At 40.3% G+C, this 72,089-nt stretch overlaps 1 protein-coding gene across 1 annotated transcript; it reads right to left on the bottom strand.

Moving 5' to 3' along the window:
• Nucleotides 1-889: 889 nt before the first annotated feature.
• On the bottom strand, nt 890-41,795 carry wnt4 (wingless-type MMTV integration site family, member 4). Its single transcript, XM_006641862.3, has 5 exons — nt 41,121-41,795; nt 10,101-10,336; nt 8,860-8,991; nt 6,364-6,506; nt 890-5,354 (listed from the first exon to the last, which is right to left on the bottom strand). The coding sequence occupies exons 1-5, from the start codon at nt 41,195-41,197 to the stop codon at nt 4,887-4,889; spliced, it is 1,056 nt and encodes a 351-aa protein (XP_006641925.1). The 5' UTR covers nt 41,198-41,795; the 3' UTR covers nt 890-4,886.
• Between the last annotated feature and the right edge of the window lie 30,294 nt (nt 41,796-72,089).

Genomic DNA, 72,089 nt, shown 5'->3' on the forward strand with positions numbered 1-72,089 from the left:
GTTAAACTAGGTTTGCCAGACCACCAACCTTTGCCCTTAACACGTTCACTAACGCCAGCTGCCAGAACTGGGCTGCACTATGCAAAAGTAAAACAAAACTTTTGCAAGCCAAGACTGTACGAAAAACTCATATGTAAGTTAAATATGTGCAGTGCAGTAAAATGGTGCCCATGTGGCCTCACAATAATCTCATGCACACTGTGACTGATTCACCCAGCTGTTAATCAGGGCGTTCTTGTTATTGGAATCAATCACCCAATTATTGACTGGGTTAAAATACTCTGCACTTTAAAACCAGGACTTCTTTTTGAGTAAGAATATCTAACGTCCCCAGTCCAACAGGTTTTCCTTTAGGTTTGGATAATGTTCTTAAGGGATTTATAAATGTATGTTCATAAACTCCTGTATAACGGAACACATTTATTCATTAGAATCCCCTAATGATTTAAGATGATTTATTTTACAATATCACACTCTGTAAACATTTCAATTCAGCTGTCAAACAGACTTGATCAAAGGATTAAAGTTCATCAGAGAACGTGACCTTTAGTTGAGAATTAATTTAAAGCAAACAGAAAAAAGCAATACCTAGTCCATACACTACAGTTATGTGCAGACTGAGTTTCGTAATCTGATACTGCAATTTGGTTTATATATATTTTACTAAAAGTCTATATAATTACATTGGTTGTGTTGACACTAGAGGTCACAAGGTCGGTTTTCTGTTTGCTTTGGTTATCAGGTCTGTTTTTGAGTTTCTGAACACGTCCAGTAACTGGACTAGCTATAACAGATTAGGGGTTGGGTCATTATAATAGGATCTTTATAATACAGTACAAGGGCCTAAGAAAACAGACACTCAAAGTCAGCCAAACGTTAAAAACCAGGGCTGTTTTATTTACTGTACAGGTAAAAATAAAACAAAGCAAAACTACCACAAAACAAAAACCTAGTACCTGTTTTTTTTTTATTCTGGCCCAACAACATTCATACTTAGGGACTCCCCATTAACAACTCCCTCACTATTAATAGTGCCAGACAAGTAAGCTGATTCCCAGTTTCCAAACCACCAGAGTCTCTCACCGAGACCACGGCTCCAAAGCTTCTTTTAAAATTCACATGTTCCCAATCTCTCAATCACCTCCTCCAAACTTCATCCCTGGGTAGGTCTGCACCACAAAAACCCAGCCCTCTATTCCCTGAATAGCAGATAAACCAACAATAGAAACATCTGCTTCCGGAGTTTTAAATTATCACCTGACCAATTGCCTTCTGACGGTCAGGTGATTGAAGGTAGCTGCACATTCCCAACAGCATCCTGGGGAATGTAGTCCAGCCAACGGCTTCCCTCTTGTCTGAACTTACTGCCCTCTTACACAGAGACAGTATTTTTATAGTCAATAGGTAATGGAACTGCTTTTTAACATTGAACAGCCTGAAGTAAAAAATATCTCTTTTGGAATGTCCTCTTTTCCAGATTTGAATTTATTTATTACATGTAATTGAACTTTGTTTTCAGAATGTCACGGTGTCACTCGTTCAATTCTTGGAGTGCTATCTATGAGGAGTTTATATGTTCTTTCTGTGTTCATGTGGGTTTCATGGGGGAAGCCAATTAACCTACCAGTATGGACTGTGGGAGGAAACTGGAGCCCCCAGATGAAATGTCTCCCAAACGCAAAAAATGTCTGACCAGCCAGACCACCTTCCATTGTCTTCTCTCGCCAGAACAATCCACGAATCTTCCAAGCAAACATGGGGAGAATGTACAAACTCAGAACACAGAAAGTATTACAGGTATTGAACTCTCGGCCCCGGTGCTGTGAGGCAGTAAAACCACTGTGCCAAAGTGCCACCCAGTATCAAATACATCTTAATACAAGTGTCAGAATTCTAACTAGTTTCAAGTATCATAAACACATCACTCCACAGCTGGCACAGCTGGAGTCAAAACTTCTCCCTTCTGATTGCTGACTGCTCAAGTTCCTCTTCAGCAGCTGATACTCTCATCCTGTCCTGCTTGTAATTTTTCAGTACTCGGGGTGGAGTAGCCAGGTACACAGTCGTTCTGGATCATAGAAGCCTGCCTTCACTGTGTGGCTATGAGCCAGTTCCAGTCAGACACACCTCCCTCACTGTCTGGCTTTGGGCCAGTGACAGTTAGCCAGACCTCCCTCAGGCTCAAAGTCAAAAGGAAATTACTGAATACAATTAACTGACTTTTATGGAAATGAATGAATATGAAATATGTTTTTGCCAGAGGGAAGATCTTAGTCTGTCAATCATAACACGTCAAGAACACTATTCATTTTCCAAGGAAAGAAATTATATTGCATGATACGTTATTGCCTGGTTTGTAAAAATCACATCTAGAGCATAACTCAGAGGTGATCTCTAGCACTGAAACCAAACCCTCTATGTAGTCTCTGGCAAGAAAGGATTACCCACAAAACTGTGCAGGACATGAGCTGGATTAGTGCTAATGAGCTTGATATTCTTAGAAACTATTATTTTGAAAGGAGGCTCTTCCCACAAAACAAAACCATAATAAGCAGATCCACCCAGCACCTATTATTCCATGTTTCCCTTTGGACTGGACTCTGATACTGGTCCCGTCAGTATCTAGCTACAGACACGTTTAGAGAATCTACTTCTTTCTCAACATGCTGTTATATACTGTACAGTGAATACACTGTAGGTTAGATGTTTGCACGATGCAAAACAGGACTTGTACTTCACCATGTTTATCCAACCAACACTTTCAGCTACTTCCCTTCCCTGTCTGAAAAAAGCTGAAAACTCAAGGCCTAAGACCCTCATTGCTGATGAAGATTGCTTCCAAGCTTAAAATGCAAATCTAAATCTGGAGATGATTCCAGACCAGGAGGAAGACAGGTCTGTTTTGTCATTCATCTTGCCACTGAAGAGTGGCTTGGCAGAGTCTTCAATTACATTTTGCTTCCTCCAGTGTAAGTGTCAAATAAATCTGGAGTCTTTCATTTCTTGCAGGAGTGCTGTGTGACCCTCCTGTCGCTGTAGAGTGCTGTTTGTGGAATATTATGGTACATTTTTCTCCAAAAGTACTGGTCCCAACAGTGAGTGTCATTTAGGAATTTCTTCTTCCTACTCTGCTTAAGTAAATTGCACTCTTATAGATTATTCAACTCTTAATTTTACACTCTGTTGTAGGAGGTGCTATCCTTCTGAAGAACCAAGAGAAATTCTGACTACTTGGTCATGAAAGATGCCAGAGCACATATCACAGTTTGATCCCAGTGTCCTGGCTACATTACACTCTAGGATCACACCATCTGCCCTTTAATTGAATCTATAAAGCACGTGCTCTCTTTCCTGCCTGATCAGCTTGTCTCCCAGGTGGGCCCTGCACTTCAGTGGATCACCTCCTCTGTGCGTAAAGAGGATTAACATCCTCCGGGAAGAAAAGCACTAAAAAAAGCAAGGAATCTACAAATGATTTAAAGAGAGTTAGGATGCAAAGTGGAATCAGTCACTGGTGAGTCGCAATTATTCCTGCAGCAATACATGAAGAAGAGAAAACCAGGAGGTTCAGCTACAATGAGTCATAATGAATAAATCATCAATAGACACCCAGCTTCTTAAAAGTGTTCTTGCATGGGCAATAAAATATTATAAAGAATAGTCAAAGCAGAAAGCAGAAACAACAGTCAAACAAGACACAACAGGATATAGTTACAAAGATGGATAAAGTACTCTGTTTCACTATTAGCCCACAGTCACTCTTGTCACAGCTGAAATTCAAGGAAATACGACAACAATTTTTTTTCGACACAACATATATTTCAATTTAACATACATTCATATGTAATATAGGCTTCTTCAGTGTATAATTCTTTTACAGAGCTATTTTTAACAGTATAATGTAAAAATTTACTAGAGAAATTATGGAATTCTGGTTGTCATACATGTCGCCATAAATAATGAAGTCACTCCTCCCCACATTACTGGAACTGACAATGTTAAAAGAACACGGGAGATTTTGTTGGGGTATGTGCGTCTGGAAAAGGAAAAGTGCCTCAGTTATTGTATACAGCGTTTCAACTCCAATCCCTCCACTTTCAAGTGAAGACTTCCTTCTTTCTGCCACTGAGAGGAGCAATGCTCTGATTGCTACCAGAATTCACACATCCAGACAGATAAAACGACTGAAGGATCTTAAGCATTTGGTACATTTATTTTCCTTTGTCAGCTTAAACCAACTACAGTGAAATAGCTGTGGAACTGACACAGTAGTCCTTGCTGTAGAAAAAGCCACTTAATGTCTGAGTATTGTGTCATTTCTGAAGAAGGAAGAAAGACTCTGTGAAGTGTGGAAGACGGTAAATATTCTTTACATTGTTCCGTACTCATTTCTCCAGTTCAGCAGCGCCACGCTGTTCAGAAAATTTCCAAAGGCCGTGTCCACCTTGTGTACCTTTCTTCTGTGTCTCGATGAAAATGTACACTCGGCCCACAAACCGTGAGTTTCCTCAATGGCCTGTCCTCTTTGGCTCCCCCCCCCACCCCACTTCCCCCGGAGTCCTTCTCTCCCAAACGGGTCCCAAAAGCAGCATCAGTAACAGAGAGATAAGTACCGCTCCTGCCCCTTCCCCCCCCTGCGAAATCATCACCCCTCTCTCAGCAGCGACGGTACCTTAAGTTCCTCTCCCACCTTAATCCCAATAAATTAAAGACAACATAAAAAAAATAAAACCGACAATCCTTTGGGACTTTTAAATTAGAAAATATATATATTTTTACTCCCCGTGTACACATGTTTTTTCTACGGCTCTTCCTGGCTGGGATCGCGGGGGGACTCCTCCTGTCCAGTCCGGCTCACACCCTGGTGAAGCCCCAGTCCCCCCCAGTCACCGGCACGTGTGCAGCTCCACCTGTTTCCGGCACTGCTTGCACTTGACGTAGCAGCACCAGTGGAACTTGCAGCTACACCTGTCCACCACCTCCACCTCCTCCGTGTGGAAGCCCCGGCCGCAGCACATCAGCTCGCACCCGTCGATGGCCTTGGAGGTCTTGTTGCAGTGCCGCCCGGCGGTCCCCAGCACCCCGTTCTTCAGGTCGTGGTCGCAGAAGTCCGGGCTGGAGTCCAGGTACACCAGGTCCTCGTCGGTGTGGGGCTTGAACTGCGAGTTCTTGGGCACCAGCACCTTGGTGGTGCCGATCTTGCGCTGCTCCACCTCGGTGGCCCCGTCGAACTTCTCCTTCAGCACGTTGCCCACCTTGCGGAAGGGCGGCATGGCCTTCCAGCAGGTCTTCACCTCGCAGGAGCCTGACACGCCGTGGCACTTACACTCCACCCGCATGTTATTCAGGATGGCCTGGCCGGGCAGAGGAAGGAGCGAATGGTTAACGGAAGGAGACGGATTTGAAAAAACACGACCTCAGCCTGTGAACCTGCGCCCCCAGACTTCCACCGGTTTGGACATTTCCTCGCCTGCCGTGCCTATTCTCTCACTTTCTCTTCTGCTCCTGTACCTGGGGACCTCATGCAGGTATACACGGTCCTCCAAGGCACTGAGATTCTCACCTCCCTCGCTTCCTTCAGCAGGAACAGGAACAGGGGGCGGATCTTTACCATGAGGTGCATGAGAGTGTGGAACAAAACTCTCCAGCATGTTGTTGAAGCTGTTTCAAGAAACAGCTGCATAAGATCCTTAGATCAACGAATTACAACCAACTGAACTGGCCAGACGGGCCAAATGCCCTCATTTATAAACTCTACGCTCGTATGTATGTTCTTAACTCACACAAGGAGCTGGAGTGTTGTGCCTTTTCTGTTTTTGTCCCTTCTTATCATGGAATTAATCTCCGCTTGATCCTTTGAAGCTCATACACTGCCGCTGCTCCCCAGTCAAAGGTCATATTTCCTTTATTTTAAAACCAGGCTTCAGGCAATACTGTATTTCGCAATCGGGGAGTGTTTCAATAAGTTGTGTGCACAGTGAAAGCACATCTTGAGGTATGCTGCCATTTAACTTTAAAAAAAGTCTGATGTGCAAAGATGAGCGCATGAAATCGACAGCTTCTTAATCTTAAGTGTTCCTCTTATGCAGTTACTGTTTTAATCATTTCACTATCTAGAACTTCCAAGGGCTTAATTTAAAATGCTATCCTCCTGCTGAAAGCTAACGACCTTGCTATGAGGGACTGTAAAACGTGCAGCTTAAGCATGCAAACTTGAGTCAGATGTCATAACCCACTCTTTTTAACGCAAGAGAGTTTATTAGAAAGACTGCAAAGATACACCTCCCACCTGATTTGAGTAAATGAAGCCGTGTGGCAGTTACAGCAACTGAATGCTGTTTAATACAGAAAATCAATGGATACCTTTCTCCCGGCTTCATTGTTGTGGAGATTCATCAATGCCCGGCTTGATGATGATCCTTTACTTCTTTCCCGGACATCAACAAACGATTGGGAAAAAGCCACTCCATAGGCAATATTGTCAGAGCAGCCTGACCACTGAAAACCTGTAAAAAAGGAAAGAAATAATGATCTCTTAGGACCACATTCTGCATCTGTCAGGAAAAGCACCTTATCTGTGCATTTCCAGTAGTTCTAATATATTTAATCAAGAACAATTGAGTGTTAAACACCTTTTGAAAATACATTAAAGTTCACATAAATTATACAATGAAACAATTAGGCAAAAGCTTCCTTATATTTGAATATAACTTAGGATTAAAGAAAAAAAAGCCTTTTTTTTTACAATTGACATTACTGCATTTTTTATTTGTCTGTTGTTTTTTTATTATTTTATTCAGTGAGATGAGCCTTTCTTGATCTTGCCATGTTCTCAGCCTTGTGCTGTGTTGACAGATCAATATTTGGAAGAGGTGTTATTGGAGCCAGCAGGGGGCGCTCACCCTGCGGTCCATGTGGGTCCTAATGCCCCAGTATAGTGACGGGGACACTATACTGTAAACAGGCACTGTCCTTCGGATGAGACGTAAAACCGAGGTCCTGACTCTCTGTGGTCATTAAAAATCCCAGGGCGTTTCTCGAAAAGAGTAGTGGTGTAACCCCAGCGTGCTGGCCAAATTTCCCCTTTGCCCTTACCAATCATGGCCTCTTAATAATCCCCATCTATGAATTGGCTACATTACTCTGTTCTCCTCCCCACTAATAGCTGGTGTGTGGTGAGCGTTCTGGCGCACTATGGCTGCCGTCGCATCATCCAGGTGGATGCTGCCCATTGGTGGTGGTGGAGGGGAGTCCCCATTACCTGTAAAGCGCTTTGAGTGGAGTGTCCAGAAAAAGCGCTATATAAGTGTAAGCAATTATCATCATCATTATTATTATTATTATTATTATTATTATTTTTAATATTTTCATTCCTTCTCCTGTGTGCAGTGCTGGCACGATCCCAGCTGCTCTTCAGTTTGCCTGCAAAGGTTTTTCATTTGTTTCTGATTGGAGAGAGTGGACTGTATGCCATTGATTCTGGTCCCAACAGATGCAGCAGCCACTGGGTCTTATTTGTATATTTGTTATGTATGCTTGTCTATCACTTACAATATCAGCTACTCTGACACTTGTCATGCAATATGTATTGCTGCTGATCCAGCATCCTTGATGCATATTTCACTGGCACTGTTCTTGGGAAGAGTCTTTAACGTGCATCAGTTCTCTTTATCTGTGTTTTGGGTGTCACTGACACTTGTTGAAACTGCTGTGAGCGGGGACTGTATCTGCGATAGCAGTAACATTGGGAGCTGTAGTCATGACCTTCCCCAGCCTGGAGTGGGGCAAACCTGTTTGGTGATCTTGTCAGGTGATAACTGGCATAGAAAGGCAGGAACTCACAATTGTGCCTCAATGGGTTCGACACAAAACCCAAGAGCCAGCTTCTTTTCCCAAAGTCAACCAACAAAGGAGGCCATCCTTTTAAGCACAAAGACATATCTAGCTGCATTTGTCCTCTAACATAGAGAAAACAAGGCTGTAGCCCACTTACAACAAGAACTAAAAGAAAGAGAGCAGCTGTGAAATTCTAAGAAAAGGAGCAGGGAGAGTGCTGTGCTTTCAATCAAGAGATATCAATGAATAAGAAATGATGGTGGCCATAATTCTGGACATCAAAAATATTATAGAGGTACTGCAGGAGTTAGTGAGAAAAAACGTGATAGTTTCTTGGTATTTGTCAGTGTCACCATGCTGTTGTCCTAAGGAACCCTGGAGGCAGGGAAAAACTGGTGAAAAACTCCAGTGTGTCAAAGCACATAGAAACATGTCAACAAATTGCACCGGGTGAAGAAAAGTGACTCAGCAGGCATGTCCCTGACCTAATCACAAAAACACCCTGCCGGAATTTCATTGCATTTTCAGTATGTGTTCCAAAGAGCTTTGCAAGCCTTTCAACAAAGCCTATTTGTTCAACATCTAGCTGACACTGAAGTGGACTTTCTTCTGTGTACCTTTCTTCAGACCATCTCTACATTCTTCAAACCTTCTGTGGCACCTATATAAGGTTGGAATTATTCTAGGATGCTCTTATGCAGAATGTAAACCAGAATACATGTCTTCTCATGCAGTTTATGTTATCTTTACAGTGTAACAATAAATGATATAGGACTTTGTGCAGTACTATAACAATAATTCCTTACACATATATAGTGCTTTTCTGGACATTCAACTCAAAGCACTTTACAGGTAATGGGGACTCCCCTCCATCACCTCCGGTGTCCAGCCCCACCTGGATGATGCGATGGCAGCCATAGCGCACAGAGTGATGAAGCCAATTCATAGATGGGGATTATTAGGAGGCCATGGGCATTAGGACCCACACAATCCCCCCCCCCCTCCCCGGCGGCCTGCTCGTACCCTCCGGGCTCACGCCGTGGACAGTGCGGTCGCACCCGCACTTCTCCAGCTCCCCGCTGCTGCAGGCCCGGGTCACGGCGAAGGCCACGCCCGCCGAGGAGATGGCGTACACGAAGGCGGCCTCCCGGGTCCCTGGAACGGAAGGCAGCGTCAGTCCCGAGCCGCACTCTCGCACCCGCGGGTCCAGCGTCCCGGCCGGCAGAATCTAACCATATCCCAATCTCGCTACACAAACTGCTGGATATAACATATCCTGTACTTGTACAGGACACATTTGGGATACATTATATTGGCACATCAAGGCTTCTCGAGAATCACAGTCCTCACACAATCACAGGTATGTTCGAAATAAAATAAACAGAAACAGATCAAACAATAGGGCTGGAAGGGTAGAGCTCCTTACCAAAAAGTGAAATAATGATCAAACAGGTGAAGCAATTTCACATTATTGCCATGAATGTCTTTAACGAACAAAAATTCACCCCAGCCGGCGATTTGAAACGACAGCACCCTCAGATCATGCCTGTGCAGTGTATAGCGCTGACATGTGCGCTAGATTATTCCCAGACATGTTGAATCAGTTCCCTCCCTTTACCAAGTGCATTTTTCCCATTTGCACCAGCAGGGGGTATCCTGATACTCCAGACTGCCTTCCCAACAAGACTGAGTGAGAGTAGATATCCCTGTCCAGACAGGATTCTGGCCTGCCTCTCAGGTACCTGTTGCAGCCCAGACGGAGTGTGAGCCCAGGGCCATGTCTGGGAATCAGACAGGCCCAAAGGGACAGCTAATAACTCTGAGCTCCCAGTGTTCCCTGTCTCTGCCTGCATGGGAAGGGGGCAGGCAGGACTGTGTGTGTTTAGATGGGGTGCGAATGGGATTCACTTTTTCATCCAGACCTGAGGTATAAGCCACAAAAATGTAAAAGAGATCAAAGCAATCTATAACAGGGCTCCTCTGGCCTGCTCTTGTAGTCTCACTGCCATGCGAGTTTTACAAATTCTTGTGCTAATCAGGATGATTAATCAGATCTCATCAGCGGAAGACTGAACAATCAAGACATCAAGAACAGTGGTTACAGGTGGCCACAGTCTCAAAGAGCTCTGCTGTGTCTTTCTATTTCAGGCGGAAGGATTTTTGAATCACACTTCTTCCATAAGTGGGAAATATGAACGCTGCGTTGTAGTTTGACCGGATGTGGGTGTGTGTGCATGAGGCGGTGGGAAGGAGCTATCTCTTACCCTGCGTGACCACCTTCCCGAAAACAGGCAGAGTGTCCAGGGTGGAGCAGTTCCAGCGCCGGTTCCTGAACTGGTACTGGCACTCGTCAATGGCCAGCTGCGCCCCTCTCCGCACTGAGTCCATCACCTCCACGTTGCGCTTGCAGATCTGCACCTGCCTCTGGATCAGCCCCTTCAGCTTCTCGCAGGTCTCCTCCTCCGAGATGCTGCCCACTGAGGAGAGCTTGGCCAGGTACCTGGGGGGGACAGGCAGGGGGGTTACAGAGGCAGGAAGCACAGGGGGCCACTGCTCAAGCTCCAGGAGCACACGGACTCCTGCAGGGAACAGCTCAGCACTGCTGGGCTAGCAAGATTCCCTTCACTTCACTTCACTGTGCACTTTCCATGAAACAGACAGCACAGTGTCAGACAATATTTCCAATCAACAGCCCACTTTGCTTGTCCATGGCGTTCTTCAGAAAGTTTACTGTGATATATCTATCTGTGGTTATTCTGGATGTTCACCCATTTAGACTGATTTGCTTCACCGCTTTCCTTTTCATACTGATTGATCATGAAAAACGCCTTTAATAATGGAGGTCATAGCGTGTAATGAGTCAACTAGAAACTCTTCACCCCTGTGGGCTCTCAAGACCAGGACAACCTGGTTTGATACTTGTCTGTTCTCTGTGAAATGGCTGTGATGCTTCACAAAGAGCAATAATTAAATTAAACTGGTGTATGTTCATTATTCAAGACAGTTGTCTAGGATACGAGGATAACTTAGTTACACAAGCAGACTCATTACAGTATCCATTTTCTATGCACCTTATCCGATACAAGGCTGTAGGGGTGCAAGCAGTGGGCACAAGGCAGGATACACCCTGGATGGGACACCAGTCCATTGCAGGACGGACACAGACAATTAACCTACTAGCATGTGTTTGGACTGCTGGAGGAAACTGGAGCACCCAGAGAAAACACATGTAAACACAGGGAGAACATACAAACTCCAAACAGATAGCACCCCAGATTCAGAATTGAACCCAGGACACCAGCACTGCAAGGCAGTAATAACCACTGCATCACAGTGCTGCCTTCATTACAGTATATGAAATACTAATATGATAAAATACTTACATAAATTACTAAATAGCAGAAATATAAATGTCATTTTAAAAATAATAGTCTGAAAATATAATGCTGTACAGATATTAACATTGCAAATAGCTGGTATATGGTCAGGTCAGAGAGTTGACTTCCCCAGGCTAATTCAGAAAGTCCCAGCTTTCAGACAGCGATGGTAGAGAGGAGAGGCAAATAGATACCGACTCATTCAACTGGATTAGCCTTTCCACCTCCAGGCCAGAGGTCAGGGCTGCAGCTAAGCCTGAGTGATACCTCACAATCATCTGCCTTACCACCCTCTGTCAGCAGGACGACCACTTTACAGCACTGCACAAAAATAGCCTCTTTTTTTTCTTCACATTTCACCAAGGGATCAAAGACACACAAGACTGGCTCTCCTTGGATTGTCTAGTTTTGAAGGCAGCTGTCTGAAGACGACAAATGAATTAACATGAAATATATACCGGGGCTCAAACAGTAATCTGAGACACCTGTAGAAATCTCTGTGGGTGACAGCAAAAAGTGGGGAAGATTTGGACTGGGAGGATGGTTTTGAGACTATATCCGTCCAGTACTGTAGTTTACAATTAACATGTTAGACCTATAATTCTCATTTTCTTGAAATATCCTGACATCTGGAGTGCAAAGATTTCAATAATCTACGATCCTCTTATATTCATCCCACTGGACTGCCATTACACCTGGACATCGGTGTCTAAGAGTATTTGAGAAAAGAGCAGAAAGATCTGTTTAGGGATGCAAAGATACTACCGAATCCTGGGATTACAGTGATGAAAAATAAATGATATTTTATTCTTTATTCAGTCTCTATGCACAGTGTTTCTATAAAGGGTATCTTACCATTCAGACCTATGCATAACTTAAAATAAGACATTAAGAAAAGGTATTTCTGTAAATATTTTGCTTTGTTCTTGCATCCTTCTGGGATCTCCAGACTACTGTCCTCTCTAGATCAGCCAGTTAATTGTTTGTTATGCCTCAGTTAAGAAAATAGACATTCCCAAACATTTGTCAGGAACATTTTCTTTCATGATACCAACCCCAGGATTTACAAAAAAAACATTTAACTGTGAGATGAAACATTATAATTGATGGTTGGGGGAGTATATTTAATTGATATCTCTACCCCTAGAGCATATGAGTGACTTTTACCATCATGTAACCACATCATATAGGTGACCTTTAAGGAATAGTGGTAGTGATGGAATAGTAGGTGGCACTCTTGCCTCTTGAGTGGAATTTCTAATATACCATATACAAACAGAATGGTGAATCATCAGAAATCACACAGCACTGTTGGTAAAATGTCCTGGCTAGATGCCACTCTGAGCTTGCACAGGCTGGCCTTTTCTACAATTCCCACAGTAATGTTCAGCTGGTGAAGTAAGCTCTCTCTTCTCCATCTCATCTGCTGTGGACTAGGGACATTGGCTCATCATGACTGCCACGGGTTACCTACAGTAGATTGGTGCTGCATTTTAGTGGTGACAGAAGACGGCCAATTTTATATGGAAAGCACTTAAGAGTTCATCGAGATTAAGAGTGCTATAAAAAAGCTAACTGTTGTTAATAATTTTAATTAAAGCTCTTTTAGTTTTGAAGCAGAACTGCCGGAGAAATGCTTTCTACCAAAGCCACTGCTTGTCAATTGCAATCTCCCATAAACACAGAGCTTCCCAAAACCTGCTCATTTGTCATTCCAGCCAGACTCTCGCTTACACTTAATTGACTTAATAGCATGGTTAATTCCAATTTTCAGCCCTTCAGTATGTTGGGGGCTGCTGTTTAACTATTGCACATCTTAAATACAATCCCAAACATTTGAGTAGAAAAGAAGTGGAATCCAATAATTCCCATTGAGCAGCTTGTTAATTCAATTAAAGGTTCAATTAGGTAATTAAGCTGTGATGGGAGGAAAGCCAGCAAGCTGTGGTCCACCAGGACCAAGACTGGAAACCCCATTTACAGTATTTCATCCACGGACAAGCAGAGACTATTCTGTAGGAAAAGTCTGGTACTTTCCAGTCGGAGATGATATCCATGCTGACTATGAGAAAATTATATTTCTTGGTATTTGAGCTACAAAAGAAATACAAAAATGACATCCTAGCTGATAAGAGTTGTAGGAATATCATTAAACAGTTATGATTTATACCAAAGGATTACACTGCTAGGGAATGTGTCCTACATTGCTGGACACCATCCAGGGTTGGTTTGTTACTCTACAGCTTGTTTGCTTACTATTTTGGATTCTACTTTACTGGTACTCTTTGTTCAAAACCTCTTCTACAGCTGTTAACTGAATAAGCTCTGGCAGAACGTGTGGCCTGATGACAGGCTGTCTATAGATCGCCCTGCTCAAGAAGTGTGTCTCTGTGTCTGTTACTGTGCAGATAACACCAACACCCCATGGTCACACGGTCACTGGTTCATATCCTGCCAGAGATAACCCTGACCTGCTTAATTCAACATGAGCCCCCCAAAATCACATTGTACTGTATTTTTGCATATGCAGTCACTCTCCATCTCCAGTAACATTGTCTACCAAAATTGTTGAGACTAATACACTTTGATATTAAAACTATGCTTCATTGTAATAAGAATGGGATGCCGTTACACACTCATTTCTCCTAACAACTGGTGGCTCAAATGTTCTACTGCTCCATTGGAATCTCTGGGTTTTGTTCCAGCTGAGATCTTAATGACTGAGACTAACTAATTTCTTTAATTGAACTTCTTGGTTGATAAGATTGTTGCAGGACATTTCAGCCCATTTGTCACTGTGTCATTAAAGACATTTAGCAAGCAGAATTCCATTCTTTCCCTCTTTGCCCTGCTTAGTAAGTGGCTGCTGCACATTTTCTGTCTCATCATCTCTTAATGGGCACCTAATTACATGATGCCTAGATACAAGAGATTATCAAACATTGTCAACTAAGTAACGTCTGCAGGAGTCCAATCCCTTGGACGTATCATCAAAAGTTTTAGCAATGTCTCAACAAGATTTAACACTGAATCAGCTACTGGAGCTCACACCTCTCCTTATTCATGGGTGTGAACCCCATTGTGAACTGATTCAGCATTGATACTAACATACAGAGCTAAACCCTGTGTATAAAGAGGCACAAACAGCTCTTTGCATTTATCACTATAACATGTCCATTATACTGTACCACCCAAATTCTTAAGAGTCTTAATGAAATAGAGATACATTAGTCTTTTGAGCCACTTTTCTAAAGCAGGGATCTCTAATCCTGATCCTGGAGTGCTGGTGTGTCCACAGGTTTTCAGTCTGGTTGGATGTGTAACAACATTAAACAGCTCATTGTTGGCTTAATTGGACTGGTTTAGCAGCTACTCCCTGCTCTTTAGGTGTTGGTGCTAAAGACATACCAGACCAGGACTGGAACCCCCTGCTATAGAGCAATAGCTCAATCCTGCATACATTAAATGTTTAATTCAATAATTTTTGAATAAACCTATTACTTGTTCCTTTGCAGCCTACGCATGCTGACGCAGCTACCCACCTGAACTACATTAAATGAAACTTATATAATGCAATCTAGCCAATGGTTTGTTATATTAAATAATATTTCTATGTTAAAATGCAAATGTGACAAACTTATTCAGAAAATTAATTTACCTCCACAAGCAAATGTTTTTGAGTAGATTGATGATCTTTCAATTTTGTTCAAGTAATTTTTGTCCGCAGCGATCCAAGAACTACATTTTCTTCAACAAAGATGAGAAAAACCAACTTTAAAGGAGGCAGGTTGTGGTAAATATCAATTTAGATTCCAAAAATGTCAGATGTTATCCTATCTTTATCTGCTCCGGCGTGGATCAGACTGGAATCTGGAAAATGTTTTGGAACTGCATTAACTTAAAGAGAAAGAAGCTTCAGCATCTGAAGCTGGAAAACTTCACCAAACATCATATCAGGAAACATGTCATCTGCAGAATGCTTTGTTTGCAAAACAGATGGCCTACGTAAAGGAATGATGAAAACCAACAAACGAAACTTAGCAACTTACTGGTTTCACTTAGAAATTATCTCTAGAATGAATTCATCAATATAAGTATTGACAAACAAATATAAATAACCTGGCATTTGAAGATCTCTAGACAGGGATCGAATACAGTACAATGTTCAGTACACCTCTTGCCTGCTTAACAATTAAAAAGTGAGGCTTTTTCTTTGTTAAACACATACAGACAACCAAAATATTCATGGTCATTAGTACTGAGGCAGTATGGTGGTGCAGGGGTCAGCATTACTGCCTTACAGAGCTTGAGCCCTGGGTTCAAACCCTGGGGTGCTGTCTGTGTGGAGCTTGTATGTTCTCCCCATGTTTGAGTGTGTTTCCTTGTGGTGCTCTGGTTTCTGCCCACAGTCCTAAGACATTTGGCTTGTGGGCAAATCAGCCCTGGTGAGAGAGTGTCTGTGTTTGTGTTTGTTTCCTTCCTTGTGCTCTGGCTCCTCTGTGACCTTTTATCAGATAAAGCAGTTAGAAAATGGATAAGTGGATAGACACTAATATTACAGAGTAGGAGTCAGAATTCTGGGGGACATATAATTCAACATTTACACTCCCACTGCAATAAAATATGGATTCCTCAGACACAAACCGATCAGTACAAAGATTCCTCAAAATACATAACAAGTCTCAAATGTATTAGAATGTGGTCAACTTTGAAGGCAAAGTGCCATTAATACCAATCTTGATTTTCTTTTCTTAGCTATAAAAAAGAACAAATAGTATTTTTTTAGAAAATGATTACTGACATTATCCTGAAATATATAAGAAAGATTCTTTTGAGCCACCACAAGTTCTGCAATAGTGCGTGGGGGGCTGAGAGCCCATTGGAGGAGATTCCCCACTGATGACAATCTCGCAGGAGCCCAGCAGGGGTCACTGTTTCTCTAGGTGTCAAGGATGCCCTGGCTGACAACCCCCATGCTGCCCCTGCGAGCATGCAGTCAAATTCACACTGCAGGTTTGAACTCTCTCATGACAGTATCACAGAAAAGACCAGCTCTTATCTCTTCCCATTGAGCCAGTGGAAATCCCCATATTCTGGGATATTGAAATTAACATCCAGAAAAATCTTAACAATAGCTAAACAACCTTCTTCTATAAAACAAATTAGTATGATGCTGAATATTTAATTTAATTTTGTCAAAACAGTTCTAAAGTTCAACAGAACTATCTGCTCTTTTTAACCTTTTTCAGGGGTTTTGTCAGCAAATGTAATAATTTATACATCACTTTTAAAGTTCAGCCATTGGGAGATATAATGACCTGAAACAAGATGATTTTCATGCCAATATTTACATCTTATTTCAAATTTCTGGCTTAAAATGGCCCATAGTTTATGGGAGCCCAGCACAATTTGGCAGTGTAAGAGAAAAACAGTTGAATTTTTTAGCCCTAGGTGTGTGCAAATCTCCTTAGCAGTACAACTACTGCTTCTGCTGCCTGGATAGCTGCGCAGCTGAAACTGCTATCAGAGTATAAACAAACTGTAGCTGAAAAGTATATAAATATTCAGTGCAGAGCAAGAATGTCAGTGAAGAGTCATATCAGCAGGTCTTCTGACCTTGTTATTGATTTCTCCAACAGTTTATATTACACACCCTGGAAAAACACTTAAGACTTAGTCAGCTGAAGATAAAAACTTTATAAAATCCAAGATATACACAGTAATACAGAATTATTAGTTTTACTGGAATCACTTGCAAATGGTAGGTACAGTATCAAGGATTAAGATTTTTGTGTAGAAACTTCAGCTCTGAGAATGAACAATTTTCCTGATGGTTTGCAGGCATACAAAACTTCCCTCAAAACTATCAACTAGTTAGTTTTCTTCTCTCATTTTACATTATGTATTCCAGATTGCACCTCCCATAACACTGCTTTGTGACAGAGCTGCTCAATGCAATAGTGAGACCTTAACAACACGTTACAGTGCCAGACACTGCACTTTTTAGTTTTACATACAGTGACAGTTCTAACTAATCTCAAACTGAGTTTTAGACTACTTGAACATCTGGAAGGATTCATGACCTAGTCCTCACTGATAATCATAACTATCTCTTATTCAGAATGAGTTATTATTGAACTCCCACTTTTAATAAACACCTCTACAGGGCAATTATCCAGAGTAGCTAAAGGTCTTCAACAACAGTGAGTTCCTCTGTGCAGGGTTTCAGGGTCAGCCTCATTTATAAGTCCAGAGTTTGTATAACACATCTTGAGCTTGCTGGAAAAATTTGAGAAAGGGTGGAGGAAAAGTGGAAAAAAGTTCAAAAAGTGCAGTTAGAAAAAAATAATTTGTGAAAATCATTAATCTGCTGAAGGATTGGGGTCACAGCCACAAATATTCCAATTCAGTTTGTCTAGCTGTGAAGTACTTTGACGCGGGTGTCAAAACTACCAGATGTAGGCTATGTCTGCTCTAGTAAAATAATTACTGGAAAATATACAGAGAGCTTGAAATGGGCTGGGGACAACTGAACTGAACATTTACAGAGAGCTAACCGTTTTATCCAACACACACAATCTCAAAATCGTCATCAGGAGTAGTGTTGGGTAAATGTCACCAGCGCAGATGAAGACTAGCAATCTGAGCTCTGAGCTCCGAAGGTACTTCTCCAGAGATTGTTTTATAAATGGGTGCAGGTTGTTTCAGATATAAGCATCATAACAGTATAATCACTCGCGGTATGTGGATTCAACAGAAACACATACTGGTACAACACTTGGAAATAAATATACACATTGACCATAAGAGTAAATCATGACCTTCTTTTTGGAAACAACAACATAAGAAAATAACTTAAATAACATAAGCAATATGGTTTTTGATGAGTACCTAAAAAACATATAAAACTATTGGTTGTGCATTTGCTGATAAGAATTAACTGCCAAAAAAGATACTCTATTGCTGCTTTGCATTCAGTAAAGAGAAAATTGACCAGATTCATTAGTCTTCATTCAACTCAGCAGAACGTGTCCTTCTGGTAATATTCATACCCTCACCAAAGGAGAAGACACGTCCGTACACGAAGTGTTGCGGGGGTCTGCAACAATCTGAGTTGTTAAAGCATGAACTCCGTGACACTCCAAGGAATATCTGGACAGGATTTTTTGGGTTGACTGGGTACCAGATATCAAACAGGAGCTGGATAAGATTAATCTAAACAGGGAAACAAACTAAGGAAAGTGGCTTTAGAATCAGACTAAGAAGGAAACTGGATTCAGCAAAGTCAGAGCTCACACACACTACAGTTGCTGAATTAATCGTGACCTGACAAGGCAGGATTCTACAATGCAGGAGCTAAAAAATGAAGCTATGGAAAATGACATAATTTAACAGCAGAGAAGGCTCAATGGCCTACAAAATACAACAAAGAACTAAAATATGTACCTACACAGTACTAAACAATAATAAGACACCCTCAGTTAAAAGGATGTGGGGAGATGAAGTGACTGACTGGCCATTGAGAATGTGGTGTTCTTCATTTGGCCAGCTGGTCAGTCTACACAATCACCACAGTGCCTAAGTAATTCAATTCAAATACTTTATTCCTCCCAAGGGGGCCAATTTAAGGCAATTTAAGTAAGGCCGATGCAAGCACCAGTACCGGCACACAACACTGATTAGTGGTGCCTTTCGGACACCATATGAAGATTTTGCATTTTAAACCTGAGTTTTATTTATTACTAGGGATGAAACAGTTAAATGCAAACTCACAGCCTTCTGAAACATACTATTGACCTGCTAAGATAGCATAGCAAAGGGAGAATCAAAACATTAAATAACAAAAAGAAGACTCATGATGCAAAGCATTTTATTTTTGCTGAAGGGCATTTTAATTTAAACTTGTTTTGTATTGTAGATAATCCAAGTTTCAAGGTGAATAGAGACCACTTTCTTGTAGATGGTCTATAATCATTGTGAGCAACAGGAATAATTTTGGAAATTATAGCCCCAGTATAGTGACAGGGACACTATACTGTAAACAGGTGCTGTCCTTCGGATGAGGCGTAAAAAAACCCGAGGTCCTGACTCTCTGTAGTCATTAAAAATCCCAGGGCGTTTCTTGAAATGAGTAGGGGTGTAACTCTGACGTCCTGGCCAAATTTCCCATTAGCCCTCACCAATCATTGCCTCCTAATAATCCCCATCTCTGAACTGGCTTCATTACTCTGCTCTCCTCCCCACTGATAGCTGATGTGCGGTGAGTGTTCTGGCGCACTATGGCTGCCGTCCCATCATCCAGGTGGGGCTGCACACTGGTGGTGGTGGAGGGGATCCCCATTACATGTAAAGTGCTTTGAGTGGAGTGTCCAGAAAAGTGCTATATAAGTTTAAGCAATTATTATTATAATAATTATTATTATAATTAAAAGCCAACAGCAATCTTTAAGTGTATGCCGATAAAACCAGTTCTCTTCCAGTCCACTAGATGTCGCTCTTTTCCCAGTCTTTGTGATTGTGAGCTTTGCTTTAGCCTTAGCAGACCTTGACAACGCTGGGAATCCCAGCATCTCCAGGTTTCATTGCAGCTGAGCTCTCAGACGAACTTATTTAATGTCTGCCATAATTCTACACTGAAAAACGGGTGCAGATTTCAGGTTGCGTTAAATTACTCATAACATTTCATCTTTCATTTGAAATCTCCAGCTCTTTAAATGTAAAAAAGGAAATTAGAATGACCCACACATTATAACTCACAACCTCAATAAAGCTAATAATGAAGCGAGCAGGAGCTCAGCTGAACCAAAAACCAGAAGATGGTTCGCCAGGCACAGCTTATCTTCACTGACAGTCTACCCTGGGGTCTGTCCGCTCTGCACAAAGATAAAGAGGTTAATTCCAAGGTACCAGAGAGCCATACTGAAATGACCCTTTACCATTTAAAATATTAAATGGACTCTTCTGATTTGGACCTATTGTTTCAGTCCATGAAATTGTTTGCAGGTGTATTTAACAATACTCTATTTTTCACTTATGTGACAGTGAAACCTTAACAGTATATCAACTTTGGCATTTGGATTGGATTATATTTGAAGGTCCATTCACCTCCACCTGAGTTACAAAGGAGTTAAAATAGTGGCTGAGGTGACCTGGTCTTAAAACAGAAAACTGATGGTTGTATCACTGCAAGGCATACCAAGTCCTGCCAACCTGTTTTTTGTCACATGTGAGAGCAAGAATTATGGAGATTCTACAGCTCCTAAAATCATAGACCAGAGCTGTCCTTCCTGCTCTTGGATGGTTGAATAGGTCTCTTTATACAGTATCACCAGCTTCTTGAGCACTGGGAAGACCATTCAAGTTGTGCAGTTACACTAAAATAGAAGGGGAAGAACTATGAATTCAGAATGAAAACCTGCAGACTCAGAGACCTACAGGCGCCTACTTGGCTTCCCTGCCCAGAGCTACAAAGTAATGATGCTGTGTGTTTGCTGAGAAGCACTGACAGTGTGTACCGTTCACCAGAAGAATATCTACACCAGTGTAACTCTGCATTTATAAAATCTGCCCCTAAGGTCATCTGTATTTCCAGTTCCACTCTACATGTTAGATTTAAAAGGTTCATGCAGGATCTCTGCAAAGCTTTGCAATATTATTATTATTTTTTCATTTGGCTGCTGCCTTTACCAAAAGCAGCATCGATAATATGATTTTGTACAGCTATACATACTGAAACGTTATAATTTCACAGGTAATGGTAAAAAAAGGCTACACAGGGTAATATTAAGTGGAATGGTCTAGCAAAAATGTAGGATACAGCACAAATCTAATGCAGTAAATTACATAAGGGAGCTAAGATACAGAGGAAGGCACAGCAGGGGCAACCACAGTGTGTGTTATGATACAATACCGTAATGAAAAAACAGAACCAGCTCAATGATTTATACTAAATATTAACAGCAAGGGGGAACTTCAACCCACAGGACTGAAAACTGGCATTCTCATAAAACTCCCTGTTGTCAGTCATAAAATGGTTTAGCTACATTTTGGAAGAGCTTTACACACACTTCAGGAACATTTACTGGTATTACGAGTATCATAAAATGACAAAGCCCTCACTAAAATAAGTATCAAACACTTGGATCTGTCCTGATTCGCTACAACCTGTGTAAGACTTTATGCATAAATGTTTGCCTAATGGCCTGCACGTTGCAGCAGGCTAGGCCATTTGATGTTGAATGGTTTGAGCATGCTCCATTTTGTGCTTGGCATTGTGTTGCACATTTCCAGTCTGTGTCAAGGCTGCTCTTTCTTGTTTCAGGGTACTTCGGGAAGGAAGCTATTTTCCCGAGCACAATGCATTTCTTTTTCTTTTATCCGAATTTGGTCAGCGCTCTGATCCAGGGCTCTCGTCACTCAGAGACTACATCCCGAATGTTGAGGAGGCCGCCAGGCAGTCAGCGGCTCAGGCTGGGCCTCTGGAGATAAGAGCCAGCTGTGAGGGGCTGACAGGGGTGGGAGGACGAGAAACGAAACGCAAACACAGGGTGGACTGGTCAGGGGTTTGAAACAGCTTTTCCTTGACCCTGACAGGCTAGACTTTTCCTTAATTTCGTTGCTGGGCTTTATCCTGATCATGTGAACACTGAACACTGTGCACAGACCATTGGAAAATACTGAAATAGTTACAATAATGCAACACAGAAGACAAACTTGCTGTGCCACACCTCCCCCTCCTCTCCAAGTTTCTAATCCAGCCTGAACGTGAACATACACTGTATACTCTAATACCTGTGCAACTGTTATAATGCGGCCCTGTGCCAATGTCTTACATTACATATCATGTGCAGTACAACAGTGGAAGGTTAAACAATAAGCACATTATACAATATAAAAAATATAAAATAAACAATTACACGATAAACCTTTATTTGTTCTTTTAAAAAGAAAGGCGTCTGTTTGAGCTATTCTGCTTGTTTGGCTGCAAGTAGCTACTGTAAGTGAACGGAGGATTTCATCCAGATTTTTCTTGAAGAAACTTTTGGGAACCGGCTTCGATAACCTGGCGGGAAAGTTTGTTCCAGACCCTCAGTAAGGCGGTTCTGGAAAGAAAAATCTCCTGCTTTCAAACCAAAATGCACTGTGCTTGATTATCCACGGCGGCCAGTTTATGGGATCAAAATCTTAGACTGGCGACGATAGGTTGGAGAAAGACTAGTCGCATGTTTAGTACAGCTTCAGAAAGCTGGATGACTCTGAATTTGTCTTTCCTGCTGTGGCTGTCAGCAAAGTTTAGAAGTTCACCTTTGCACACATCTGAGTTTTTAATAAATGTCACCAGTCGCTTAGAAGGAACTTTAAAGCCAAACAATTTAAAATTAAATAAGAGAATAATGCTGCATGTAAGAACATCATTCCAAAACTGAAGCTGGTATAAAATGAAACCCTTATCCTGATCTGATATATTTGAAATCACCAGCCACATTAGTCTCATGTTCCCAACTCCAGATTAGTCAGGTTACATGTGAGTAACAGCCCAACAAAAGCAACACCGCTCTGTGCTGCACGCTGTAGCTGTGACAAGACAGATGTTACTGAGAGCCGATCACCATCACCTGAAGGCTGACAACTTTCTTCACTGAGTTGTTACATTTTAATGCAAGATAATGCTATATACATTAATACACTTCCATTATTAAAGTGCTGTTCAGGCAATGCATCCGTTCAAGAATAAGCCAAAGCAAAAAAAAAGATTTATAAAGATCTAGTTGTGCCTTATATGTCTTGCCCCTTGCCATATTAGTCAGGTCCAAGGAAACAACGGGTCTTGAGAACCACAGAACCACAAAGGGTGTAACATACAGCAACCAAAATGGAAAAAACAATCATGTATTTATTGCAGGCACTGGTCTCCAGTCAAAGAACAGGAACAACTGTACTACAATGGCAGCACGCACAGGCTGTTGCATTCAGAGACAGTAAGGCCTCACGTGAATCACTAAGGCCAGAAAGCAAGTTTTCATTCTAGTCTTCTTCTAGTCACAGATCTAGCCCAGAACAGAGCCAGCCATTTCTGGACTTAATTATAACTGGGAAACAATAAATAAGTTATAGCATGTACAACAAACCATCAAATTGTTTTAGAGAACTGTAATTAACATCCATCCAGTTTCTAACTGCTTAATCCAGTTCAGGTTCAGGGGGCAGCTGGAACCTATTCTGACGATGTGCAACATAGGATATACCCTGGACTGGACAGCAGTCCATCACAAGGAACACACAGACACAAACACACTCACGCAGTCATACCAGAGCTAATTTTCCCAGAAGCCAATTAACCTACCAGTATATCTTTAGACTGTGGGAAGAAACTGGAGCACCTGGAGGAACATGGCGAGAACATACAAACTCCACACGGATAGCACTCCAGGAATTAAACCCAGGGCCACTGAGCTGTGAGGCAGCAATGCTAACCACTGCGCCACTGTCCCATCCACCTATAATTAACATATGATCACTTTATTAATAATCATAACGATGATAATATATCAGAACGACAATATTACTTTGGAAAAGAAACTTAAATTGTTCTTATTATTCTTATCTGCCAGCAGCCATATCACCCTGCAACTCACAACTGGCAACCCACTAAAGCTAAGCAGGTGTGAGCCTGGTCAGTACCTGGATGGGAGACCTCCTGGGAAAAACTAAGGTTGCTGCTGGAAGAGGTGTTAGTGGGGCCAGCAGGGGGTGCTCACCCTGCAGTCCGTGTGGGTCCTAATGGTCCTGTATAGTGACGGGGACACTATACTGTAAACAGGCGCCGTCCTTCGGATGAGATGTAAAACTGAGGTCCTGACTCTCTGTGGGCGTTTCTCGAAAAGAGTAGGGGTGTAACCCCGGTGTCCTGGCCACATTTCCCATTGGCCCTTATCAATCATGGCCTCCTAATAATCCCCATCTATGAATTGGCTTCATTACTCTGCTTGCCTCCCCACTGATAGCTGATGTGTGGTGAGCGTTCTGGCGCACTATGGCTGCCATCGCATCATCCAGGTGGATGCTGCACATTGGTGGTGGTGGAGGGGAGTCCCCATTACCTGTAAAGCACTTTGAGTGGAGTGTATAAGCGCTATATAAGTGTAAGCAATTAATTATAATTATTATTTATTCCATTTTCAAAATACGTCCCCCATGTTCTGAAAAACAAAAACTTTTATTTATTACTGTTCAAAGCAAGATCAAGAGCCACAGCAGTTCAGAAAATCTCACATTTACTGTTACTTATTTTCTGACCTCATTTAGAGCACAAAAAATAGATATAAAACATAAAAGGTACATGTTATATAATCCACTTGGCGATAAAAACCACCACAGATAGACTTTCTAATGTAGGACGATCCACACAGGCTATAAAGGCTGCAGCAGTCCAGAGTTCGCTGGCTCCGTCCTGGACTAGATCTGTGACTGGAATCTTCCAAAGGCAGGAGCACAATGGGTTGAGCAATTCCAGGGCTGAGGTGGGACAACCAGCAATGGCCCTGAAGCCAAGGGTAGCCGGAGGACCTGCAGCATTATCAGTGAGTAACACATGAGATCTCTGTCTACACCCCCTGGGGTGACACAGGATGAGAAGAAGGACAAGGCTGGACAGAGACAGTTTCCAGCAATGACTGCTTCCACTTGCCAGTATTAATATTTCTGAGCAGAAACTAAAAATATACATATTCATATAAATGAGTACTTCTAACACAAGAATCGAAGGAACCCTCCGTGGTCACCAGATATAACAAATATCGTGGCTTGTAATTTTGGCAACATATTATAGCCCTGTATAGAAATGATACTCTCATATTTTTTTCAGAATAAAGCCCCAATGTTTTACTTGCATTCAAAAAACTCTAAATTGGGAGATGACGCTAATTCCATATTCTCGCATATTACGGTGTGATTTAATCCTTGCCTGGGCCAATTCTCTTTCATTTCCAGAGTTTTTCTTTTTAATTTTGGTATTATGCTGAATAGAAAATATCAATTAGCAAGGCAGTTCTCAAGAAGCATTCTCTCACAAGAGACACCAAACGGATAACAGGCACTTTTCTTTATTCAATAACCTATTAAGGTAGAAAGGGCTTTTAGAGATGCACATTAATCTGCCATCTTTAATTTAATTTATGTCAAAAGACATTATTGTTGCTTGTGACAATTGTTGTGCATAAAACTCTGTTATCTCCTGTTCTCTCCTGCTTTTAGAGAGTTGATCAGTATAATACAGTGTAGTAAACAGACACAAAGAGAACATTACATTTAAGATCCATGCAAATATCCATGCAAGTCTAGCTAAAAGGTTCACAGGCTTGAAGTAACCATCATCTGATCCTGTAAAAGGATGAAATAAATCAATAAATCTCCTCTGCAATGGGAGTCTGGTTATGAGGCCTTATACTGTATAGAACAATGCGATATGACGAAAACAAGGGAAATAAAGATTCACATAAATGTTCAATCCTTGCATATTGACATTGTCACCATCAAGGTGGAGTTGCTACAATATTTATAGCAAAAATAAAGTTCTACATTATTTAACTACCACATCCTGAAATAAAAAGAGGTTACTTCAGTATAGTAGTTAGCGCCAGTCTAATTTTGTTTCTAAAGGTCAACAGTTTCCTAAAATAAAAGAGCATATATCTAATTAACATCACAGCACAGATCACTGCTTTGAAACATTCCAGCACAACAACTCTCCTCTTGTCTGCAGTCACCACGGGCAGACAGGATGCACAAAGCCTAGATAGCACCAATGAAGACAATTACTGCTGATGGAGGGGTGTGTGCACAGAGGGCAGCATTATTTTTAGAAAAAAATTAACTCGAGGGAAAGCCAAATGCTTTGCAGGCACCAGACAGCATATAAAAATAACGCTGAGCGTGGAAAAGCGGTAATAAAACCCTATAAAATTAGTCTCCTGCTTGCATTTTAATCCAGGATTCAGCCAGCCCGGAGGGAGCTGTTCTATTCACATCTCAGCGCCCTGCTAAACAAACTCAGCTGCTGGCACCAGCGCACAGGGGAGCACTTTGACAGCAGAGAGCGCACAGAAGGGGGCAGTGATGACAGGGCAGCACGTGCAAAACCAGTGTGCCCGTGCAGCAGAGGGAGAGCATGCCAAGAAGGTGTCAAATTCGCTCTTTTACATAGTGAGAATAACTATCCTGCACAGGCTTCGCCGCAGTCCTGATGCACTGTTCAGGGGCCTATTAGCTGTGGTTGCCTGCTACTTAAACCTGCTCTGGGCCACTAATTGTTCATTATCACAGCTTAAAATCCTCTACTGTCTCTCCACCCATTGTGAGAAAGTGGCTTGCTCTGGTGAGAGTCACAGTAACCCGGATTCTATCACAGCAAAACTTGTGCGCAAAGCAAGACTGAGAGCACATTACTGCTTCCACCTGGATGGGTCTCCAGGCTGCTGCAGAGCATGTTCCATTGTGTTTAAAGCGGAACTGCTGTCCCAATTTCTCTGACCAGTTATTTAATCTCTGTAACAAAAATAATTCATAGATATTCAGGAAAAACTGACACATTTCAAGTCAAGCACAAAATCATGGACTTTGTGGGAGTACCGGAAGTCGCCATGTTGTCACAAAGTCTCATTTGAATTCCCATGGATTGTGACGTGATGCAGATTCCTGCTCACTAGTCACTGTGATGTATGAGCGAATAAGTAAAGGTGGTGCAGCAGACATTTCACTGCAGAAATGTTCCAACATGATCTGCATGCATAGTTAACTAGTAGTATTTGTTGGCAAAACCTTTTTGAAATCGAGAGCAAGATTTCTATTGGATTAATAGAGACGTATTTTCAAGCTGCTTGTTTACAATCTAATTGGGCAGCTTCACATCACTGGAAGTTTCGTTGCCTCAGTCTAAATGGCAGAACACAGCCCTGTGCATACCTGGAAATCTTGTCTATTTAGTGATGTAAATTGGAGGTTTTACATGCTACTGTGTACATTTTACTTTTATTGTGGTTTGAAATGCACTGGTTGAATGTTGAATCTTTCTAACTCCGAAATATAAAAATAGTGTTGCAGTTCCCCATTAATGCATTTGTTAACTTCACTGTAAACTGCAGGTAACAACCGCTTCAGTGAAATTAATCAACAGTGTGTCTTTCATGATGTAAGAGGATCTGTTGAACAATCTTCCTGGCGACTGTAGTGAACAGAAAGCAAACAAGAAGAATTACACAAGCAATAGGCTAACAGTTGCTAGTGGAATGCTTTTCCACCAAACACTCACAACAACCCCTCGTAACCTTCACGCCTCTCAGCCCTACAGCCTGAGGGATCTGTCTGCACAGCTGGCCTCAGTCCTAAAGGGCTACTGTGCCTTCTGGATTTCAACACACCCCCTAGTACTGCGGGATCTATTCTCACCATTTGTCAAAATAATTATTTCCTTCCAATAATTGTTTTCCATCACCTGTGAATTAAGAGATGCATTTAAAAACTACAGGATCTCTTGGCGCAGTAGTTAGTGCATTGCTCCCTCACAGCACCGGGGCCCTGGGTTCAATCCAGACCTGGGGGACTGTCTGGGTGGAGTTTGTAAGTTCTCCCTGTGTTCACACGGTCTAAAGACACACTGATAGGTTAATTTCCTTTAGAGAAAACTGGCCTTGGTGTGAGTGTGTGCATGTCTGTGTCTGTCTGTGCCCTGTGATGGATTATAACCCCATCCAGAGTGCATTCCACCTTCTGCCTGTTGCTTGCTCTGAAAGGTTCTGGCTCTCCTGCGATCCTAAATTGGAAGAAGCTTTTAGAACATGGATGGATGGATGATATAACATTATATGATATGATAAGATATTATATATCAGAACTCAGTGAGCACTGAAAGGCAAAATCAGTTTGGTCCATTTCTGGGTTTATGAGCTACAGGGCCTTGTTCAAATTGTTACACTGAAGTCTGCAGGTAATGTATATTATAAGGTAAAACAAGAAATGGATCAAACATCTCTGCAAAAAGATTGTCTGTTAGCTGTTACACAGCGCCTGTTTTCTTTTCTTTAACTGCCTAAACAGTAACCTACATGGGAGGAAGTATTAAATGTGTAGGAAACACTATTTATTTCATCTCCAACTTAATCACTATGTAAATCCTGACTCTGAGTCAATGCTGAAGAGAACTGAAGCAAAATAACCTAATTTCTACCCCTACAGTGAGTATCCTGCAGCCAGAGCAAAACCCTGGCACTCCTGTTACCATCAGCAAATACAATTATCTCAGCCTGACAACTACATTACATGTTCATACTAGCATGGTCATACAATGAGAGGCTATTCAGGCAGAAGAATAGAGGTCTACTTTAAATTCACAGCTTCTGTCAAATCATTCTCGCCATTCCTCATCACCCCTTATTACAAGGAATGTGTCCCCTCAAATTTAAAGGGATTAATTTGCCCCCTGCATGGGTTCCTTCTCTTTAAGAGTACAGATTTTCCTTTGGCTCAACTGTCTTCATAGACAACCAGAGATGTAGACTTTAACATACAATCACAGTGTCCAATCTGTAGAAGCTGGTTTCACTCACCTTTGACAGGGGTTTATCACAAGACGATCAACAGATTTTCAACAAGGGTAGCCAGGAACGATGTTGGAACAGACACAGAGCTCAAAACTGTAACGCTAAGAATGTCTGAAAACAAAGATTAGGGTCTCTATCTCCAGACACCACAGGACAAGGAGGATGACTGACAAATCTTTGTCAAATTAATTAAATCAGTTAGGCTAATGTCATCCTTTATAGCTGCTCAAAATCAGCAAATAGTTAATTCAGGGAATTAAAAACTCATTTGGAATGGAAACCTAGAAGGCTTTTCCTCCTGGACTGCAACTGGCCAAGCATAGTCTCTAGACTGACTGCAAGAAAATTACTGAGGCAGCTGTGGAGAAGTTTAAGACACGTGTAGTGTGCTTTTTACCAAGCAGAGTCTTCAGTGGTTGTCAGGGTGCTGGTTTACACTTGCTACTTGAGAGCAGCCAGGACAGAATTTTCTCATTTGCACTGGAAATATGCATTTCACATACTGTACACAAGACATTTCACATACTGTACACATTTAGACAAGGGATTATTAGCTCATTCTTCATTAACAACATCTTATTTGTATTTTTCAAGACTCCACAAGTTAAAGTTCGGTTAACAATCCTCAAAGAATAGCTTCTAATTTTACCTTCACAGAGATAAAAAAAGACAATAAGTGAATGCAGAATTATGTATGGACTTTGCACAGCTAATATGTTTTTCAGGGAATAAAGATATGAAAAGAATTTCAAATTATGCACTTGGGACAGAATTCCAATGATCACGTTATCTTATAATAATACAGTTTCTACCAGAATTAAAACATTGTTACACAAGATTTATGCAAGAATTTATTTTAGTCCAGCTGAATACCAGAAGGAAAGAAGCCTGCTGAGTCCTGTTTGTCCAGATTTGCTAAAGGTGGAGAAGTGCACAATCTTGTTATTGCAGAGTGGAGTTACAGTGATGCAATCTGAGAGAAATGTGCGATGCCATCACAACCCTAGTCAGTAATTTAGTGTCTTCTGGCAAATTAGGGCCTTTATGTTTTTTTCGTAAAAGTCATCAGGATTTGCAGAAATATGAAAACATGTTTGAAAATCCTTTCTTTCCTTACAAAGAAACAAAATCTAAATACAGCTTGGGTGCCTAACAGTTTAATATTAATCCTAATTGGTCCACAAGGTTTACATACATTAATGCAATGTACTACTTCAGAATGCATGTCAAATACAGAGTGGAGGACAAGTGATAACAAAGAGGAAGTCCTTTTAAGCTTGACAGCAGGAGACTCCTCTTTACACAAAGAGTTGTGGATATCTGGAACAATCTGCCCATCCATTCTGTTGGAGCTGACTCCCTATGATCCCCTATGAACACCTTGGTAGGATCCATCCGGTTATTTTCTAACTGATTTTTCCAATTCAGGAAGCTTGCTGGGGTAGCCAGAGCCTTTGGGTGCAAGGCAGGGTACACCCTGGATGGGACACCAGTCCATTGCAGGGCAGACACAAAATAAGACACCGACATGCACACACTCTCGCCAGGGCCAATTTTCCCATAAGCCAATTAACCTACTATGTCTTTGGACAGTAGAAGAAAACCGGAGCATTTGTAGGAAACCCACATGCACACAGGGAGAACATGGTATCAATTCAGATCTTACAAATTTTTAGTTTTTTGTATATAAACCTACAGAAAATATAGACTATTTAAACTGAGCCGAGTTGCATAAACAAGCATGAGATCTGAGAGTAATGCTGAATACACTGCATTTTCATTTTCTTCAGTATAATATACAGGGGAATGTGCAGAACTCATGAAATACAGTGTAACGCCAGTCTGAACTCCACCCCTTAAAGTGAATAGAGCTAGTAATCAAAGGCTGTTAATTCTTAATCACAGCTTCTACCTTTAAATGCATAATTCTCAGAACATAGACAAAGATTGCCATCCTTCTACATTAATGTTTCTAGACAAGCTCCCTAATATTAAATACTTCTTTCAAATTGATTCTGTTTAAACAACTTAATCCATCTTAATGACATTTAAGTACACAAGCTGTTTCACACTCAGATGGAGTTAACAAAACATCTACAAGTGCTTTGCCTGAATGCATATTTCAGAAGAGCAGCTTGTATAAATATGTAGCTAGACAATACAAAATCCAAAAGCAGGTATTAAAGAGCATAGTCTTTTATACTTTAGCTGTCAAGTGTTTCTACATACAGTATGTAATAAGGGAAGATTTATGTTTTTTTCTAAATTGCTTTATTACTATATTATTTTGTTTTCTCATGCAACCATCTTCTCTGTATTCACAGATGAACAGAAGAAAGGTTAATTAGTCATTTCTTGCTCCACTCATGATGGAGCCAGCTGGGTGTGGATGTTGCCCGTTTCGCTGTCCTCCTTTGATCTTTTGCTTCCTGGGTGATGGCAGTATGAGAAATTCTGTGCACCAGGCTGTCTCACTGTCCTTTCTCTGTGAGTGATATTTGGTGGGCTGAGGCTTAGGTCTGAAGGACAGGAGACCTCTAAGGAAATTGAGGTTGCTGTTGTAAGGAGTGTTGGTGGACCAGTAGGTGGTGCTCTTCCGTCTAGACTAGAATTTCAAAACCAATGTTAAACTCTGGGCTTTTACAATCTGGCCTTCCTAAAGTCCCTTAATTCAACTGCTGAGGAAATGTGTCACTTCTCTGTCTGGCACATAATTGAACTGCTTTCATCACTCTGTTCTCCTCCCCACTGACAGCTTATGTGTGGTGAATATACTGGCACAATTGTGTCTTAAAAGTGTTTTTATCCAGCTGGGTGCTGCATTTAAGTGTTGGATGAGATAGGTCAAAAGTGTTATATAATTTTTTCTTCATCTTCTTCTTGATGTAGTACATATCAGCAGCTATATCACCCTGCAGCTCAAAACTGGCAGCCCACTGAAGCTCAGCAGGTGTAAGCCTGGTCAGTACCGGGATGGGAGACTTTCTGCGAAAGCTTAGGTTGCTGCTGGAAGAGTTGTTAGTGGGGCCAGCAGGGGGCGCTCACCCTGTGGTCTGTGTGGGTCCTAATGCCCCAGTATAGTGACGGGGACCCTACACTGTAAAAAGGAACTGTCCTTTGGATGAGACGTAAAACCGGACTCCTGAGTCTCTGTGGTCATCATAAATCCCAGGGCGTTTCTCAAAAAGAGTAGGGGTGTTACCCCGGTGTCCCGGCCAAATTTCTCCCTGGCCTTTACCAATAAAGGGCCTCTTAATAATCCCCATCTCTGAACTGGCTTCATCACTCTGCTCTCGTCCCCACTGAGAGCTGGTGTGTGGTGAGTGTACTGGTGCATTCCCAGGTGGGGCTGCACACTGGTGGGGATGGGGGTGGAGGGGAGTCCCCATTACCTGTAAAGCATTTTGAGAGAAGTGTCCAGAAAAGCGCTATATAAGTAAATCACTTCAGGACCCTGTGCAGCAAAAAGTACATTATTCAATTCCCTCCAAAACAACAAGGTCAAAACTTATTTTTTACTTTATAGTCAACGATCTTGTATTTGTGATAATGAGATTAATATGAGTGATAAGTGCAATAAACATGGATATAGTTCCGTACTTAGATGTGATCTTATTAGAACGAAAAACATATTTTGTGTTTAACCCAGTAATTTCAAGTGACTAATGACATTTTCTTTCTGTCACCCCTTTGAGGAAATAAGTGCTTGAAATCATTGACCTTCTGAGTTCACCAAGCTCTTTGTATAAACATCTGAGATGCTTTGTCAAATTTTCAGTACCATCACTTTGAGTTCTTGCCTATTCATAGATTTTCTGACTTTATAATCTTCATAATCTTTAGATTAACTTGGCCACTCTAAAAATTCCCACTTTTTCCTCCTCCTGAACTCCTTGAATGCATTGGCTGTCTGTTTTGGTCTTTGTTATATCACCTGGTGAAACATCGCCCAATAAGCATGGAAGCATTGTCTTCTACATACTGTAAGCAGACAGCCCATTTCTGCAGTAACATATCCACTTTCGTGAGTATGCTGCTTCAAGCACCCAAAGCACCATGGCAATTTATACAGTCTACTTTGCTTGTTTTTACTGTGGTATAACCATTTACTATGGTTGGGAGGCAATTACACCCCCTCCCAGGGTGTGTGTTTGGTATTTAAATCATTTAAACTTAGGAGGCTTTTTGTGATACACCAAACTAAGGTTACAAATCACAATGCATCCACAGGAAAATTGATTTAAACCACAGCAGATTTCTCTATAAAGAATACCAGTCATTTTGAGGTGATGTAAAAACATAGCATTTGTATTGTGCTTCTGATATTTTGGGGTTAGTCTTTATGTGGGGGTTAGATATCTGGGATAAGAGTTATTTCAGCTATATCATTTGAAATAGGCATCTTCTCCTGCCATCTTGATAAACTGCTTTCCTTAGTTGGTCCAGCTCCTCTCTGACCCATCTGATTTAAAGAACCTTTTTCCTATTTCTGTTTCTGTACGCACAATATCGCAGTTCTGTACAGCGCAGGTCTCACGGCAATTCTATGCCACGGTAATCCTATTGCCTCACATTCTTACACCTCTTGTGGTGGGTGTTAGATATATGACTTTAATTCCCTTTAATCAAAGAGGTAAAGTACAAGCAGAGACAAGAAGAAAGAGAAATATATACCAATCCTTTGCCTGGCCTTGTAAACCCCAACTTTGATTCAACAGGCCAGGTGCTACATGTGATCAAAGAAGCAACTGAAAATTAAATTAAAAGTGTACATACCAGTATACAAAGGCAGAACTGCTGCATATACAGTAGCTTAGTCCCAGACACTGTGATGCTCAGTGGCAAGTGCACCTGAGAGAATCTCTGTGCCCTGTAGCTGAAATGAGCAGCTGTGATCCTTTCTGTGTGATGGTTACACTACTTCTCAGAAACCAAAAAGGCTTACAGAGGAATGTAAAAAAAAACCTAAAGGACACAATTGCATATAAGGACCTTCAATGCAAAAGAATGGTGGGAGTAGCTGCTTATTCAGTAACATTTAAATATTCAAGGTCTCTTTGTGTTTTGTTTCTTTATCCAACCACACTTACTGGCAGAAGGTCCTGTACTAGCAGTGACTACAGGGCTTCACACCCACCTCAGCCTCTCTCGGCTGCCAATCCTTTGGCTGGTCCAGATGTTTCAAGAGCAGCTAATGCAGAAAATATATTACCTCAATGACTTCTGCCAGAGCCCAGACGCACCCTCCTTTTGTTTTTGCAGAGAGTAGTATTCAGTGAACTCGTGAATTCAGGAGAACAGGGGGCTGGTAAGAGTCAGAAACACAATGCCAACTATTTCCACAACCTTTACTACTTCTTGGAACAAGCGAAAACAAAAATCGGCCAATGCAAGTTTAAATATGTCCAACAAGTACTCACTCACTTGGAAAGACTGGCTAAAATTGCATTTAGCTAACATGTAAGTGATGAACTAAAAATATATTCAGAGATCACATCACATCTTCAAAGATGATGTGATTTAAAGATAATAAAACAATCTATTTCAATTCAGAAACTGATTCTTATCAAGAACATATATTTTTTAATCTGAAATAGTCATCTATTCATAAAGGAAGGCTTTGTTCTTAAGAATATTTGTCTTATTCTTGTGTCCATGATAATTGCCACTCTAAGCTTATCCAAATGGTCTCCCTAAATTTGTCCCTTATGTCAGCTGATGAAGCAGTATCTCACTCAGGTAAGTGGATCTTCTGTGTAGAGGGCTTGCTTCTATTTGAAACAGATAACTGTCACTCAGGTGAGGGCTGCACTTAAGATGTGGATGAAGTGGGTCCCCTTCTATAAGTAAAGCACGTTGGGTTCCAACCATTCATTTTCAAAACGATTCATCCAATTCAGGGCTGTTGTGGAGCTGAAGCCTATCCTGGCAAGCAGTGGGTGCAAGGCAGGGTACTCTCTGTCCCACACAGGCCAGACACAGACACCCACACATGAACTAACCTTTGGTGTTTTTGGATGGTGGATGGAAACTGGGGCAGCTGGAGGAAACCCATGCGATCATGAGGAGAACATACAAACTCCACACAGATAGCACCTCGGGAACTGAACCCAGGGCCCCAGCGCTCTGAGGCAGCAATGCTAACTTTAGGATTCTGTGGGATGAAAAATGCCATATAATGCATGCAGTTTATTCTTATTACTCATTTTTAATTTTCTGCTTTCCTAAATCCCCAATCATTAACTAAACCAAATTTGCTTTGACTCTCATCCACCTACACAGGGATTGAGGACCACACCCCTTTCCTCCAGCACCTGCAATGTCGAGACCATCACCACTGTGCACACAGCAAGCTTACAGCACAGTGAATATTGCCATGAAGGATGATGCGTCTCTCCCAGACGAAATTCTCAGGTGCCAGGGGCTGTGTGGTGACCCCTTGTTGGCCCATCTAAGCTTAGTAGGGGCACTCTGACTGGGGGAGTCCTGCTAACAGTCAGCCAAAGACAATAATAATAATAATAATAATAATTGCTTACACTTATATAGCGCTTTTCTGGACACTCCACTCAAAGCGCTTTACAGGTAATGGGTACTCTCCTCCACCACCACCAATGTGCAGCATCCACCTGGATGATGCGACAGCAGAACATAGTGCGCCAGAATACTCGCCACACATCAGCTATCAGTGGGGAGGAGAGCAGAGCCAATTCATAGAGGGGGATTATTAGGAGGCCATGATTGGTAAGGGCCAATGGGAAATTTGGCCAGGACGCTGGGTTACACCCCTACTGTTTTTGAGAAACACCCTGGGATTTTTAATGACCACAGAGAGTCAGGACCTCGGTTTTACGTCTCATCCGAAGGATGTTTACAGTACAATGTCCCCGTCACTAAACTGGGGCATTAGGACCCACATGGACAGCAGGGTGAGCGCCCCCTGCTGGCCCCACTAACAACCTTAGTTTTCCCCAGGTCTGGATGGTACTGACCAGGCTCACACCTGCTTAGCTTCAGTGGGTTGCCAGTTGTGAGTTGCAGGATGATATGGCTGCTGGCTGAGACACAAATCTGAGACTTGAACTAGCAATGCCTGGAGTGAAGGGCTCAACCTGTTTAACTAGCTGGAAAAACGGGATTGTTGTAAAATCATTTTGTTTGCTACTTTCTTGGGTTGGTCTTCCATCAGGTATCCGACATTGTCCCTGCGCAACTATGAACTGCCAGCTCTTACCGTAAAAACGTGCTGGTTAAAAGTAAAGGGCTCCAGGAAAGTCTCCCTGTTTCGGGGGTCTTGACTCATACTGGATGTCCTCAGCAGACGGCTTCAGGGGCTGGCGCGTCACTGCGTGTCTCCCCCCTCTGCAAATCTAGCGAAGATGTCCGGGAAGCGACATCTTCGCTAGATTAGTTTTCTGCTGCAGCAGTTAGTGATGACGTCAGACTTACACAGACCGTCTCTACTTCTGACGCTCCTACCTCTAATAATATGACGCGAAGGGTTAAAAATACTTGGACTCATTCTATTTAAGAAGGAAATTCAGCGTTACAAGAAGCCCCGCCTGCTAAATGAATTAAATGTATTAGAACGGACCGACCCAGCGAGGAGTAAGAATCTGACGTCTGACTCTGCACGTTACCTTAGTTCTTTGTTTTTGATGTTAATCATGAAAATGACTTTAAGGAAATAACTAATTCATTCACCAATTTGATGATGGCGGGTCCATGGAAACAACGCGGCAAGAGTTTTAGTTTTTATGCAAAGCAAACGTCTAACGGTTCACTGAATAGACGCTGCGGATCAAAACACTCAAACTGAATACCACGATTCTCTAAAGTGGGGAACGCTAGAAAATTCACCCCCAACATTAAAGAATAGGCAAGAGGAAAAAAAAAGATAATTGTTTTGTTAAACCTAAACATACATTCCTTTAAAAGTTCTATGATTCTCAAATAATTAAAGCTTGAAGTTCAACCTGGCTTTTGGTTAACATCAAGGAAAGGGAGAATTTTCAATATCCTTTTTAAATTTCCTAATCATTCATGGTATTTATGTTTTTTTTTTCTTTAACTCAATATGCTTACACATATTAATTTCTGTTCGGTACATTGTTTTATCGTAGAAACAGTCCTCCGGGCATGCATGTTATTCTGATTTGATTATCTTATCTTGATTGCTGTTCAAGATACTTTCCTAGGCTTGCAACGATCTGGATATCGGGAAGGTGACTTGATAACAGAACTGATTTTACGCAAATGCCTCATGGCACCCAACGTGTAACGCGACAGTATCGGATACACTGAGCCCAGGCTGAGCAGATACTGCATGCAAGCTCACCGACAGCCTCGTGCAAACCTTTCTCTGCGAACTCGTGTTGAGAGCACGACAGCAGGGTGTGACGCCCACGATGAAGATAAAACGACAGTGCTCAACATGCTCTCTAAATCGCCCCTTATGGAAGAGGTAGCCGAGCTGCAATGGAAATAAAACTAAAATTTAGAGGCAAACTCTTGAACGCCCTTTGCAATTTTAGGAAAAATTAAAACATTAAACATTAAAAAAACAGCATTATCAGCAGAGAATCATTGCTTCTGCATGAATATTAGTCAAAATGCACCCAAACAGGCCTTGTAATCTGTTGTAACGAAGTCAGTTGCGCAAACGGAGGTAAAACTGCAGGGACAGGAGCTCCCGCACCCTGTTATTATCGACTTGCTGAAGGCGTCTAAGCTTGCTAAGTCTAAGAATTTACCTGAGAGCTTGATTTGAACACGTGGTATAATACTACGAGGAAACTCAATGTAGCAGAGGAGAAATTAAAAAAAAATAACGTCACCTAGCTACAGAGTTGTTTTATAACTCGATAATGACATCACATTTCCTTTCTTCAGCTGTAGTTTTTTGCCTTTCAGTTGTCGACAGTTCGTTATTGGTGGGTGTTTTATTCTTCAGATCATTTCACGTTTAGAAACAAAAGCCACGGGGTTAACAATTAATGACATCATGCTCGGAGTTTACAGTGACGTAATAGTACAGTAAAAGCTAAGCAACAATATATAATAATTATGTTGTGCTGGTATCCGCTGAGCCTTCTTAGCAGAGGACGATTAGAACATTTTCACACGTTTTTTTCCCATTAGTTATCACATCAGATTTACTGATACTTTATCGTTTGCTTATTTACTTATCTGATGTGCTACAGAAACTGCGGAATATTTAAAAACCTTGTCGGCGATAAAGGAACCAATTTCCACAGTTCAAAATTAGTCGAATAACCTTTGCTTTAATAATATCTCACTGCATTCGTCTACCTAGTAAAATGTCACTATAACAGATGTATTGCAATAGATTATATAATGCTTAACAATTCGAGTTTTTTTATTTCTGTATAATTAGCGAACATGAATCGATTGACTGGTTAAATTCAGTTAACATGCTTTTTTTTTGTAACGGTGACGCCCGTCTTCTTTAAAAAACCACCAGGTACTTTAAATCTCACTTTTAACGATGTTTTACAATAGCCTAAATATTGTCGAAAAGTGTTTTGCGTTTCGATGCTGATAATAACTGATCAAACGATAAAGATGCCGCTATTAGACAGATCTCAAAAAGAACAAAACGGTTAGTAAATGCAACATTTACTTCGATTCGATTCACAGTTCTGTAGAGAATGGGTCTGACCGACAGAAAGTTCATAGTTCGAGTGAGAATTTCTGCCTTATTTATTTGCTTAGCAGCCACCCTTGTCCGTTTACAATGTACTGTATATAAAGTTCATATTTAGAGATACTGTAGTGGTTGAAGGACAAAGAGGGATATTGAGTATTAAAATTAAAAATAAACGGTTTATTTACAAGTTAAATTTTCAAGTCCTAGTCCTTGACTGCGTGTCTGCTAGGTTTCCTTCTAGCTGAGCCAGCTATTAATTAAACCGCTAATTGCACCAATAATATGCTCAATTAAGATTTTGCATCATCTTCAGTACCTAAAACGTTACCGATTGTAAGATGCGTACAACATGGTATAATTACTAACATACTGCTTTCTATTTAAAACCTGAAAACGATCAATTCTCCAAATCAGTTTAAGGAAAAGGCGCAGGTAAGGATTAGCTAATCTACATCGACAGTCACCGGGTGCGTTGTGCTAAACAGTCTGGAAGCTTGAGAATTTTCTGAGATATTTATCACAGCAGGTATTAAATGTTTAATTTGGAAATGAAAGTCAAATTGGAACAAAAGTTGTAAGTTACCATCTGCGTTCATATCTACGACCGAACCAGCTTTGTAAGAAAGCAGCGATAATGAAAACTCCCCAGGAGTACTAAAACTTGACGTTGTTGATAATCTTGAAAGATTAAGTACAGATATAACTGTAGGTCCATTTTACCTTATTCGTAAGCATTTAACTATCACTTAGGCTGTTTTTACAAATGCATAAATCAGTTAAAAAATATTTTGTAAATACCACATCAATCGTCGTCTCAGGTACGCGACTATTGCAAATTGGCCTAATTAACACTGTCAGTCTCTGAAATCAAACACTCAGAGGCCAGACGTCAGAGCAATTATGTATCTCCCTTACTGTTTGAATATTAAGAACAAGGTGCGCATTTTAAAAATAAATTGTGGAACAACAAACAGTTGGGTATTAATCTAATTGAATTCGTGACGGGTGGCCGCGTAATTCATAGGCATGCATCCTTTCGATTTCAATTTAAATTGAGGGTTTGTTTTAAAATGTACAGTAAAATCCGAAACGGCTTTAAAACTTCAGACAAATCATGTTAAAATCTGGTTTTGCACGTATTGGTCTCGAAAAGAAGTACGATAGCTCCTTTTCATCATCAGATAGGTATAACTGTCAGTCGAAAATTAGCGTCAGCTGTGCACAGGTGTAAATGCTGATATTAGCGTCGTTCGCCTTTATTTCTGGATCTGTAAAGAATCGTGTTATGGAATGTAAATGAACTTGAAACTGAAATAGTCTTTATTTTAATCAGAGAGCTCATACAAGTAGCTGTCAATTTGAGAATCCACAAGACGTTTAACAAAAGTGTACGAAAATATATGTACTTTACAGACTGCTCTTTTTAAAACATCGATACGGCTATTAACTAACAATAACTCTCTCATTCCGGGGAGGTTAATCCTCACCAGAGGCAGAAAAGCGATGTAGTAATAAAATAATGAACTTCATGGCTGATTACGGGAGTCTTGCCGGATAGTACAGTACGCACCGGGCGCATCGCTGAGGTAGAATAATCATATTTTGCAGCATAGTTGAAAGTTCAGATTTTTTCCCAGGTGCGAAGCATGTCTCTACACGTCTGCCCCCTATCACCACACCTTAATAGGCAATCAGAGTAAGAACTGGATAAAAAAAAAAATAAAAAGGTCATCTATTACTGTTTTACTTTAGACAAAGTTTAACAATCTTTCAAAACCCTATTCCGGATATTTTTCACCAAGACGACATTATATTAACTCACTTTAAAATATACTGTCGATTGTATTCATGATGTATTTGGTGGCAGCAGACACAAGTCGAAATTAATTAACGACATAACTCGATTTGTCTACCTGTCAGAAAATAGATTACCGGTCACTCTCCCAAAGCTATCAATTGCACAGCACTCTCCCAGCTATAAGCCCACTTTTCCCTGTTGGTTGACTAAATCGTTATTTCGTAAAACAGTAAAACAAAAAAAATAAAGTATTATCTCCGTGGGAAGTAAAGAAAATAAACACCAACGTTGTGCAATAATTTTAAAATATGCAGACCCCCCAGCAACATCGCAAACCTTAACAGACACGCACTCACACGTGAAAAGGAAGCATTTCAACAGGCAGATCTGAAATGAGATCTTTACGGATATCGGAAGAAAAGCCTCTAAAGTTAATTGGAAAAGAAAATCTTCAGATACAGACACACGTTAAAGGTGAACTCTACAGTGCAAAACAAATTCCAAGTCACCTATTTACTTAAACGTCAGATGATACATCCTGCAACAGACTGTTTTAACGTGAATAATATCAAATATGTACTATTTATTGCGTGCACGGCATTATACGGACTAAAATTAAATTACCTCCCTAAATCATATAGGTTAAACCACACGACATTGAACTGTGTACACATTCCGGAGTTAATCAATGAAAAGGGCAATTATTTTTTATCACGTTCATAGGAAAGCAAAACCATAACTATAGTTGGCAACATTAATGACATATGTATTCACTAAAAAAGGTAAGACAAATGCACAATAAAAGGAAACGATGAATAAGTATCAAAACGTCTTTAGGAACTTACAGCCAGTTGCTAGCATTTGCGGAGAACAGCGCTAGAATTAGCATCAGCAGAGACCTTAGCAAATACTCCGATGTCATCTCGAGTGGGTGAAAACTGCTTAGAAAAGGTAAAATCCACTGCTAGGTTGGTTGTCTTTTTCGCACTTTGAGTGATGACTGCGGGCAGACAGGCGATGAAGATCAGTCGCTCTTTTTTTCAACTCAATTAATCCATCATCTGGGTCTCTCGAGTGAATACCAGACGTTTTACGAACTGCGACAGTTCCCTTCACCTCCTCATAACAAGCGTTGCTAAATGCACCCCAGTCTCAATGACACTTCTCCACAGATTCGAATTCCGGAGCGTGTTTCTTTATTCGTGTTTTTTTTTTTTAGCTTTCTCTTATCAGGACTATATTATAGTGGTGTATGAGTTCCAAACTGCACAGCGTGGGTCAGACTTCGCTTAATCCTCGGGGCTGCTGGTCCTGTTCAACTTCCTCTTTCGTTCGTTGGCTTTGCTCCCTTTTCCATCTTTCCTCCGGGTTGTTTACTCTGTGCATGAAAGTTGTTGTAACTGATACCCCAAGAGATGCGACTCTGTGCGAGACGTGAAACTGAATGTCGAGTTTAGTAACTCCTGTCGGATTTAGGAGGGGCGGTACGAAGACGGGGGAAGGTTTTGGATGTTCAAGTATGGAGATAAAGGCGGGTTTAGAGCGCACGACGAAAACGCGATATGTATTTTCAAAGGCAAGCAAGGTCCGGGGCAGTTTTAAAGTCCTCTGGAGAGGATGTTAAGCACGGTTATTCACCCCCGAGCTAGTAAAACCGCTCACAACGTTTTGACACTCCCTTTGATTTTTTCGAATATAAATATATTTAAACCAGCGCGTTCGCCGCCTGGGGAGAAATAAAGTCCTCCCTCCTCCTCTGCTTCGTTATCACGAAAAAAAATCTTAGACGACCGCTCACGTTATTTCTGTTGTAATGCTTTACAGTTTTCACACGGTTCAAAACCCTTAAATACAGGGAGATCGAAATAATGTCCCCTTACGTTTTACTTTAGTTTTGTAGAATGGCGCAACCAGGAATAAGCGACTTTCTAGCAATGCATGGAAGGAGTTTTGTATAACGTTCAAACATCCACGGCGCACATCTCACAGAAGTACCTTTCTGATTGTCACCTGTTCGTTTTAGGGCACTGACCGTTTCACTCAAATGGGATTGGGCTATTAAAACGTTTTGTTTAAGTTTTCTGCACTGTAAAAATTCTCTGTGATTTGTGAGGAAAAGGCGGACGGAATATGTTAAAGTTGCCAGTTGCCTTGCAGGAGAGCAACAGCTTGAGCTACTCTCTCCGAGCAACAGCAGTCAAGAGAGCCGGGGCAGGAGACCTACCAAGCTGACACCTCAGCATGATGTATTCAGCAGTTTGGCAATACTAGATGGTCACAGTGATCGTCAGAGAAGTGAGGCACTTTTAATTTGGAATTCAGGACTCCAAATTGAATAAGGAAATGCACGCACTATCGTTAAAAAAACAACTTGGATATGTCTTTCTGCTAGACTCCTGACCTTGACTTAGAAACCTCATAAAACTTCTCTACTTTAAACACCACCTGGCTGTTTAATACAATTAGCAGTGAAGTCACTCAGGCTAGCAGATCTGAAGATAGATGACACCCTGTCACGGGCTGTATTTCCTCCTTAAAGAGGAAACATTACGTCAGCATTGGCAAATCGGTGCAGCACTGCCTGTCCTCTGATTCAAATTGTTTTTAACAGAGGGGGAAAATTAATGCAGGTCAAAATAATCTTATTTTATTGCTCAATCTGTGAATAAAATGTTTTTCACAAATTGATATTGTACTGAACGAATTTGTCATTCTTGTACATTAGGTTAATTAATCCAGAGGCTAAAAAAAGTGTCTTGCGCTGATCGATGGAGTTGAGAGAGTTTTGAGCTGCAGTCATTCCCTAATGTCCCACTGCCTTCCTCAGCAGCGCTTGGAGGAGTTTGAGTGTGACCCTCTCCCCCCCGCCCACTCAGGAGGAGAACTGTCAGACCGTATGAAAAGTGGGGTGGAAAGAACTTTCTGTCTTGATTTGGGCGATGTGTTGCTGTCAGCAAGCAATCAATCAATTTCAGAAGTTTGGAATGCAAACTCAAATTTTGGCTTCAAACTGGGTCTGTGTTGATTGTAGGTGGCACAAAGTCCATCTTTTTTCTAACTGCTTGATGCACTACAAGATTGTGGGGGAGCCGAAGTCTATCCCAGCAAGCAACAGGTGCAAGGCAGGATGTACCCTGGACGGGGCACCTGTCCACCAAAGGCCACACAAAGACACAGACACACACACACTCACAACAGGGCCAGTTTTCACAGCAGTGTATAAACCAACCAGTATGTTTTTGGACTGTGGGAGGAAACCCATGCAGACTAAGTGAGAACATACAAACTCCATACAGATAGAACCTCAGTAATTGATCCCAGGGCCTAAGCGCTATGAGGCAGCAATGCTAATCACTGCTCCACTGTACTGCTCTGGCACAAAGTCAGAGAGGTTAAAATGATTGTTTTATGCCAGGACGGAGCCTTAAAAGCTGCTCCATTTCACTGTTAAGAGAACATTCCCATAGAGATGAATACAGTATAGACACCTGCTTGCTTTCACTATTACAAAACCAGCACATCACACAACAATCCCTGTAAAATTAACAGCCTAAACCTGGAATTAGAAGAATGTTTCTTCCCAACATCAGAGCAGTATGGTCAGTGTTTCAGCTGAGACAGCTGTGAAATCATGGGAAAAAGGGATCAGTTGGTGTGAAAGACATCATCAGCAAAATAATTGTGTGTGGTGCATGTCTTCTTAAAATTCAGTTCCCACAGGTGAGACATTTAAACTTACAAGTGTCACATATATACTGTACCTAGGTCTGTCATTCCTCACTGCAGTAGTACATTACACAAACAACCTTGCACTGAATTGGCTAAAATGAACCAAAGGTGTCCCATTTTAACTAAAAAAGCCACTTCAAGCAGGTCATGCAGATGTTAGTGAATAATTACATGAGCACTAGACAGAGGGAACTTCAGACCCTAGGCCATGACATGACCAGGAGGTTAAAAAGAACTGTGGTAGTGTACCTGGCAAACCCTGGAATTGTAAAAGTCTGAAGGAAATCTCCCTGATGCAGTGGTGCAATTGACTGTACTCACGTAGCTTAAAAACAGATGAAAGATTAATTAATGGAAGGTTGTGGACAAGTCAACAGAATGGCCACTTTGTGCTGGAAACAGAAATTTGGAAACAAACCCTCAAAACTTTTGGATAGATGGAAAACCAGGTAGGAGTCTGAAAGAACCATCCATATCATGGGTATCATGCTGTATCCGGTACCCCTAGTCTCGCACAATGACAGGCCTCACCTCAGTGGGTGACACAGATGCTGTCATGCTCTCTGGCAGCTGGAACGCCACCACTGGAGTTTCACAGGAAACAACCACAAGATGCAACAAAGGATTTGCAGGTTTGATCTGAGAACTGGCCAGCTGAAGCTGGTGATCCATGAAAGACTTTTAACACAACTATTTCTTCTCAGAAACCTTTCTTTTTGTTTAGCATGCAGCCAACATACTGTATAGATGAAAAGATCCCTGAGCCTCAAGGAAGACCTTGTTAGTAATATTTTAAATCATTTTTGTAAATAAGGCTTTAGAAAGAGAACTAATTGTATGTGCAGGATTATGCATTTTGTACAACTTTACACTGGGTTTCCAAACAATTCTTGGAACCACTGGGAAACATTTAACAGCATGTGTGTGGCCTTTTCTGCTAATTTTCAATGATACCATAAACTGTGGAAAAAAATTGAAAACAACCATGGAAACTAAAAACAAGCCAAATGGGAGGTTTAATCTACTCTTTCTGTGTTTTTGAAGATTCCTTGTAGTACTTGCACACAATTGAGATATATTAAGTGCAGGTTAATCGTAGAGGGTTAACCTTAAATTGCAGATAAGTGCAAACTGAAAGTTACATTATTTTCCATGATTTGGGGATATTGGGTGGATTTGCTAAAACCAGCTCAAATTATACCAAACTCAGAAAGGCAAAGAGATTGTGAGCATCTTCAGAGGAAAGCTTATTCCTTAAATAATGTTTTCAAGGACTAGCCAACTGTATCAGAGATCCTTACAAAGCTACAAAACTGCAACACAATCTCATAGATCATCCTATTCAGTCCTGACTAAACAGAACTTACCCACAAAGAAATGCTTTTAAATCTTAAGGCTTTGCGACTGTCAGGTTGGATACAACAAAGCAAAACATTTTTTAAGACTTTAACTAAGCTTTGTCTTTCTCAGTCTTGATATACATGAAATTGCAAACTATAACAGTTTCAGTAGCAATGGCATAACACACCAAAATGTCTGTCCTAATTTTCTAAAACTTAAGATGTTTTCTGCATCAAAATAATGTCAGATATAAAGTAAACTCACATCAGAATAAAAACATACAAGTAAATTCCAGCTGAAGTGTGAATTAAAGTTTGTTCTAATTATTGGTTGCTTAGCATTGGTTATAAAGTGTTACAACAATATATCTTTAATATATCTTACATCTCAATATATCTTGAATATAAAAAATGCAGCAATATATTTAATCTTTAGGGTTCACAATATTATTAATCATTCATTGTGAATGTTTCATTCAAAATATTTCCACCATGCTCAGTATGTTATGTAAATAGGAACATTTTTCATTGTAAAGGTTTGAAAATCTGAGATATGCATATAAAAACTAAAAAATTAAACAAAACCTATGAAAAAAATCTTTAATAATTAGGGACATTCTTAATAAGGCTTTGCATAAATGATGTTTTTTTTGGCTGAACTGAGACAAAAAGTGTGAAGGTATTTTTTTAATGATAAATGCAGTTGCTGTGGGATTACTGGAGTTGTTTATTGACTTTCCAGTTTAGAAATGTTTGTTGTTCCAAGAAATGAAAACCATCCTCAAAGGTTCTAGAAAGTAGATGTTCATCTTGTAATGTGAGTCACAAAAATGTGTTCAGTCCACTACTCATGCACAGATATAAGTCTGCATTGAATAATTTTTATGCAAGCAATATAATGTTTTTTGGAAACCAAGAACAGAATCCAGTCACACATCTCAGCAGGATGTCCTGTTTCAGTCAAAGAAGGCTTATAATGACACACAACCTGGGTGTACATTATCTTTAGCAATCTCTTATGAGCTTTTATGAAGACTAAGGTGTGCTGAACACTGACTCGACATCCATCATAATACACAATAATCTCAGCAATGTGCTATTGTTGGACTGTGAGTGATTCACAAAATGTCTTATTTCTGGAGACTCTGAAAAGGTGTACTATGGAGCTCTCAATAACCTGAGCCTGTGAAGGTGCACACTTCAATAGCGCAGGCTGACAGTGTTCCGGGTGTCACTCACTCAGATTTGAGGTATGTCATTAGACACCTGTGGCAGTGATTTACCAGGCAAAGGAACACAAATTGGCCAAGCATCACTGATTTCTGGATTTTTGATTCAGAATCCTTTGGTAACCATAGCCTGTGAGCTTGCAATAACGTTTGTGAGATGCATTGCTCTGCTCTCCACACTGTGGCATATTTTAAGCAAAGAAAAATGACTTTACAGTACAGGTCTTGGAGAAAAGCATGCACAGAAATTAGCCCTGACCTGGTATGAACATCCCTGCAATGAGACAAGTTGCCAAAAAATTTAGGATTCATGATTAGATTGTAAAACAACATGAAAAAATGAATGATCTATTCTGAATTTCTTTTCAAAAAGAATAACATAACTTGAAAAAAATAAACAATTTTTCTAAACACAACACACTTCTGTTGTTAACTCTCCTCAGAAAGGAGATACTCTAATACTGGTTAGCAGATTTGGGAGCTTGTCGCTAATGATTGTTTCTATAAATGCGAAACTTCCATGCAACAAATTTAGAGAGAAATAAATGCAACACATTTAGAGGAAACATGAGATTTTTTTTCTATGTAAGTAAAGAAGTAATTATTGTGCATTTTTAGCAATTTGTATATCATTTGAAGGTTTTTCATATGAAGCAAAAGGCTTTGAACATTATCCTGTTCATGTTATCACTGATTGCTATTAGGTGACACCACATTATTACTTAACCATCACAGGATGGATGGATTCTCTACATACAGTACAGTATATATCAGTATACCAGAATATTTTTTTAGTGACATTTGTGTAAATAAAGCACATCATTACGTTGTTAAACTCCAGAACAGGACTGTGGATACAAAGGAAATAGAATACCTTACTGACCAACAGAGGGAGAGAGCGAGTAACATTCAAAAGGATCACATTTAGTACTGAAGCCCAGTAAAATAGCTCCTGTGTCTAAGCAGGTGCAGGCCTGACTGCTCTTTTTCCTCTGCTAAACTCTGCTGACTAGTGAGAGTTATAGAATTACAGACTTGCTTGATATGACTTTAATCAGCTTGTTGTGCTGAATATTGTCTGGGAAAATCCCTCTGTTTGCATGGGCAGGCACCTCTGCCCACAAGCAGGATATCAATAAGAAACAATCTAATTAATCTAAATCTAATTAACCAAGAAAAAATTCAAGCTATTAATGACAGTTTATTAATGCTATCTCTTGGAGGTCTGGGACTAAAGGAGAGAGTTTTTATATAGTACTTTCAAAAATGGTAACATAAGAGAATATTAGACATATCACTTCCTTCTCATAGAAGGGAAACATTTCCTTCGTAGAAACATCCAAGGCAACTGGACTGCCATCAGTAGAACAGAAACCTGAATTTGCCATTCTGAAAATTTTACATGCCAGATATCAAAAGGAAATCAAAATAGCTTCTAAACCCTTTTTACATTTTCTGTTAATAGATCATGTTTAATTTCCCATTAATAGATTATTTACAGTATTTCAGTTTTCTTCAAATATGTCCACTGAATCAACCAATAATTGATCACCTGAAGATCTAGTTGAGAGTTAATTACACTGATAATTTATATGAGAAGCATACTGCATGATAATTGCACCACTTTGCCTGAAAATGTTGATTAATAGTATAGGTTTAAGCCTTTTTTAGTATAGAAAGCCATTTTACCACAAAGAGACATTTAAGCAAGATGCTCAGCAGTTACCATCAGTGGTACCTATCGGTCATGTTTGCTTTGAACTATAATGGGTGCTTTTGAGGAATAAGCAGTTTGCACAGAGTTTTTAGTTGGTTCACAAAACTAAAGGTAAAATGTAACAATGCCTATACTAGTATTAAACATTGTGTAAAATCTCAGCTCTTTCCTGTCAAGCTGAAAAACAATCAGGATCAACAGGTTTGATCAAGTCACCTTACAAACCTCATGCAATGCAACACTTTCAGTTAGATCATGCTGTGTGCACTGGTGGTTATTGTGATTCAAAGTTTCTTCCACATTGACTTAAATGGCGGAAAGAATAAATTGCATACAGTATATTTACCTGAAACCAGATTTTACTCGCTTTTAAAACTGATCTTAGTTTCAGCAACACAAAGAAGCAGCTTTCTGTTTCAGAAATAAATAGCTCTAGTGACACTGTGAAAAAACAGATGTTCACTTACCCAGACATGCCCAACCTGTGGTGCTAGAAGGTATTCAGGTTAGTGCTGGTAATTAAACCCAGAAAAAAATGGTTACAAATGGCCCTTCCAGCCTTGCTGGTAGCTAATTGATCATCTGAGGGTCTCATCCAGCAATTTTTTTTAAGAGGAAAGCTTATTCCTTAAATAATGTTTTCAAGGACTAGCCAACTGTATCAGAGATCCTTACAAAGCTACAAAACTGCAACACAATCTCATAGATCATCCTATTCAGTCCTGACTAAACAGAACTTACCCACAAAGAAATGCTTTTAAATCTTAAGGCTTTGCGACTGTCAGGTTGGATACAACAAAGCAAAACATTTTTTAAGACTTTAACTAAGCTTTGTCTTTCTCAGTCTTGATATACATGAAATTGCAAACTATAACAGTTTCAGTAGCAATGGCATAACACACCAAAATGTCTGTCCTAATTTTCTAAAACTTAAGATGTTTTCTGCATCAAAATAATGTCAGATATAAAGTAAACTCACATCAGAATAAAAACATACAAGTAAATTCCAGCTGAAGTGTGAATTAAAGTTTGTTCTAATTATTGGTTGCTTAGCATTGGTTATAAAGTGTTACAACAATATATCTTTAATATATCTTACATCTCAATATATCTTGAATATAAAAAATGCAGCAATATATTTAATCTTTAGGGTTCACAATATTATTAATCATTCATTGTGAATGTTTCATTCAAAATATTTCCACCATGCTCAGTATGTTATGTAAATAGGAACATTTTTCATTGTAAAGGTTTGAAAATCTGAGATATGCATATAAAAACTAAAAAATTAAACAAAACCTATGAAAAAAATCTTTAATAATTAGGGACATTCTTAATAAGGCTTTGCATAAATGATGTTTTTTTTGGCTGAACTGAGACAAAAAGTGTGAAGGTATTTTTTTAATGATAAATGCAGTTGCTGTGGGATTACTGGAGTTGTTTATTGACTTTCCAGTTTAGAAATGTTTGTTGTTCCAAGAAATGAAAACCATCCTCAAAGGTTCTAGAAAGTAGATGTTCATCTTGTAATGTGAGTCACAAAAATGTGTTCAGTCCACTACTCATGCACAGATATAAGTCTGCATTGAATAATTTTTATGCAAGCAATATAATGTTTTTTGGAAACCAAGAACAGAATCCAGTCACACATCTCAGCAGGATGTCCTGTTTCAGTCAAAGAAGGCTTATAATGACACACAACCTGGGTGTACATTATCTTTAGCAATCTCTTATGAGCTTTTATGAAGACTAAGGTGTGCTGAACACTGACTCGACATCCATCATAATACACAATAATCTCAGCAATGTGCTATTGTTGGACTGTGAGTGATTCACAAAATGTCTTATTTCTGGAGACTCTGAAAAGGTGTACTATGGAGCTCTCAATAACCTGAGCCTGTGAAGGTGCACACTTCAATAGCGCAGGCTGACAGTGTTCCGGGTGTCACTCACTCAGATTTGAGGTATGTCATTAGACACCTGTGGCAGTGATTTACCAGGCAAAGGAACACAAATTGGCCAAGCATCACTGATTTCTGGATTTTTGATTCAGAATCCTTTGGTAACCATAGCCTGTGAGCTTGCAATAACGTTTGTGAGATGCATTGCTCTGCTCTCCACACTGTGGCATATTTTAAGCAAAGAAAAATGACTTTACAGTACAGGTCTTGGAGAAAAGCATGCACAGAAATTAGCCCTGACCTGGTATGAACATCCCTGCAATGAGACAAGTTGCCAAAAAATTTAGGATTCATGATTAGATTGTAAAACAACATGAAAAAATGAATGATCTATTCTGAATTTCTTTTCAAAAAGAATAACATAACTTGAAAAAAATAAACAATTTTTCTAAACACAACACACTTCTGTTGTTAACTCTCCTCAGAAAGGAGATACTCTAATACTGGTTAGCAGATTTGGGAGCTTGTCGCTAATGATTGTTTCTATAAATGCGAAACTTCCATGCAACAAATTTAGAGAGAAATAAATGCAACACATTTAGAGGAAACATGAGATTTTTTTTCTATGTAAGTAAAGAAGTAATTATTGTGCATTTTTAGCAATTTGTATATCATTTGAAGGTTTTTCATATGAAGCAAAAGGCTTTGAACATTATCCTGTTCATGTTATCACTGATTGCTATTAGGTGACACCACATTATTACTTAACCATCACAGGATGGATGGATTCTCTACATACAGTACAGTATATATCAGTATACCAGAATATTTTTTTAGTGACATTTGTGTAAATAAAGCACATCATTACGTTGTTAAACTCCAGAACAGGACTGTGGATACAAAGGAAATAGAATACCTTACTGACCAACAGAGGGAGAGAGCGAGTAACATTCAAAAGGATCACATTTAGTACTGAAGCCCAGTAAAATAGCTCCTGTGTCTAAGCAGGTGCAGGCCTGACTGCTCTTTTTCCTCTGCTAAACTCTGCTGACTAGTGAGAGTTATAGAATTACAGACTTGCTTGATATGACTTTAATCAGCTTGTTGTGCTGAATATTGTCTGGGAAAATCCCTCTGTTTGCATGGGCAGGCACCTCTGCCCACAAGCAGGATATCAATAAGAAACAATCTAATTAATCTAAATCTAATTAACCAAGAAAAAATTCAAGCTATTAATGACAGTTTATTAATGCTATCTCTTGGAGGTCTGGGACTAAAGGAGAGAGTTTTTATATAGTACTTTCAAAAATGGTAACATAAGAGAATATTAGACATATCACTTCCTTCTCATAGAAGGGAAACATTTCCTTCGTAGAAACATCCAAGGCAACTGGACTGCCATCAGTAGAACAGAAACCTGAATTTGCCATTCTGAAAATTTTACATGCCAGATATCAAAAGGAAATCAAAATAGCTTCTAAACCCTTTTTACATTTTCTGTTAATAGATCATGTTTAATTTCCCATTAATAGATTATTTACAGTATTTCAGTTTTCTTCAAATATGTCCACTGAATCAACCAATAATTGATCACCTGAAGATCTAGTTGAGAGTTAATTACACTGATAATTTATATGAGAAGCATACTGCATGATAATTGCACCACTTTGCCTGAAAATGTTGATTAATAGTATAGGTTTAAGCCTTTTTTAGTATAGAAAGCCATTTTACCACAAAGAGACATTTAAGCAAGATGCTCAGCAGTTACCATCAGTGGTACCTATCGGTCATGTTTGCTTTGAACTATAATGGGTGCTTTTGAGGAATAAGCAGTTTGCACAGAGTTTTTAGTTGGTTCACAAAACTAAAGGTAAAATGTAACAATGCCTATACTAGTATTAAACATTGTGTAAAATCTCAGCTCTTTCCTGTCAAGCTGAAAAACAATCAGGATCAACAGGTTTGATCAAGTCACCTTACAAACCTCATGCAATGCAACACTTTCAGTTAGATCATGCTGTGTGCACTGGTGGTTATTGTGATTCAAAGTTTCTTCCACATTGACTTAAATGGCGGAAAGAATAAATTGCATACAGTATATTTACCTGAAACCAGATTTTACTCGCTTTTAAAACTGATCTTAGTTTCAGCAACACAAAGAAGCAGCTTTCTGTTTCAGAAATAAATAGCTCTAGTGACACTGTGAAAAAACAGATGTTCACTTACCCAGACATGCCCAACCTGTGGTGCTAGAAGGTATTCAGGTTAGTGCTGGTAATTAAACCCAGAAAAAAATGGTTACAAATGGCCCTTCCAGCCTTGCTGGTAGCTAATTGATCATCTGAGGGTCTCATCCAGCAATTTTTTTTAAAGAAGGCAGGTTGTCAGACAGTTGATTCAGCTCTTTTCGTCAAGGTTGTCCCTCCAGTTGTCAGTTGAAATTGAATGTTTCCACTGGAGACCTCTGGTTTTTGTCAGGGTACCAGTAGATAGAAAATAGGACCCTGTGTGGGGTTGGAGAAAGGTGTCAGAGAGAGAGAGAGGGAGTATCCTGTAACCAAAATCCAAATCGTAAGACAAGTCCATAGTCAGAAGGAGGGCAAAGATCAGTTATCCTACAGGTCGAGAAATGCTGAGAAAACTAGCGATGAGAAGAGTAGAGCTCTGTGAGTAAACCTCATAGCGAGCATGGAGAGGTGCGGTTGAAAGGCTTAAGTGTGGAGGAAAGAGAAAAGTGGCTGGATAATTGATTAATTGCGGTGAGCAGTGCACGTCGGAATGTGGCGGCGAGTGCGTGGTTGCGTGGTGACTGACAGTTTGTGTTGCACTGTCGTTCTGAAGACGTGAATGGGGCTGGTTTTGTCAATGCTCTGCAGGAGTTTGAGGACCTGAATTAGGTCCCCTCACAGGCTCCTCTGCCTGGAGTTAAAAAGACTCACTTCCTTCAGCCTGCCAATGCAGGACATTGCTTTCAGCACGGGGATGTACAGTATGGGGTCGCTCTTCTCAGGACCCATTCCAGAGTTGTGTTATCATTTTTGCAATGTGGTGACCAAATTGTAACATGATTCTTAATGAGGTATTTACCATGCATCATTTCATTTCAATATAACATCTATTTATTTGGATTCTATCATTTTAACTATATGTGTTAACACTCAGTTTGCCTATTTTATTGCTTCCTCACATTGTTTGAAAGATGAAATTTCAATTCTTTAAATTCTGTTTTTTTTTTACCTTTATAGTTGAAGTTTTTGCTTCCTGCACGCAAGACTCCACACTAGTCTACATTAAATATAATCTGCCAGGTGACCAGTTTGTGTCCATTTGTCCATTTACCCAGCCTGGAATTCTATTTAAATCATTTTGAATTTCTTGTGTTACTTCCTCCTAATCCTTCTATTTGGGGATCATTTGAGCCTTAATAGGTTATTATAACTGAAACTGTAACAGAATCTCGATAATTTATATCAACTGGGGAAATGGTGGTACTAATACATATTGCGCTATTTATCCCAATTTAGGCGTTTAGTTCTCAATCCAAGTGTATAACGTAATTCTTAGCACCTGCAATTTAAGTATTAATCTTTTAGAAGTTTATTAATCTTTATCAAAAGCCTTCTGATAATCTAAATATACTATAACATTTGTTCTTCTCTGTTTGCATTAATTCATGCCTTTGCTGGCTCAAAGATTTGTAACAGTTAAACAAGACCAGTCTTTTCTAAATCCACACTTACTTTACCTATAATCTTAGCAGATTATTCTCTGAGCTAGTTCTGCTTATTGTTTCCATCCTATGGAGTTTGGGAGGATGGCTTGATCTTAATCGTGCACACTTCATCTTGCCTATTCATATAAGTCTTGCACCCAGGACGTCCCTTTACGTACTGTGCCCTGCCTGGGCATGTACACTGCCTGGCACACTCTTGTCAATAGTTAGAGGGGTTTGGGTCAGACCAAATACAATCTTGATATTTCACCCCTCTGTCACATTCGTGAGAATCTAATCAAAACGTAAGTGATCTATAATTACTTAATTTGGTTAAATTTACCCCCTACAAATTTGAATTAATAAATTAATTTACAGTCCATTAATTTTTCTAATTGCCTTGCATGACTGGTGGAAAAGTTATTTTAATGGTGTATGAAACTGTTAACGACAAACGCCAGAATACCAAATGGAGATCTGTTTATCTTAAGTGCATCTAATACTTGTAACCTGTCTATCTCTTCTTTGCCAATGTTCTTAAATGCAGGACTTTCTTTCTACAGCCTGAGGGGTGTTGCTAGGTGAACACCTGAGTGAAATATTAATTTAATAGATTAACCATTTCTCTTTCGTCACCTAATTATTTGTCACAATTATCTCTCACACATTCTATTTACCCCTTTACAGTTCTTTTGTTATTATAGTGGAGAAAAAAGTTTATTTATTTTAGTCTCTTCTCTCTCTTGTCCTTTCTAATATCTTTCATCTTTATTTGCAGTTAGCTGTGTTCAGTTGTTAACAGGATCCCATTTTTAATTACTTTAAAAAGTGCCTTCTTTCAACTTGTATTTTTATTAACTCATTTATCAAACCAATTGCACCAGTGTTTTATAGACTTTGATATACTTACTCATGTTTGTGTTCTGTATTTCATAGTACTGTATATATATCAACGGTTTCCACCCATTATCTATTGATTTCATAGCTCTCTTATCTCACTCCGATTCCTTCACAGTCTACTAAAACCTTAATTTTGAACTCTACCTGTACAGTTACGGAACATACATTGAAGCTTACCACATTAGAATGACAGTTTCTAAATAATTCCTCTCACTACTGTTTTGTCTTGATGTTCTAAGAATACAGGATTTGTACAGGTGTATGTGTTCTGATGGAGTAAGAAGGGTAAGCTTTTAGATTTGACTGTTTTTTTTCCCAGTCTGTAGAAATAATTTTTCTCCCGTGTTAGCAAGTAATTCCCAGTTTCTTCATGTAAGGCTGCATTGTAATTAGTAGTTGATGTCTGAATTGATATTCAGTGTGTGCTGTTTAATGCTTTTATAAATGTTATAAATTCTGAGACCCTTGATGTATCTGCTGCCAGGGTCTGAATGTGTTACTATACTGTACACCTTCACCTCTTCTTTCCTGTCTCTCTGTGTCCCACTAGTATTGTATTATACTCTGTGCTCCTGTGATTCCAATTACGTTATGATTTCATGCTCAGTAGTTTCCGTCGCTTGCTTTTTTTCCTAATACTGAACTTAATTACCTGACAAGTAAAATTACCTGACTCTACTCTCTGCACATCTCCCAAGCAAATTCTCCTTCTTTCCATACTATTCTAGTTCACATATATATGAATTTGTCTGCAGATCCAAGTCTCTAAGCCTACTGGGACTGTACCTGGCGGACAATTGTAGGAGTCACTGTTCTGTTTGTTGTATCAGAAGCAATTCTACGCACAGTCAGATTTTAATTTAATTTGTCCTTTCATTTGATTTTTATTAGACGTAGGGAAATGGCTAGTACTTTTCATATCTCCACTTTATAGTGTAATAAGCGTCTACTTCAGGCCATGCTTGACACATGAAGCAATCTGTAGCAGACTCAGCTGCTGCTTGTATGGTGTGGCTGTGTGACACGTACGTTTATCCCAGAACTAGGCTGCTAGTTTCACTGTGCAGAGCTCTGCGCTGTGCGATTCCGATTGTTAGTGCCGTTGCTTTCAGAAGCAGAAGGCCTGACAAGCAGTGCCGAAATGAGCTCGATACTTCATGAAGTGGCAGTGGCACGCAGCCACAGCTGCTGTGGTTTCCTGAGTGTGCTGGCACGATCGGTTTGCACAGATGATTTCTTTCACAGCTCCTCCTGACAGAAGGACTCCCTGCGAGCAGCAGGCCTGTGCATGCCTGCAACCAGAACACAGGGCAACACAAAGACCTGCCTGAATAAGAAAAGCTGAAGGGGAGGGGAATCACTTTCGCTTGGCCCATAATCAGCTGATGAGCAAACACCAGGGCGATGAAAATAATGGTTTATGGATTAGGGTTTGCCACCGGCCCGTGTTTGGGGCTCTGGAATTTTTTATTTCACTTCAGGATCATCAATTGCGTTTTTTTTCCCTCTCTTCGTCATTAAACATTAACAAAGCCAATGAGGGGAAAAAAATCCAACTGTTTTTACCTCAGGATATTTTTCTAAGCATGGTATTACAAGGTGCAAAAAAGGCCTGAATGTTATTAAACTCTGCAGAGCTTTTACAGTGCTGAATGAAGCCATTATTTCATCATTCAGGCAGAGACAGCTGGGCAGTCTTACAGTGTGCACATTTAGCATTTAAACAGAAAGCAGCCTTCTCTGACTTCTACTGATTGCCATGGACATTTCCCAGTAACCTTACCAGGACCTGAATGCAATATCTGCTCAGGCCATGGGTTTGCCTCAGCAAGTCAAGGTGCAGACTGTGTGGAAATGCTGGAATGTCACATGTAATAATTAATTCCAGCGTGCTCCTTTCTGCACTTTGCTACATCTGCAGCCACAGCGGTCTCTGGAACACTGTCATTTCTGTTCTGCCTGTCCAGATGTATTCTGATAACTAATGTCCCGAACGAGCTCAGCTGCATGACATGGTCCTACTGCTGGCACACAATCTACCACACATGCTTTTTCATGGAAGGGATGTACTTTATAAACTGGCAATTATAGTTATGGACCCACTGCATTACAACTAAGGCACGAGAGAGTTCAAGGAACTGTGGAGTCACGTGAAAATTTCATTGTTGGCCCAAAAGACATTTACTGGTGTTTTAATTAACAGTCACAACTAACACTAATATAATTTCATAGGTCTGCAGGTGAGTACTCCATCAAATATAGCACATTTAGTCCCTAAGGCCTACTATATTTCCTTAGTTAAACAGTAAGGATTAAAGTGGGTACTTACAGAAGCAGAGGTTTCTGCTGAGGTCTGTGCTGATTGTCAATGGCAGAGAGAAGTCTGTAGAGGTGTTAAACTTGTCTTTTTGTAGTGAAGCTGCTTAAAATACAGTGTTTCAATATAGTAGTAGAGTGAAAAGTAAAAGCTATGCTAATAATAATATAGTATTTTTCATGCCCAAGACAAATCGCAATATACATTACATACAGGCAAAGACCTGCTTCATCTATCTCTAAAGCTCAGAACCAATCTGGGTGACACACACCATCCACTATGCCTCAGCAGCCCTTCTACACAAAAGATCAGGTGGAGATATGAGAAACTGCTCCAACAACTGAATTAAAGTGGAAATGTACAGAGACCAGATTGTTCAGAAGGAATTGAGCCAAGGCACTGGGGTCAACACTGCTCTTGTGAATCGAGCCATACAATCTTTAATGAGTGAGAAGTCAGGACCCCGAAGGACGGCTCTTTCCTTCAATATGCCCTGTCACCATGATCGGGAACTGATTGTAAAACTTCCGGTGCGGAAGGAAGAGTGCCACCTACTGGTCTAACATCACCACTTTCAGTAGTGCCATGGTTTTCCTTTGAGGCCTCCCATCCCAGTACTGATCAGGCCTGGCCATGCTTCTCCTCTGAGGCCTGCAGAGATCAGCGTAGAGGATGGCTACACTTCTCCCATAGACCATGAAGCAAGAATGGCCACGTAACCTCATTAATCTACTAATTAAATTAATAAAATCTAACATCTATCAATCTCTCATTTTTAAACTTGTTCTCAAAAATCAGATTAAAGCAACGAGGAACCCTAAAACAGTGAGCAGAGTGAGATGATGTTCCCTGAGATTTCCTTTGTTTTCCTTCTGACTATCAGTGTCTGGTATGTTTTTGGGGTGATCAGTAGAGTGTAATATGACAGCTTTTCTTCCTTATTTGTATGAGTAATTGATGTTCTGGTATAGTTAGCAAGAAAAAAGATCATTGCAGCTAGAAACTAGACAGGTTTGTGGACAGTACCAAAGTAAGCAGAACATCAAACACTGTAGAAGCAAAGAAGTTAATTAAAGAGATTTACATAGAATACAAGACTGGGCAATAAAAGGGGAAACACAATATTGTGTTATATGGTTAAAAGAATTAACACAATGTACTTTTAACTTTCATATAATGCTAAATATTGTATATTTTGTTACAAAAAAGACACTGCTATTTTGGTATCAGTGTACAGAAGAGAAACCGGATACATTCCTGGTTTTAAAGGAATGTGCTAAACTGACAGGCTAAGACATATGAACTTTTCAAAGTCTTGAATAGTGAAGACTATGACTTGATTTGAATCAAGTAATCAAAAATCCTGAAAGGCACTGGCAGTCAACCTAAGGGACAAGTTCAGGACAAGCAGTGAAATACGAACAAGGGGGCACAAGTGGAGACACATTTGAAATAGAAGGCGTCTCTTTGCACAAAGAGTCGTGGGGGTTTGGAACAATCTTCTTCATGTTGTAATTTGTAATGTTCAATGAATAATGCAAACTACTGCTGATTTGTTAAAGCTGATACTCTAGCTTATTTCAAGAAATGCATGGATCAAGTGCTCTAGATGGGCCAATTGGTATTCTATTGTTTGAATACTCAAGCAGGTTAAATTAAAGCAGAGAATCTAATTTTTTAATGATTAAGCCTTTAACTGGCTCCTCTCTGTGTTACACGATGTGTTAAAACTCACATGAGGAATAGCTTAAACCTAGCCTGTGCAATCACTGCTCCATAGAAATTCAGCAGTTATATCCTGAGTCCAAAGACCCCAGTGCCACCTGATGGCTCAGTAAAACTGGGACCACCACAACTTCCTTGTCTGATCAGACACAGAAAATGCTATATGTTAACTTGTCCCAGTTTCAGATTCAGATCTTTAAATATTACATGGAACTTCACTTGACATATGACAAAGCACATATTTCCATGTTCTCCCATCCTTCTCTCTCTTGTGAAAGGTTCCCTTGGTGACTTGAATGTAATATTTTCACTACTTTCCCAGGGCTAGATCACGATTTTGCTGTGGTTTCTTACTGTTCTGCGTCTTCAGACGTCTGTACTACACTGGACAACAGGAACATCACACTGTACACTGTGTCTAATATACAGCATGCAGGTGCACTGAAAGCAAATTAATGCCTACGAGCTACTGCAAAAAAATGTGAACTAAGAACACTGCATGAAAGAAAAAGCATTCCTGGAGTGCAGGTAGGACACCTGTTCTATACCTAATTACTGAAGCATTGTAAGTCAAGCAATACTTTCACTCTCATATTCATAATCTCTCCCCATAAGAAGAGCTAATGTTGAATTTTTAGCAGGGGGAAGAAAATCTGGAAAATGCAAAAACGCACATGGTAAACTTAAAGCATGTTTACATATACATGAACAGTATGTACATATTGAATAAATAATATTGCAACTTACAGTATTTCTTTCAATAACCCTATTGCGCCTGTGGTGATCACATGCAAACAGCTAATTGCATGAATGTAACCAGCATGTGAAATGATTTTGGCAGTAGCCTTAAAAGGGATAGGTGTGCTATAGTTATGATTAAGTAAGGTAGCTGATTCTGTAAACAGTATTACATGAGAAACATTGCAAATAAAGAAGACAATTCTGTCCATCTTGCCTGTTTGCTATTGTTTTAGAATCTTTCTGAATTTACTTTGATGGTGTGACTGAGTTGCATGTTATGACTCCATGACTCCATTACAATAGATGCCTCCATTCTCACTGCTGATGGTGCAGTAGGGGACATCAGCCCCTTGATGCTGAAGTGCCCTGTGGCAGGAGGCCCAGGTTTCTGGGGTCGTGGGCAGTGGCTCTGTGCGCTCTGAAGCAGGAACAGTGGCTGTGATAGAATCCCAGTGCTAACAGAGGTACACTGATCATATTGAATTTTGCTGCTTTTTAGTTTGATCTGTGCCCCGTGATCTTCATGTCTATTGGGTGTGAGCGGTGGCTCTGTGGCTCAGGATCTGCTCCTGTGGCTGGAAGGTTGCTGGTTCAACTCCCGCAGCTGGCAGAGGAATCCTACTCCACTGGGCTCCTGAGCAAGGCCCTTAACCCCAACTGCTCCAGGGGTGCCATACAATGGTAGACCCTGTGCTCTGACCCCAGGATCTCTCCCTGTTTGTGTGTTTCATAGAGAGTAAGCTGGGGTATGTGAAAAGATAATTCCTAATGCAAGAAATTGTAAAGGGTTAATAAAGTAATGTTGTTGTGTTTGTTATATTCTTCTGGGACCTGTGCACTGAACTCACTCGGTAATACTACTGTGAAATCTAGACAAAGTAAATATCCCTTCTTTACACACAGGGTTGTGGGAGTCTGGAACCAGATTCCTAACTATATTGCTGAAGCCAATACAATGGCTTCTTTTCAGAAATATCCAGATGGGATCTTCAGGATAATGAGCTGGATGGACTGAATGAACTCCTTTCATTTGTTACCTTTCTTCTATGTTTCTATTTTCAATTCTCTTTAGTATCACATTAAAGAAGCTCAGTTCTGTGTTTGAAGTACCTTTAAGTCCCTCTTGCAGCTCATACAAACTTTTTCCACAATTTTACAATCCTTTATTGCAGTTTGGTGACCATCAGTTCTTTTGATCTTCATGCTAGTGACTTACAGCCTGTGGAAAATGTATTCGTCCCCTTGCAGATTTTCTGAATTATTGCATATGTTTGCCACTGAAGGTTAACAGAACTTCATGTGAGTTCTAGTGATATTAAGGGCGAATGCCTGAGTGAACAAATGACAGCAAAGTTCAGTGCTTGTTTCTTTTGGTTCAGAAACAAAGTCATCGAACATCCAAAGTGAAAAAGTGAATGCCCCCCCAGTTCCATCAATTCAACTAAAGTGGTAACCAGGGCAGGCTGTGTGCATCCTTTATTACCAACTGGGGTGACTGTGGACAACCCTGTTCTATTTAAAAATACTTTTGTCACAGAACTGTACAAGTCCTTTATTCTATTTGAGCATTTCCTTGGAATTCAAGAGGCCTTAGTAAAGCAAGCAGCCTGGTTATCCCAATAATGTCACCCCTCTCCCCAAATAACATGACAAAACAGAGCAGGAAAAAGTAAGCCTAAGGTATTATTGTACATTTCATGAAGTGCTAACACACTTAATGGCAAACATTTAAAGATGTCGGGAAAATGAATAGTCTCTCAGTAGCAGATGAGTGTTTGGGCTTTAGGAACGGGAGACAGAAATTGATCACTTTCCCTGGTAAGAAGTCAATTTTACTGAAAACTGGGTCAAATGGAAGAGACAGCGCTACCATCATCATAGGAACAAGTAATAGGTTTATTCCATGCTGAAAAGAGAAGAGAGAAAACACAACGTTTTGGCCTGAAGCCTTCTTCAGGTGTGAGAATGACAGGGCAGACAGCAAAGATTAAATAGCACAGGAGAACAAAAGCTGGGAGAGGGGAGGAGGCAGGAGGGGCAGAGAGGCAGAGAGGCCAGTCAGGAAGTGCAAAGTGGAGAGAGGGGAAGAAAAGCGTGAAGTCAAAACCTGCATGAGAATAGAGAGGATTACACGAAAAGAAATTGGTCATTGAGAGAAGGGGTAAGGTGTGAACCTAGTTTCAGGATGAGTTTAGTTTCTGTAGTCTTTCTGCTATGGGAAACCCTTCTTTTGTGAACAGAGGCAGAGAGATCAGAGTGACCATGGCCGTCAGAGGTGAAATGAGAAATTATGGGCTTGGAGAAATCTTTAATCTTCACAGCCCTAACATGTTCTCTGAAGTGGTCTCCCAGTCTCCTTCCAGTTTCCCCAACGTAGATAGCGTGGCATTTTTTGCAAAAGATACAGTAAATGAGGTTTCATTACCATCATCATTGCTGCTAAAGGTGATCTTGCCAGTAAAATGAGATGGGAATGGACTGTACTGTATGTATTTTAAATGTTGGAAAGTTGTACATACAGCCCCATGTCCTGTTCAAGCTGTTCTCCAAAACAAACACAAAGAGTTACAGTATGTGGTCGAGTTCCTAATATTTTGGCTAGCAAGTGTACATGTTGCTGAGGATTGTGCAACTTAGGCTCTTAGAAATCACAGCACAATTTTTCCAAGCCCCTCTGCCTGCCTTCCAAAAAACAGCAATATGTGAAGGGGTAACCTCTTTACAGGTTCTTGCAAATCATTCAAGACTAGCTCATAACCTCAAAGGAAAGGTCTCATAGGACTCACTCAGAAAGAAAAACATAACATTCCTGAAGAGGACCCGCAGGATATTAGCAGGAAATGATAGGATTTTGACATGTGTCTTGGAGTTTTTAAAAATATGTGTAAAAAAGGTTACAAACAAGAGGAACATTTAGTTCTTCTGGTCTAATGTGTTGCTTGTACAGTATGTTATTTACCAGGGTCATCACACAGCCCTACTCTGAGTGATCACAGGGTGTCGGGTGCAATACTGTGAACACCCACAAACCTAATATATAACGATGTGCCTCCTGTTTCAAATGCACTTCCCTCTACGATTTCAGGATAGAGCCGGATATTTTTACTGTGTAGGGGGAGGATTTTCTTTACCTGCAGTAAATCTTCAGTCTATTGCAACAAAAGCACAGAAGTAGCCGACCTGTCGATTGAACATTCCAAGCTAGGCATGTTCCAAGCATCTGACGGAAATAAAGTATATTGGCAGCAGGAATAAAACCAACCAAGAAAGCATGTTAGACATCTATTATGAAAACAACACAGTTACCAAATTCGTTATATAGCACTTAGAGAATGCAACCTAAGGCCAAGCCACTAGCAAATTAAATTTCTGTTCACACTGGACCAATATTTTATATATTTTTTTAAAGAATGAAGTTATTTTCTTCCTTACTGAGGTAAAAAAAAACAATTTCAGATGATGGGAGGCCATTTGTTCCATCTTGGTTGGTTGTTATTGATATAAGCTGTATCTAGAGATTGAAGGACCCAATCAGTGACTGAGAGGTCGTTTTCAGCAATAGCAACTTGTGTAAAGACATGTCTGGCTTTAGTGTTAAACGCACCTGTTCTTAATTTCCACTGGTGTCCGTCAAGATCCGGCTTCCTATTCAGCAAAGCAAAAATCGTTTTTGCATCACGTTAAACCACTATTAATGTAACATTAAACCACAATATTTATTTATTTGAGGAATGTTTGCACACTCTGTACATTTTTTATTTCCCATGCTACCCAAGTTGACAAAAGTTGATAACTTTTAGCTGGCCCACAGTTCTGCGTCACAGTTGCTGAGCAACAAGTGAATTCACCACAAGAGGTGAGTCCGCTGAACAGAGTTGATATTTCTGTTGTCCTGTTGCAGTCACGGAGCCCAGAGCTGAGCCTACGACAAGCACTCAACAGCTGCTTGGATATTCATATTATTCAATAATTTAATAAAATAACAAGATAAGGGGGTTGATTCAAAGGAAATATAAACATGTACATTTTCTTCGAATAATATAAATACAAAGTGATTTGTAAATGAATACAAATGATCTTCATTATATTGGTAGTTCAATCATGCCTTGTAACGAGTTCAGTGTAAGTTTGACTATTTGTTTCTTTTGGAGTTTTGTCTTTGTATCCTGCCTAAATCATTTGAATGTCTCTACGAAACGTGCTGAGAATGTGTTCTCAGTTCAATTGCCCAGCTAAAGAAAGGTAATTAAGCATTTGGCCGACAACATGACACCTTATTCAGCAGCTACAGACAACCTTTCAGATTGCGAAGTGTATGTGTTTTCTGTGTCAGGGTGAAAAAATATGCAGAGTGAGAGCTTATGAACAAAGCCACATTATACATAATGGCTCCTGCCAAACAGCACCAGTAAATCACTACTTTCAGCCTTTCATTGTGGAGTTTTAATTAGTGAAATAGTACATGAAGAGCAGTAGCCCTGTGTATTTGGAGGTTTTACCTCTTATGTCATTTCCTTCACTTTCAAATGAGGTTGAAGAAAAGAGACAAACTACAATTTCTCCAATGCCGGACTCAAGCAAAATCTGAATTCTAACTGTGACAACAGCTAACACCATGCCGCCATCATTGTTTACTTTTTAAAGCTGAATATCTCCCCCTTGATCTTCTTTGGGTAACAGTGATTTGCAAATCTCTCCCACAAGCTCTACAAAGGCCTGTCCTGGCTCCTGGAGATACATTGCCAGAGCCAGACCCCCTGCTCCTTGGGGAAGCCACTCTTGTGACACATGATCAGGATCAGGAGTGTATCCAGAGCAGGATGAGTCAGTATCAACATGTTTCCACTCTTCCTTCACATTTCCCTGCCTGCTGTAGGTGAGCTGTTGTACAGTATAACGTTTATGTCCTTTAATTGTCAGATGATTTCTTTATTGTATTATTAATATTAATAATAATAATACTGCCTAACACTCTCTCAAAATGGCTTACGGTTAGAGATTAGGATCTTTAAGCAACAAAAATACTAGATGCAAGTTGGGACAAATGGTCTCTGACGATCTCTTTCCTTCTCTGGTACTAGCAGATATTAGAAATGTGAAATAAACTAGCAGAAAGTCTAAATTGTAAAAGGGACTTTCGAAATGTAAACAGGTTTTTTTTCAGACTGAGAGAAAAAAAACAGTTTATTTCAGCAAAATCATTTCTAATAACTAGGCTGTCATTGAAGACATGGTGTTCCCCTCACCGTATCATTTCAACATTAGGGAAAGATACCATGGGTTCTCAGATCAGGATATGTACTGTAGCACAAATGACATTCCTATGGGACTCTACTACCTTTCAATTATTTTGTGGCGTTTGACTTAAATCTATAGATGCTTCTGGGATTTCAGCCCATTTCTGGTTACACCATAAAATGTATTGTATTAATGGACCAACTTGATTGATCTAAAAATATGCAAAACTGTCTGGGCAAGGGGCTGTAGACACCTGGAGCTGTGCAGCCCTGCTCCATCTGTATAGAATCCCCCTGTTGCCTTATTTAGCAATAGTTTAACATTTGGTCACAACAGGAATGTCTGTTTTAATGCACCTCCACTATCACAGGGAGCAGGACGTTTTTTTTTTTTTAAAGTGTTGGAAAGTTTGCTGATATTTTCTGTCCAAACTGTCACCACAATGTCCAGGCCTCATCTCTTTCCAGAGGAGACCTGCTGGTTGGACTGATCTTTGAAACACCATTAATTGCTATCAGTGCCGCCCACACCAAAATTGACAGGTGCAAATTAAACAAAAAAAATGGCAAACGTTGCCAGGAATAACTGGAAAAGGTAAAACCACACTGACGTTTTCTCATCCATTCCAAGACCGATCCCTACTTTGAGTTTCCTGCTCTGTGCTACAAAGGAGCCTCCTTATTTTCACACAGGAAGGAACTGGAAGGAGTGTCAGTGAAACTGCTTACTGGATGCTAAGACTGGGAACGGTGTGTGTGTGTAGGGGGGTGGGGGTGCTTGATAAATGGCCCTGAGAATGAAAAGAGGCTGAAAGCTCTGAGTCAGGGAATTGAAGACAAGGCTCAGTTAACAGCCACTCCATGGCAACTGGGACTGGCGCATATATCTCTCCTCAATGGCATTCCCTGTTGCCCATGAGGGATGCACATTTTATACAGCAGGAGTGCACAGCAGTTGCCCAGGTAACCCCAGCTCCTCAGCCCATTTATCCAAGAGTGGAGGACATCCTTAACATTTACTCTTCTCATCTGGCACCATAAACATTTCCCCTCTGTCTCACAGTGAGTTATGATTATATTGTGTGTGGGATCTCGCTTTTTCTCAAGGCTGTGAGCTCTGCACCTGTTACATTAAAGAGAAACATCTGGGAGCAGAGAAGAACCGCATTTCGTGCAGCCCTGTGTAAAAGCTCTCCCTGTGTCATTGCTGTCCATTAGCTGTTGGAGATGCAAACTTTCAAAGAATTCCCCCAAAAAGGATGAGGCCAGGATTTCTTTCATACCCTGCTTTCCCTGGATCAGGTTGAGATATACAGCAGAGGTTACCCTCCCAAGTCAGGCCCTTCCCATCAAATAATTTTAATTTTCAAGATAAAGGTAATGTTTCCTTTAGTTTTGTGAGCGATTGATTTTTACGATTGGGTGACTGTAGAATCTCCATTGAGCACAGGTTTTGTCTGCATTAGCATCTCCAGAGATAAGAGTCAAGTTTAGAATCATTTGTGTCCCAATTAAAAATAATTTTAAGACAAACTCTTCATGGCCTCTCCAAAGATATAGACCTCCCACTGATACATATTGAACAAGAAGCTTGAGATTAAAGACAACTGAATGTGTTACAGGTGTTGCTTATTTCGGGTAGCTCCAGCTGTTCCCTAGGAGTCAAAGTATTAGTATTAGGAGTAGAAGTATTAGTTTTGCCACTTGTGTCGCAACTGTGTTACTGTGACTGAGGTGACACAGTATTCACAGATGATACAGCTAGATTTGTCACCTTTTAACAATTTGTTTACTTTATAGGTAGTATAAACTAGCTACTAGCTACTTTTACCTCTCCTACAGTGATCTGCACATAGAAGACAGAGCTCCGGTTTGTGTCTCTTACAATAAGGTACTGGCACCTGTCATGAAGGAGACTAACAGTTTCTCACAAAGCTTGAGGGACAGCAGGCAACGACAAACCTGAATGAATTACTTACGTCTCTCTGTGACAATGGTTTGCAACTACAATTTTCCATGTTTCCCTGTTTCAAACCTATTTTAAAGTGTTTCAAATGAGACGGAAAGGTTTTTTGAAATAATAGTTTCTTGTTCATTTTAGCATGGCCTTTATTTCAGACGTAAAGTAAATTCCCAATAGTCTTATTTCCAGGAGAGAAGTTGGATTTTCATGACAAAGTAATCACAGTAGACTTCACATTGTACTGTTGATACAGTTGGCACCTGCTGGAGGCCCTGTGCAGCATAGTGGACTTTATTGTCAGTGCTATCCAAATTGAATGAAATGTTTTTGTATTTTAAATACAATATTCAGAATTTTTTTCCAGGTGATGCAAAACGTCCTTGTCACAAACAGTAGTTTAACAAACAAAATAAAAGTCACCTTTGGATATTACTTCAGGGCTGTATTTAGTTCAGAAATTAAAAAAAATATATCTAAAAAGTTTCATTTGACAGCTCTTTCAGTAAAAAATGGATGAAACCAGGAGTACAAAATGATGCCAAAGATGACAGTATTTCAAATAAAAGAATCCAACCAAACTATTTTATCATACAATCAAATATGCCCACCTCTAAGTCAAAATGATAACTCTTCGGAACCAAACATGAAGACTTATTAAAGACGCAACAGCTAATCTGTAAATTCTAATTTTGGTTTACTGGCACTCTACATTATATACTAAAAATAATTTTGAAATGATACATTAAAAAAAAACATGTCAACATACTGATCTACATTAAAAACAATCAGATATGTAATTAGATGGTAGCCTTCTGTAATATTAATATAATTTGTGACATTTCTAAGAAAGATTTATTGGTGATGATGTGTCATAATGTGTCAGTATTTTGTGACTGCATTTGAAGCAACACACAATGACCTATAGATTTAACATGAAACTATGTAGTGACTGATTAACATGAAATGTATTATGTCACAAGGTATACATAAAATAATAATTAATAATTCTTTACACTTCTGGACACTCCACTCAAAGCGCTTTACAGGTAATGGGGATCCCCTCCACCACCACCAATGTGCAGCATCTACCTGGATGATGCTCCAGTACTATCTCCACACACCTGCTGTCAGTGGAGAGGAGAGCAGAGTGATGGAGCCAGTTCAGAGATGGGGATTATTAGGAGGCCATGATTGGTAAGGGCCAATGGGAAATTTGGCCAGGATGCTGGGGTTACACCCCTACTCTTTTTGAGAAACACCCTGGGATTTTTATTGACCACATAGAGTCAGGACCTCGGTTTTTTATCTCATCCGAAGGATGGTGCCTTTTTACAGTACAGTGTCCCCATCATTATACTGGGGCATTCGGACCCACATGGATCGCAGAGTGAGCACCTCCTGCTGGCCCCACTAACACCTCTTCCAGCAGCAACCTAAGTTTTTCCCAGGAGGTCTCCCATCCAGGTACTGACCAGGCTCACACTGCTGAGCTTCAGTAATTTGTTAGATGTGAGTTGCAGAGTGACATGGCTGCCGGCATATATCATTCCTTTGACTTTCCGTGTTTCCCATGACAATGAAGAAAGCAGTCTGCAGAGTTTTGGGATTGACATTTGGCTGGACCACAGTGGGTAGAAGCTTGGTCCCACTGCTCTATGACATCTACTGATGTGTTTACAGAATGTATTTAGAAAATTTGTGAACAAAATCTTCTTTAAAAAGTGGGTCACTTACCTTGTGCCCAAAAGAAGGCTACCAGATCCAACCTTTATCCTATGAAAAGACACAGTACTGATTGGTGGCTGGAATGGTTGCCGGTTCGTATCCCGTGGCCGGCAGAAGAATCCTACTCCATTGGGCCCTTGAGCAAGGCCCTTAACCCCAGCTGCTCCAGTGGCACCATATAAATGGCTGACCCTGCGCTCTGACCCCAAGCTTCTCTCCCTGTCTGTGTGTCTCATGGAGAGCGAGTTGGGGTATGTGAAAAAAGACAAATTCCTAATACAAGAAATTGTATATGGCCAATAAAGTGATCTTGATCTTGATAGTTTGTACTGCACTTCTATGTCATCACAATTAAACTTCATAAAGGTTGAAAGTGGGAAGAGACTAGGAAATAGGATAGGCTGCTTTCAATTAAGTGGAACTCAGTGATTGGACAATGAGACGTCACTAGGGATCACACCAAACAGTGGTGTGGGTGTGGATCAAAATGAAATCTGAATTATAGTAGGGACAGAAGGTGCTCCAAGAAGTGAGCAGCTGGGAATGGGTCCAGAACACATGGAAAAGACTTTCAGGTGGCCAGAAGTTGGACCCATCTCAGGATATCATGAGGACGATGTGAGTCTCGGAAGAAGAATGTAGTTTGAATTGTGTTACACCATGTTTTGACATCTGAATGGGAAAGACCGTGGTCTCAGACCTAGCGGTGTCACAGTGTGTCCAGGGTTATGTGGCACAAGCAGAGTGCTGTGTATTTTAAAAATGACTGTGCCCCCTCAGTGACACAGATCTGACGGGGGACTCAGGGGGATATTAAAGAAACACAAGCTAACAGGAAGTCTAAAATCTCTCAGCTGAAAGTAATGAAATAATTTTCAATGAATTGATCAGACAGCTGATCAAAGGAATTGAAGGTATTGTCACTGTACAGGTCTCTGAAAGTTTTATTGCCACAGTGATAAAAATTTTTTTAATAACACACCTAATCAGGATCGGCATAGGTCAAGGAAGGGCTTGTTCTGTTCTTTAATTGAAAAGGAAATGGAGCACAGTCCCCTCCTGAGTTCTGAGAAAATAATGCAACTCCTTATTTCATGGTGATATTATATTGGCAGTCTGGTCTGCAGTTCACATAAAATAGAACAGGAATTCTTTTGAACCCTTCATAAGTCCTTGCACAAAGGGAACCCCAAATATTTTACTTTCAATTGGCAGGTTTTTTTATGTTGTACCATAGTTATAATCAAATACAGCACTGGAAGGTTTTTTTAATTTATCTTCCTGGTTAAATGACCTTGATTAATCCTATACAGTCAATTGAGTTCAAGCATGAAAATAAAAATGCGTTATGAAACTAGGATACGATACTCTAAACCAACAGTTTGGCTGATCAATAATTGAGATTGCAATTAGATTATTTGTGAATTATTTATATAAACTGCACAGTAGATCACTGCAGAGCCCATTTACAAGATCTTACAACTGGAAAACAATCCTTCCCCCACAGGAAAATGTAATGAAATTACAGCTTATTCTGGGTGGCACTGTAGTGCAGTGCTTAGTATTGCAGCCTCTCTGCACTGGGGCTCTGGGGTCAGTTCCTCTAGAGCTAACTGTGTGGAGTCTCTATGTTCTCCCTGTGTTCATATGGAGTTCCTCCAGATGCACTGGTTTCCTCTTACAGTACAAAGACATACAGGCAGGTTAACTGGCTTCTAGGAAAATTAGAAAATGGGTGAACGGACAGCTTATTCTGGAATTCATCCTAAATTGAGCCCAACATGAAAACTGACAATTACTGAGTGCAAAAGGGATCGTCTCTCTCATGGTTAATATGTTTGCAGTGTTTAAAGCAAGCTTGTCATGTAGGCTTCACTTGGAAATACCTTAGCGCAACGCAGTTGATCCTTGCCCAAGGAAGTCTCAGTCTCAGATCTGAGACCCAAACAGCCAACGCACTGAACATTTATCAGCAGAATTTAATGTACGGCTGTTCCCAAAGGTTTCACTGTCTTTCTGAGAAATCACCTGGACACCACTCAATTATCACATTTATTTTCGAAAATGGCACAGGCCCGCCACTGGTAGCAAGGTGGAAGCACATATCCTCACAGTGTGTTCTGAGGTAAAAAAAAATGACAGCATTTTGAAATTCACCTCTCTGCTTGCACTAGGTCGAGTCAGTTTTATCAGCCTCCCTTTCTGTGTTTCCTCTTTAAAAAAAAGCAGCTGATGCTGTGTGGATACAGTGCAAATATTGACCAGGCTGCAGATAAATATGCCAGTGACGTGCCCATATGCAACTGCCCTTACAGGTCTCCTAAACAATAAATGTGCCATTCTGCATACAATAAGAAGAGGCCGACAGAAAGGCAGCTAGCAAACAATACTGTGGCACTTAAATTTGGGGGTCTTTAAATAAAGTCAACGATAAACACAATTTTGTGTCCTGCGCGCATTAAGCATTAGACTACCCAAACGTTGTGGAATCAGCTAAGGACAATTCACCAATTCGAGATGGTGACATGCAGCAGATGCAGTCTCTTTGGTCCTTGCTCTTTGGAGATTAAACTTTTCTGAGTCACCTCACTCACACTGCACCTTGACCTTTTGCAGTCAGTTATTTGCCAGAGGTGACTGGTTCATTGATAAAATGTCCATTTAAAAAAAATGTTTTAATGTTTCAGAAAAGCCCTTTAAACATGCTTAGAAATGAATATGCAGATGAGGACATTTAAATAACTCTAGTAATAACAGAAACCCATTCAGAACATGATTTAATCAATGCGTTGTAATAAATAAATTCAGAATGAAGTCGTATTACGTCACATTTCCCCTCAATACTTGCAGAGGTAGCCATCTGATCTTTCTTGAAACAAAGGCTTTTTCCATATAGCCTCAATGATTCCTTCCAGGCAGTGCTCAAAAAGAATTTGGGTTTGTTTTAGTAAAAATGCTTACTGTTGTAGTAATATGACATGATCAGCCTCGAAACCTCAGCCTTCATTAGAAACCTGTGAAAATTTAAGACGGTAGGGACCTGGGATTGTTCTAATATTGTTTATTAGTAAGATGTTTTTCTGTATTTTTAAAATCAATTACAATCTACTTCGATGAATCCATGTTCATCCAGTCATTCAGCATGTCAGATACTGTACAAACGCCCATCTGAACATATGCAATCACTAAAATAGACAGCAGGTTAGCTTAGTATTTTCTAGCTAATTTATCTAATACAGCATCACAGGAGAGCCAGGGCCTACCCTGGCAAGCACCAGGTGCAAAGCAGGATACACCTGGTATGGGAAACACCTTGAAAGGTCTGGCATTGAACCCAGGGCTCTAGCGCTGCAAGCCAGCAATACTAACCACTGTGTCACCATGCCACCCAACAACTCCCAAATCTCTTTCACTCAGATGAAGCGGAACCCTCTGGGACATCTGTCTTCAGATTTTCTTCCTTCTTCACAGCTTTAATGAGAAAGTGTGAAGTGTCTCATGTGCTTGAATAGCAGAACGGAAATGAACTGTGAATTGAGAATTAATTATTTTGATTGTATAAAGGGCAGTGTGTGTGT

Source organism: Lepisosteus oculatus, chromosome 25 (assembly GCF_040954835.1).
Source record: "Lepisosteus oculatus isolate fLepOcu1 chromosome 25, fLepOcu1.hap2, whole genome shotgun sequence".
In the NCBI taxonomy this organism is placed as follows: Eukaryota; Metazoa; Chordata; class Actinopteri; order Semionotiformes; family Lepisosteidae; genus Lepisosteus; species Lepisosteus oculatus.

Bases quoted from the DNA above. Each gene is read 5' to 3' on its own strand.
- wnt4 (XM_006641862.3), bottom strand. From the start codon at position 41,197: ATGACATCGGAGTATTTGCTAAGGTCTCTGCTGATGCTAATTCTAGCG. The intron at 10,337-41,120 runs GTAAGTTCCTAA...TGTCCCCCCCAG, and splicing joins GCAAATGCTAGCAACTGGCT to GTACCTGGCCAAGCTCTCCT. The intron at 5,355-6,363 runs GTATCCATTGAT...CTGCCCGGCCAG, and splicing joins ACAATGAAGCCGGGAGAAAG to GCCATCCTGAATAACATGCG.